The 72089-nt window shown below is 39.1% G+C and overlaps 2 long non-coding RNA genes across 2 annotated transcripts; both read left to right on the plus strand.

The window, feature by feature from the left end:
• Positions 1-13507: 13507 nt before the first annotated feature.
• LOC122203693 lies at positions 13508-24692 on the plus strand. The gene is made up of 3 exons (XR_006195297.1): positions 13508-13624; positions 20129-20278; positions 23760-24692. It is a non-coding gene; the product is annotated as an uncharacterized LOC122203693 (long non-coding RNA).
• A 16650-nt stretch (positions 24693-41342) lies between these two features.
• On the plus strand, positions 41343-52978 carry LOC122203695. The gene is made up of 3 exons (XR_006195299.1): positions 41343-41422; positions 42268-42402; positions 52716-52978. It is a non-coding gene; the product is annotated as an uncharacterized LOC122203695 (long non-coding RNA).
• Positions 52979-72089: the final 19111 nt, after the last annotated feature.

Consider the following 72089-nt stretch of genomic DNA (forward strand, 5'->3'; position numbering starts at 1 on the left):
TAGTTAGCATTTCTGTATTATCATAAGTACTTTAAAGTCAACAATTAATCCTCTAAACAGCTCTTCCAGGGGGGCCCTCAAAAGATTTTACAAATACTAATGAAATTCATTGCATGCCTCCTTAGGAAAGTATGCAAATGATCTCCCTGTTGCATGACTATGATTCTATATCAAGTTTCAATTTCATAAATAGAGAACAGTCAGCAGCACATGTACTAATTAAGCTTCTGTTCCTTAGGTTTATTGTGATGTGTAATTGTTTATTAACCCCAATAAGATGCTTTGCCAGGATAAGAACTGTTGACTTTATAAAATTTGTTGACGGAGGCTTAGACCTGGATGAGAAAAGGAAGAGCAGAACTAGAATTGACAGATACTTGTGAAATACAAGCACAGGATTGCTCCCTTTTAGGCACTAATGGAGGGAACACATTACATAAAATTCAGTATAACAAAGGAGCTGATGGTATAACAAAGTTAGCTGAAACTCCATCTTTTACATGAATAGATGTTACCTGAACACAGACCCTAGCAATCATTTGCGTATTAGCTCATTTCCTACAGAGGCTTGTAAACATACTAACACCACCCTGTTTTTGTAGGCCGCCTACTAGGACATTGCAAAATTACAAAACATTTCTCATTAAAGATATTTTCTGTGAACGGATATTTATTTATTTAGATTAAAATACTTTTTTTTTTAGTGTTTATTTATTTTTGAGAGAGAGAAAGACAGGTCACAAGCAGGGAGGGCCACAGAGAGACACTGAATCCGAAGCAGGCTCCAGGCCCTGAGATGTCAGCACAGAAGCCCCACGCGGGGTTCAAACTCATGAACTGCAAGATCATGACCTGAGCCAAAGGCAGATGCTTGACTGAGCCACCCAGGTGCCCCTTATTTAGGTTTTTTAAAGTGATCTCTACACCCAATGTGGGACCCAAACTTGCAATCCTGAGATCAAGAGTCACACGCTCTACCCATTGAGTCGACCAGGTGCCCCCCTGGGAATGGACTTTTAAAATCTGATTTTACTCTGTCCCTCACACATACATTTTTCTCTGAGAGGACCCTATAGAGCTGGAGAAATCGTTGGAGAGTGTGCTGTGAAGAAGCCACGGGGCAGAAAACGAAAAGAACAAAGACAAATTGCATCCACTTCTCAGTTTTTTCCCTCCTGCTCTGTTAACATTGCTGTGGTCTAGACTAGGACACTTAGTTGGGGGTGGGGGTGGCCTTCACCTTGAATCTGTTTCTTAGCCTGCGTTATTGAAGAAAGTAAGAGTAGCTCTCCCATAGGATGTCTTTGTCCATTTGGGCTCCCATAACAATACCAGAGGCTGAGTGGCTGATAAACAAATTTACTTCTTGCAGTTTTAGAGGGTCCAAGATCTAGGTCCCCGTAGGTTTAGTGTCTGATGAGAGCCCCTCCTCACAGAAGGTCTTATTACTGTAACTTCACATGGGAAAAGGTCTGGGGAGCTCTGTGAGGTCTCTCTTATAAGGGCACACATTGCATTCATGAAGCCTCCACCTTCTTGACCTAATTACTCCCAAAGTCCTCACCTCCAAATACCATCACATTTTGGATTAGGTCTCAACATACGATTTTTAGGGGGACAGTAGCGTTCAGTCTATAGCACTAGGTTAGTGTGAGCATCCGAGATAATGCGTAGGAAAGTACATTGTCAGATTGTAAGGTGCTACCTACAAAGTGTTTGTTAAACCTTGTTGAAACGACCACATCTCAAAAAACTGGGATTAGCGTTTACTGGAAATTCAGATATTGCTGAATTTGAACTTTAATAGTCAAATTGTTAAGGAAATTCTGAGTAATTAAGTGGTTTTGACATTTGCTACATTTTGTGACCATATCTGAGTGTGCATGTGCACACACACACACAGACCTAACTCTCGCTAATATACTGCCAGACTGTCCATGATATACTACAGGTGAAGTGGACTATTGATAGATGTTGGCTGTCATGGAGGTGAGACAGAAGAGAAGAAAGGTTTCTCAGATGGGCCAGCTGACACTGGCTGTCGTGTGGCCTAGCTGACTCAGAGTGCTGTGAATCAGCGTGCTCCTGGCTGTGTAACATCATGTTAAATTTCAGCCAACGCTGCATCCCTAACCCTGTTTCTGGTGCTCACCGAGATAAGTGATCAGTGGTGTTTTAAATTTAAATCCCCCCTCACACACACACACACACACACACACACACACACACACACACACACACACAAACACATGGCTCTAGTGTTTTTGTCCAAGAATGAAAAATACAAGTACACATACAGAGTTTGATGTGCTCCTGTGACTACAGAAACCCTAACCCTGGTGCTCACCGAGAAGCCAGCATTCTGCTTCCCATTCTGAGAGCAGGTCATAGTGTGCAGGTAAAGGAAACCGGTTTGACTCAGACCTAAGTGCGCCTTTATACAGTCCCTTAATTGGTGACATTTTGGACCACAAAATTACCTCTCCTCACCCCACACCAGGCTAACCGGCTAGCACTGAGATCACAGACAGGGTAAAATTCTTACAAAAAAAGAGATTATTTGTAAGAACAGATTGTGCTTCTTATCTTGGGGCCTTCAGATAATGAAATCTCTCTTTTACCTACTTTAATTCATCTCCTTTAGCAGACAGGTTTTTTTCCCCCTCCCAAATGAGTTCACATAGAAACACATCATCAAGATTAGGATTAAATTCAAATCAAAACAGAAATGATTAAAAGCAAAAGATAATTTCAAAAGTCTGCCAACAAATTAAGTATAGAATTCTGTGCAAGTAGGGTGTCTAACATCCTAAATATCATAGAAAACGCACAATGTGTCGTAGAAGTAACTTTGGACAGAGCAAGCCTAGCTTCTTCAGAGATGTAATATAAGTCATATATTTCAATGGATGTCTGGAAGATTGTGTAACTATGTCCACAGAACTGTCTGTGACTCAAATTTAAAGAAAAGGACCCATGTTCATATGACTCTGCAGGTACTGCAAGATTTCATTCTGGGTAGTGAAAGCTCCTTTATGTCTTATATTGTCAACAAAAGTTCTTGTGGTTTATTATATATCATAGCAGAAAGGCATCTTTTTCCAGATTGTTTTGTGTTCAAATAGCAATATTTCTCGCCCTCTAGGAATGACATGTTGTTTGGATTACTGAGCTCCAGAGAAGCCTCTGGACTTGGATAGAAGATTGAGATTTAGTAGGCAATATATTTGCCAGCCTTTTTGAAAATTGGAATGTCATTTTTGAACTTTATCAGAGAGCCTGTTGGATCCTTGAGGTGGACATCATAAAATTAATGAGCATATGGTTATACATCGTGAGTTTGTCTTCTACTAAACCAGAAGGCGAGTGAGCCAAATTAAGAAAACACCACTGATCACATATTTTTGTTTTACTTAATGATATTATTTACATAGGTAATCATAAATAATTAACCTGACTATTCACATTCAATTAAAATCCCCCCCCTCACACACACACACACACACACACACACACACACACACAAACACATGGCTCTAGTGTTTTTGTCCAAAAATGAAAACTACAAGTACACATACAGAGTTTGATGTGCTCCTGTGACTACAGAAATGCTTATGCATGTTAAATACGAAACTACCTTGATTAAAGTCATTAGTGGCTCTAGGCAATGAAAAGGAAGCTGGCTTTGTTTTTTTATACTGCAGGTCTTATATTTTACTGTGTGTATCCATCTCTGAGCACACAGCATTTGAATCTGTTGTATACAGACACTGGCTCAGAGTGCTGTGTTAACAAGATCATTGATCTATTTTCACGCGGAGCAATTAGCTTCATTCCGCTCAAAGGCCACAGATTGCACCTAGGATCATGATCACTTATCTTGCAAATGTTTGTCATGTGTCACAGGAAGAATCTGGAGACAGAAGGAGGCTGGGTCAGTACTATTTGCCAGAGGAAAAATAACTCAAAGACATGCCTGCCGGTAGAAGGTCAGAGGACTTAACAGCGTGCGGCCCAGAGGAATTTTAGAGATTGTCCCTTCCAGCCTTCTCAGAGACATCATCTTTGAGTGTGAAGGATAGCCTGTAATGGGTAGCACACAAATGCAGAGGCAATCCTATGATACTTACATAATAAATCTAGTATCTGTAAGTCTAATGCACTACTCTCCACGCAGATACGAACGCTTGTTGGAAGGTGACAGCCTCAAGTTAGCCTAACTGTAGGAAAATTGGGGATGCATCTCAAGTGTCCTATTTAGAGGGAGCATTAAAACTTAAATATATTGCTCTATTTGTGATTTGATGGGTCTGTGAGAGTAATATAAATCTATTTCTTGTAAAGCCACAAAACACATAATCTGTGTGATTATTATGAATCATAATAGCAGCATAATATCAATCTTTTTCAATATCAATGTTAAAATATAGATTCATAAGGTATTTGCAGCTTCATATTTTCAGGGAAGACATCATTAGTAGCAAGTAGAGTAATAAAATAAAACATCTTTTCAAAAATACGTACATATTAAATACCGCAAAATCTTATGATTTTATTTTTTCCAAGTAGGCATCTCTGTAGTTTGAACAATTTTATATCACTTCTCTCATTTTCCCTGATAGCTATGGTAGTATCTATAGTAGAATTAAATAAAAATCAGAAGATTTAGTTACACTGAAGTGTTGCGGAGGGCAAGGCCTACTCCAGGCCAAGTAGAGCTATCTTTTACCTATTTCAAATGCCCTTATTTAACAACATGATGTATTGTGTACGTAATAGGCATACTATTGTACAAGGTGCTGAAAATCAAAAGTAAATTTGGTTAGTTCATGACCTCTAGTTATAAGGAAAATCTGTACATCTCACCCAATCTTTGAAAGTAATAAGAAGAGAGTAAAAGGCTTTAAGACATAGTCTCTGTAGTGTGAATGGCGCCTTAGACAGATATGCATGTGGAAAGAAGACAGACACCAAGGAGAAGGTTATGTGAAGACAGAGACGACAGAGACTGGAGTTAGACAGCTAAAAGCCTAGAAGCATCTGGAACCCTCAGAGGTTGGAAGAAGCAAAGGATTTCTCTCTAGACCCTGCAGAAGAGGTGCAGGTCTGCTGATACTTTGATGGAAAACTTCCGGCTTCCTTGTTTTAAGCCATCAGGGGTGGGGTATTTGTCATGACATACCTAAAACACGGAATAAAACCTGTCTCACGTTCTCATTTTAATTGAGATTTAATTTAATTGAGATTTTTTTGGATACTGAAAGCCTTTAAGGTTTAAAGGCAATGGACCTTCTCATAGAATTTTAGAGTTTACACTGGTTCTATTTATGGTCCTCAGATGTGGAGGTAACTGATGTTTTCACCTGTTTGTATCATCTTCTCTGTTGATTTGTTGTATAATGACGACTATCTCCTCTAGGGCCCTACTCATGCGGATCCTAACAGTAATGGTAATGATAAATGTATTGTTACTTAGGGAACTCCTCGTACATACTAGATATTATTCTTAAACCTCACAATCACCTTATAATGTAGTAGCTATTATCTCATGGGGACTACTCTATGCTGCCTTGAATTTGCTTTTTTTTGCAAAAAAAAATCCCCATGTGTAATTTCATCTTTTTCCTTTGCACTTGCTGACTCTTTTCTAAAAACTGCTCAAATCTTTCTTTTCTTAAAACAAAACAAACACCAACACCCCAGCCCTGAAAACTCCCCCTAGTCGTCATCACCCTACATCAACACTTCTTCAAAAGTACCGGGCATCTAGTGTCTCCACAGAGAACCGACTGCCTATCAACGGCGAATCGGAAGAAACTGCTGACCATTGGCTGCTTCTGATGAACAAAATGGCAATCTCATCCGGTCCAGTTTGGTGTCTTTCAACCCACAAGACTCAGCCTTCTGCCTCTGGCACTCGGAATCTACCCTTGAAAGACGCACAAGTAACATCCTAACTACTACCTGCAATAGTTCCCTTTCGATTCTCTTTATATAAATAGGGGTTAAAATTAACAGTAACAGGTAACATTGGTCAGTGCTTTCTATGCAGTCAGCACGGGGTTAAGCATTTTAGCCCTTCGAGAAGAGAGAAGTGCTCTTCCCCAATTAAAAGAAGATGGATGGAAATCTTGGAGAGGTGGCCTAAGTTGCCCTCCTACCCAGCAAAGCTGGGGTGCAAAGTCAGGTTCGCTTCACTATGAAACCCTTGATGGCTATGGCAGAAATCTTCCTAGCCTCTGACACAATTGAGCACTCTCTTCCTGAACATTCTTTGTCTCCTGACATCTATGGGAACCCCCATCTCTGGTCTCCTTTCCCTGTGGTCACTATTCACTTTCTCTTTCTGACTCTTATTTCTCTGCCTAACTTTTAAGTGTCACTTTCCCCCCAAGGTTTCGTCCTTGGCCCTCTTCTCATGTCACTTTGTGTCTTCTCACCTTTTTTTACTTTATGCACTTGTCCTATGGATCCAATTATCACTCAGAAGGTGATGACTTTCAAATCTCCACCTCCAACTCCCCACTGAGATTCAGATGTAATTCACTGATGGCCCCTGTCCCTGCACCTTGCTCCTCAACTCATATACACATCTATTCATGCCCTAAACTCCTCTACAACTTTATCTCATTATTTCCTCTCTTGACTGAAATACTCTCACTGAAAAGTCATGCAAGCTGAGATTAATTCACAGAATTGCTTGAGTTTCTCCCCCATCTGTCACTTTTTCCTCTATTTCATCAAAAACAATAATCATGAAGTGGGCTAACTGCTGGCTCTGTAATAATGCTCAACTCTATCCCCCCTCCCCCCCCACCCCGTCCTCAGTTCACCTGCTGTTGTTTGGGTCCCAGATGCTGCTTTAGGGACTTCTGTAGCAGTCTTTTGGTCTTCCTACCGCTGTTGTGCCAGGCTCGGTGACCTCCTCTGACTCAGGTGGCCCTCCATGGATAGTTCCCCTGGGAAGGCTGTAGATTGGGCCATCCTGCCCCTAGTCCCAGGCAGCTGGTTCTGCTGTGTTCTGTGGCTCCCACAAAACAGTCGGTGTTCGGCAATATTTGTTGATCAAATACATCAACCCACATTTTCCTTGCCAGGTTACAGAGCTCTTCAAATAGTGTAAAACATTTGTGTCATTATCCCGATATTTGGGGAGGTGGGCACATAAACAATCTGCTTTACAGCTAAGGAGATAAAGGCTCGGGATGTCTGAGGGGCTTGCCTGGTCACACAGTGAATTGCATAAATGGGATTAAACCCACATTTTCCTGATCTGTAGTCAGGTTCTCTCCTTCACTCCACCTGTGTTGAGAGAAACTGCATGTATCTGTGCTCTGCACTCCTAGAAGCAGCCCATTCTCCGACTTCAGTCGGGGTCTATTAATAAAGGCCACTTCACAGCGCCGCTGATATTTTGAAAAAAATTTTTTTTAATTTGGCATCACCTCTGAGGATTTAGCTCTTCCCACTACTCCTATCAAGCCCCTAAAGCCCTCAGGCATTCTGCAACCAGAGTCTCCCTTCCTGCGAGTTTGATGGCTGTGATGAACTAGAACATAAGTTTAGTTGCTAGAAATATCCTAGAGTATTTAGGCTTGTTTGCCCATATTTACATTTACTGGTAGACGGCGGGATTGTATACCCATTTGCCATGACTGAAGAACTTTGTAAATATTATTTATAATAATATTAAACATTTAGTAAATCTAATAGAAAATGCAGAAAGCAAAAATACATTACAGTGTACACATTTCTGAATATAAGATTGAGTAAGAAGTAATTTATCTTAATAGAAAGGCATCATAGGCTTTGGGATACGACAGGATCGTGATTCTGTCCATTAAAGATTGCATGACTTTGTGCACTTAAGTCTCTATGCCTTCCTTCCTTTATCATTAGAAGTAATCTTTTGGTGAAAAAGATTGGTGAAATGCTTTTGGTGAAAAATAACTTATTTTATCATTAGAACTATCTTACAGGACTGTGGTAAGGACAAATAAAATAATCAACTTAAAGCATCTAGCTTAGTTCCTGGCATATGCAAGGTATAACTATTACCATGTTCACAGGAGAGTAAAAAGAATGTGAAAAGTTCAGAAACTATGATGATCCAAAATAACAGAAATAAAGATATTGAAAAATATGGTTAAACCTCAGAGGTAACTTTCTAATCAGTAAAGTCATCAGACACAGGAAATGCTTTCTGTAACAGAATGGGCAGCCAGTAGCTAGAAGGGTTCAAGTAGAGGCTGTGTTATGTTTGTGGGGAGGTAAAAGCTGTAAATAAACACCTTTTGATGATGTGGAAAAATTAGCAAGATGACCTCTGAAGTCCCCTTAGAATCTAATATTATTTGATCGTAAAATTGAGATCCTCATTACCTGGTGTAGCATTTAAGTCTATTGGTCGTTGACATCATTCTGTGATTGAATTTCACAGCCTCTTAGAGTCAAACAAAGAGCAGGTTTGACCAGGGGCTGGTGGAGGGCTCACTGAAGCTGGGAGAAGGGCCCAGGAGAGTAACCAGAATGAAGGGCACAGTCCTTCGTTCCTTGGAGGAGTGGGTTAGAGTTGCTGGAAAGTGACTTTGCCTGTTTTAATTTGTTTGGATGAGCCTTTGCTTTGCCCTGGTTGTATTTAAGTATCTGATTAGCAATGGTCTTTGAGAAATCTCAGCTTTTAAAATATAATTGGCAGGCAAACATTGTCCATGGGTCCTGTTTCCCATCTCCCAGCAGCCAGGTATATATAGATGTAGATGTAGATGTAGATGTAGATGTAGATGTAGATGTATATACATATATATAAATTTATTCTGCTGCTGAAAGAGAATTTGCTGCTTTAGCAGTTTGACACCATAAAATTTGAGAATGTTCTGGAATCCCTGGAATCTGTTATTTAGATTTAAAGGATGCAAGAGGAACAGGAGGCTGAGTTTTCTCATATCAAAGGTCAGTTCCCTTTGTGTTGATTCTAAAATAAGACTTATTTGTGGAGCCCTGACTAAATCTGGTTCAATGAAAGCCACCCAAGTCCACCAGGATGCCAAGAAAGACTCTTATTTGAGATCTGCGGACCTAGAATCCATCCAGAATATCTCCCATCTCGTGAGAAGCAGGCTGTGGACCAGGTGACGTGATTTGAGGCGCCCCCTGACCGCTCTAAACACGCACATGTCAAGAATGCCTTTTATTGTCATTTCCTCTTAAGTCTTGCACATTAGAAATTTTTCTCTGTCTATAATACATTTTATGCAAATTTAAAATATATATAAAACCCAAGGAGAAAGTGTGTGGTTATTAGGCATTCACACATATAATGTAAACTTACCAATCCAAATTGCATTCTTTCTCAACTAGCTTGACCCATGGATGGACATAAAGGGCAATTTCTTTCTTTGGAAGTAGTAAGAAGTCGGGGGAAAGGAAGATTTGTGCAATAGGAGGAAAGTATTGGTTCATCACATGGCCAAGGAAGGAAGGACCAGAAATGGCGGATATTGGGAGATACAACTCTTCCCTTTGCCAGGCTTCTCCCTTATTCTATTTTCTCACTCCATACAGCCAGGCTAATAACAGTCACCTCCATACTTTTAATTTTCCCAACAGTTGCCAAACTGGAATCAGGGAATTCTGGAATCAGAGTATCTGTATCGAATTTGCTAGCAACAAAAATCTATAGACAGTCATAGTTAGTTGCATTGTGGCACCTGGCTGGCTCAGTCAGTATAGCTTGAGATCAGGGTTGTGAGTTAATGGCCCCACATTGGGTATAGAGATTGCTTACAAATAGAAACTTAAAAAATTTTTAAAAATATATTTCATTTTTAATTGTAGTAAAATATATATAAATAAAATTGTAATATTCACTCTCTTAACCTTTTTTAAGTGTCCAGTTCTGTCATGTTAAGTACATTCACACTGTTGTGTAACCGATACCTACAACATTTTTGCATCTTCAATATGAATCCTCTATATGCATTAAACAATAACACCCCATTTTCCACCCTCCCCTCCAGCCCCTGGCCACCACCGTTCTACTTTCTGTCTCTATGAATTTGACTACTCTAGGCACCTTATACAAGTGGAATCACATGTTATTTGTTCTTTTGTGTCTGGCTTATTTCACTTAGCATAATGTCCTAAAGACTCATTCACATTATGGCATGTGTCAGAATCTGTTTCTTTTTTAAGACTCAGTAATATTTCATTATGTCTATATATCAGGTTTGGTTTATCCATTCTTTTGTTGATGAACATCTGGGTTAGCTTTCACCTTTTGCTATTGTGAATAATGCTTCCGTGAACATGGGTCTGCAAACATCTCTTTAAGACTGACCTTCAATTCTTTTGGGTGTATACGCAGAAGGGGAATTGCTGGAGAAAGTTCTGTCTTGTCACATCTAAAATGAGGGTGGGAGACACGTTGTGTTTCCAGAAGGAAGCAAACTGGAGGGAGAATGCACTATAATTCAGGACAGCCTATATTATGCACTATAATTCAGGACGCTCAAGGTGGCATGAAAAATCCTGTTGTGCTTGTGCATAACAGGAACTTACTAAAAACACCACTGGCAGGCAGTCTCTGCAAGATGCCTCATTTAATGCAATCCCCACAGCAGCCCTAAGAGTGTATTATAGTCTCATGAGAGAGAGCATAGTGTGTGTGTGTGCGTGTGCGTGTGTGTGTGTTTGGGGGGAGTGATTAACAGTATCTTGAGTTATACTGCCTGGATTTCTAACTCAGACCGGCTACTTACCATCTGCATGACCTTAGGAAAATTACTTAACTTCTGTGTCTCAGTTTTCTCACGGGGATAATTGTTTTGAGTTGTATTCAGCTAATGCATGTAAAGGTTTTAGAACAGTGCCTGTACTAAGCAATCAATATTCATTATAATTATGAACCTCCTTCTTTCCTTTTCTCTCTCCCTCCCTCCTTCTCACCCTTCCTTCCTTTTCATTTCCAATACAAATAAAGAACCTGAAGTTTACATAACTGACAGAACCAGGATTTGAATCAAGCTGTTTAGGACTCCAGTGAAAAAGCTCTTTCCAGAATTCCATTGCTCCTTCTCCTTGTTAATAAATAGCGAATCTCACTTTGAAATCAGATTATCGTGTGTGCACTTAGTTAACATTTGATTTAGTAAATGTTTATCGAGTATCTACTGTGCGTAAAACAAATACTATGCTAAGTATAGAGGATGCTGTTGTAGCATAAGGAAGACAAGCTAATATATTAAATAAGAGGATGTAGAAAGGAAAAGCAAATCAAATAAGAATGAGCTTTGGAAACAGGAGACTGAAGACAACAGAGCACCCTATTACACGGGGTGGGGGTTGAGAAATGGAGGTTTTCCATAGTTCTTAGAGCTTGCTTTTCCTCCCATCACGAAAACACATCTGTTGGTCTGGTTTCTATCCCTACTGCCTCCCCCCTGGATTCAACAGCACTTCAGTGTTTGGAAGAAAATAATTTGCACAATCATTGCTACTGTTGCTCAGAGCTGTTGTCTCATGGTGAGAGGTGATAAGTGGAGAACAATGAGAAGGAAAACAGCTCCTTACTGAACTCTGGTCCTTCCCTTAACCCTTCCAAGGCATAACAGGGTGTAATTAACCAGCTAGCACCTACCCCGCTAACTCCAGTGTCCCACTGGCCACCACTAAGCCCGCTTTATTTGTATTTTCTTTACTAAGCAACAAGCTTCCCAGCTTGAGATGTCTGTGTGATATGTAAATGATGCCCTGGATTGTTTTATATTCTGCTCAGCACCGGGAAAGCACTTTCACAACTGTCATCTCTGCCGAAAGATATCAAACGTCAGATGTCAAGGAAGATTCTCAATTTAATTCAGAAAAGCCGGGTGTTTGCTTCCCCGCTCTCCTGATTTACATCAGTTTGTTTCATATTTCGTTGATGATGCAAAGGCGGGTGCTGTTATCGTCACCTTACAGAACCCGAGGTTAATTAGTCTCGAAGGACAGAGGCATTTGAAAACGTTCCAGTGTGGCTGGAGCAGTAGTTGCTCAGGTACACAGAACACAACCTGAGCAAAGGTGTGCAAAGAGGGCTTGGTGGGGACACGCCTGGGAAGAGGGGGGTGGTTAGGGCTTCATCTTCTAGAGGGGAGCTCTGCTCTTAGCACTCTTTAAATGCTAAGTTGTGATGAACCACACCCCCAACAGGGGGGGGGGGCCCTAGAAATCCCCTTTACCTGTGATTCCCGGTTGCCTCAGGCTGGTTCCCCTGCCCCAGGCCCCAAGCATGCCTGGCTGCCCTTTGTCACTATGGCCTGCGCCCTCCCTGAAGATGGACTTGGGGGAGGGGGGTCCTCCAAACTGGATCTGCAGCAGGAAGGCTTGAAACCCCTTTAGTGTCAGAGATGGCGTTGGGCAACGCAGTAACTTCAGGGTCAGTTTTACCACCATTTTATAGGTTTAGGCGAATCTCTGCAGCCAGATACCAAATTCAGGAGGAGAGAGGCTGGGCTATGTTGTCCCTTTCTCAACGTGAATCCCTGGTGAATGAAGCCCGGGCAGTTGCAACTTCTACTTTCGGTCGGCATGCTTGCCTTTGCCGCTGCACCCATCACTGAGGACTTGTGTAAGCGTAACTGTGAGGGTCACCAAAACAATCCAGGTTCTTCGGACACTTCCTGAGAAGTTTCTCTGAGCCAGGTGGGACAGGCTCTTCTCGCAATGCAAACGTCATACGGATAATGCAGGTGTGGTAGGTTGTCACTGCTGGATGACAGCCTACCAGGGACGGGAATCTAAATCTCCTAGAATTAGTAGTGGTGGCCTTCTCTGGTGATGCAGAGTCTTGGGTGGAGAAGAGAAAACGTGAGGCCGTGCCACCAAGGAGACAAGACGAGTGTGTTTCTCTCCCCCAGAAGGGTGTCTGATAGCTGAAAGGTTAACACGCATTCCAGGCGTGGAATCCTGCGTGTTGTTTACTTGTAATTGTGGGAGGGCATGTGGTGAAATCTTCACTCAGTTGTTTGTAATGCCAGAAGATGGCTTGGAAATAGTGTGACCATGGCTTTCATCATGGCAACTGTTTCCAGGGGTGGCCTTGTACATGGACAAGATCTCAGGGCAAATATGCTCCCCCACTTACCCCCAACAAATAGGATGGATAGTTTTTATCTATACTGTGTGATTACAAGACACCAGGCACATGGTGCCTAATAATTAGATACACTTTCCCTTTTGACTCTCAGAAGATCCTTGTAATAAAAATCGGCAGGGCTGATATCATTTGTTTAAACCCACACCATTCAAAAACTCTGGCAATCGAGCAATTCTTTGTTTTTAAGTTTATTTATTTTTGAGAGAGAAAGAGAGAGAGCGCATGCACATGCACAAGAGGGGGAGGGGCAGAGAAAGACAGAGAGAGAGGGAGACACAGAATATGAAGCAGGCGGCAGGCTCTGAGTTGTCAGCGCAGAGCCCGATGCGGAGGGCCTGAACCCACAAACCGTGAGATCATGACCTGAGCTGAAGTTGGACACTCAATCGACTGAGCCCCCAGGCACCCTGGCAATTGAACAGTTCTTCCCATATGTTCTCTATGTTCTTCACAACTGAACATGATGGTTCCAGAAGCACTGCTGAGGTATGTTAGCAAGGGAAACATAACTTATTTTCCTTCTGGAGGGCCAAAAGTTAAGACTTAGATTTGTGCGTGGGGTGTCTTAGGTGGAATGCTTTAAAGTCAGGAGCAAATGGTAAGTGGGAGCACAGTTTAACTAAACTTTAATATAGGTAGACAAGCTATAGAATTCATTATGGCTGCTGCGGACTCTTGCACGGGTAGGTCTAGACATACAGCAATGCAACCCTTATCGTCCACCGAGAACAGATGTGTATAGTGGCTGTAGTTGCTTTCCGAAGGCCTGTTGCTATTTGAGATTTTAGCCCCAGATTCAAAATTAATATGAAGTCACTTGATAGAAAAAACGACTGCATTGTGGTCTGTGGCACTCGCAGCCAGACTCTCCTGGTTGTTGTTTCCAATAACTCAGCAGCAATGCCTGCTCTGAGACTGTGCGTCCAGGAATCGTGAGTTACTTCATCTCTCTGTCTTCTTTTCCCTGCTGGTGTCCAGTGGGGTCCTCTGTCTGGACAGTGGAGGCTGGCTGCACTGAGAACAGCTATTGGACTCACATTTGCTGGGCTGGGGTTGGTCATCAGGAGTCACTACTCAGGGTTAGTGCCGTTTGCAGGCAACACCAGGAAATCAAAACGTCATGGTGCTTCCTTACGGGGGTTTATCTTCTGTTGTTTAACTAAATCACAGAGACATTTTTTTTTTCCTGTAGATATGCTTCAGTTGAGCATGCCCATTCAAAATTATAAAGACCCAAATTAGATTGGTAATTTTATCAGGTTTCTGGCCAATGACCAACACTTTCTTTGATAGCAATACTTGTTATTGCAGCCAGGTCCCATATTTGCCTTAAAAATAACTATACCAGGGACACCTGGGTGGCTCATTTGGTTAAGCATCTGACTCTTGATTTCGGCTCAGGTCATGATCTCACGATCTCACGGTTCATGAGATCAAGCTCCATGTTGGGCTCTATCCTGACAACATGGAGCCTATTTGGGATTTTCTCTCTCTCTCTCTCTCTCTCTCTCTCTGCTCCTCCTCTGCTCACAGACATGCTCTCACTCTCTCTCTCTCTCTCTCAAAAGTACATAAATAAACATTAAAAAAAATACTGTCCCACATTACCAATTCATGTCAGCCTGGGGTTCCTTATGACTCATAGGTCTCATAGGTGTATCTATAATTTTACTCTATACCTGGAAATTTCTGAGATAGCTATTCTTTGTTTGACAAACACTTTAACAGGTCTTTTGGCTATGCCTAATCTGGATGGAAAGGTTGAGATAAAATTTACATAATAAGAGCATACCATTTTGCAGGGAATATTTTTATCTTTTCACTATTATTAAATATACACACTCATAGAAAAATACATAAAATATAAATATAATCTATAGATAGATTGAGGAATAGAACATTATCCCATTGTACCCCAGAATTATCGTTTATTTATTTTATATAACAATCTCCTTTCATCTGAGAGGATTCCTATACCAACATAGGAATACATCAGTATTTTTCACTTTGTTGAGAATAAATGTTTGGGCAGTGTTCACTTTTTTGTTTTTCGCTTTTATTCACAATATAGATACAAGCATACTAGTATATATGTCCTCATACATATGTGAATACATTTCTCTGTGATGTATATGTGGGATGGGACACTGTGGAGTCACAGGATAAGTCTGTCTACTTTTGGCAGATAGTGCCAAATTTTGCTTCCAAAGTGGACATACCAATTTATACCCTTAAGTGTAGAGTAAGGGGCTCTAGTTACTCCGTACCCTTGTCTTGGTGTTATCAGAATTCCAATTTTTTCCCTTAAGTATGCACTTAACTCTAAAATAATAATATATAAAGTTTTAATAATGAAATAGATAAAATATAGGGTATACTGCTAAATTTGAATTTCCACTAGAAAATAATAATTATGTAGAATAAACACGTCCCAAATGTTACATGGGACATACATATATTAAGTATTATTTATTGTTCATCTGAAATTCAAATTTAATAGAGCATCCTACTTAGCAAATTTTCATTTGCTAATATAGCAAGCCTCTATGTCATTTTTATATTATGGTAGAAATTTGTATTTCCTTAATTTCTATGAAGGTTGAGAGCCTTTTCAAATATTTTTTGGCTCTTTAGATTTATTATCTGTGAAATCTTTCTAGAAGAGTTATTTTCCCATTTTCCTTTCTTTTTCCAGTTTTCTACCATACGTATTCTGTAAGACTCCTACAATAATACACATCCCATATATGTGTGTGCACGTGTGTATGTGCACATGTATGTATTAGTCTTATGTTTGTTATATGTATTTTGTGTGTCCATATATCCTCTCCCAGTCTTTGGCTTATTTTTTCACCTTCTTGTTGTCTTAGTTAAACAATTTATTCACTTTAATGCTGTTGTATTTTAGTAACCTTTTCCACTACAATTAATACTTTTTATGCCTTTAATGTACCCTAAGGTCATACGTTCTCTTACATAATTTTATAAAAGCTTTATGTGCACATCATCTACCTGCAGTTGATTTTTCTGTGTGCTGTGAGCTAACAGTTCAGTCTTCTTTTTTTTTTTTTAATGGGTAAACAATTACCCCTGCACTATATATTGAAAAAATGTATTTATTTTCTCACTACATTTCTTACAATGTTGAGACTTTCAGATTTCCACTGGAACACGGAGAAAGAGGAAAGCACGGACACAGAAGAAGGGGATTTGGAATATGCCGGTAGTATAGTGGCAAGTTGCTACTGGAGAAGCCAGAGTGGTAGCCCAGTGTTCACTAATGGGCCACTTCTTGTCATTTCCATAATTTGTCACCAAAGCCATTAGAAAACTGTCAAGCTTCATGATATCCACTTCTCAGAACAAGGAAGAGAGGACTCATCCCATTTCTCAGAAAAAAGGTATCAGAAGGAGCTGGAGAAACAGCTTATGCCAGGAAGGCCAGGGGTGATGAGAGGCAGCAGGTGTTTAGAGCAAGCAATGATGGAGGAAAGCAAGGCTCTGCCCAAGTCACCTTCATGAATTCCTGGAAACTTCCCAAAAGTTTGGAACTGAATTTATTATTGTCAACCTGGAATATGGCTTGAATAACTGTATTTGAGAGTTAAGGGAAAAGGATAAAGCCAGATATTTGGGTCACAAAAATGAGAGCCAACGTGACCGGGATGGGCTGCTGGCTACTCACTGGCTTTCTCTTAAGATTACGGGGCCATGGGGCACCTGGGTGACTCAGTGGGTTAAGCATCCAGCTCCTGGTTTTGGCTCAGTTCATGATCTTGTGGTTTGGTGAGTTTGGGCCCCGAGTCTCTCTCAAAAAAATAAGCTTAAAAAAATAATAATAAATTATAAAAGATTATGGGGCCATGAATTGTAAGGAAAGAGAAGAAATATTTATGGCAGGTTTTGAAAAACTCAAATGCCTACAGAGGCCAGCAGGTAATATAAATGAGTAAACTGAATCGGGTTAAGAAAGGCAACAGCGGAATCTTGGTGATGAATGGCTGCTGGCTGTAGCCTCAGTGGGAGGGAGGTGGTGGTTAGTGCTGAGGACTGTGGCTGTCTGGAGCACAGACGTCCCCTTCTACAGGGACAGCTTATGCTTTTCTCTGATGGTGGTCCCTCACAGGAATGGAAGTCTGATGTGGCTCGTAATGCAGACTTTTCAAGAAGAACCAAGAATCTAGGCTTTTATGTGAACCATCTAAATTATTAGTTGGTAACTGGTTCAATTATTTATTTTTTAAAATATTTTTTAATGTTTATTTTTAAGAGAGAGAGAGAGAGAGAGAGTGAGCGAGTGAGGGGCAGAGAGAGAGGGAGACACAGAATCTGAAGCAGGCTCCAGGCTCTGAGCTGTCGGCCCAGAACCCAATGTGGGGCTCAAACCCACAAACCATGAGACCATGACCTGAACTGACGTCGGTCCCTTAACCAATCGAGCCACCCAGACGCCCCAACTGGTTCAATTATTTTTTTAAAAAAGGTAAGAGAAAAGAGAGGAGAGAAGCAAAGCAAAGCAAAACAAAGCAAGGAAAAGAAAACACCCTTTTGGTCAAAGAATCACTTGTATAGCTGGACTCCACGTCCAGAGCTCTGATTTGAGTACTCGGGTCCACAGCAAAGCACACTTCTTAATGACACCAGCCCAGGTAAGGTTGAGTGAGAACCGCTAGAAAGCCAGAAAGGGCAAGAAGTGACTGGGGGTTGGGAGGAGAATGGAGGGCCACTGAAACCGAACACTGTTCCTCCACAATTTTGCTTTAAACTTGTGGTTTCAATCTAGCCTGGATGGCTACAGGTTATTGTAGAAATAAACTAAATAGGCCAGGAAAGTAAATTTCTAACCACCTATAGTTCCACTTAATTAAATGCTCAAGGAGAAAACAAATACTGACCTGAAAGCAGGGTTAGTGATCACTCACTGGATATGAACACCTCCACAGAATTCCCTTTATTGGAGAATGTGTCCAGCAATAAACAGAATGCTTTTCTAGCAAGAGTTCAACATGGTATCAGGTCTGTTGTCCATTATCAATGAAATCATTTCTCCATAAAAGGTATCCAGGGATACCTTTTGGTTTAATTTGTCAACTTGTATCATATTTTTCTCTCCCGCTCTGGTGGCCCTCACATCAAGCAGGAAATTTGAATTGGATCAGCCAAGCACTTTATCAGTAGGAAGAAAACTCTGTCATTAGAGGCAAAAATTCACTCTGCACAGAAACACATATGCACACACTCGTGCTTACACACAGATTCCTCCCAGCCAGGCTGCTTATGCAGTTAAAGGTAATGTGTATCAAGCATTAATTACAAAATTGTTGTGCTCCTCTGAGTGATGAACAATTATCAGGCAAGCAGCACAAATATCATCATGCCACAAGGCTGCCCTTCCTACCATGAGCTTTAACAATTTATCTTCAGGCCTTCAGTTGTCTATTAATTATGTACGCATGTCTATACATTCGCCGCATGCCTGAATGATTAGGTATGTGCCATATCACGAAGGTTATGAAAGTGAGGACATGAAATTCAAAGACATCCGGTCCCAAGCTTTCCTTAGAGCTATTCCGTTGCCCACATGCACCTATATTTGTGAAGACAGTACTGCGGCAAGAGGCATGGGCTCCAGACGGAGTCGTCATACTGATCAAGAACAAGTAACTTTACTTTGAAGTGTTTTTATCATGGGGTATAAGGAACATAAATCAGAAGTTGATAATTCAGAATGTGAAATGAATCAGTCTGCCGGAAAGAAAACATAAAATTAGAAAGAAAAACTTTATGATTCTTTGAACCTACATTTTTTTTTCTTTTTTTTTTTTTTTTACTATCACATGCTTTGGTTAGTTTCAGTTGTCAGTTTCAGCTGTTAGAGCCAGTGACATTCTGACAGCCTGAAAAAAACTTTGGTGAGAGTATAGACAGATATTCCAAGTCCTTCTCCACTGCTGAGGAATCTGAACCTGCGGTTTCAACCCTAAACAGATGATCTTCCTCCCTTCTACCTAACTTTTAAGGCTGTTTCCTAATGAACTATTAATAACTAAGTAATATATCTGGCATAACTGGATGAAGTGACTTAAAGGAAACTATTATTTTTGTATCTAGGAAACAATATACCATAGCAGAAATGGACACATACTACTTATTAAAAAATGAGAATATTTGAATTTTTAAACACTTCTTGGCTATTTGTCATGTGACCCGAAAGCTTGTACATAGTTCCTGATGTTCAGGGGTGTGCTGCAACAGGTTTTACATGCGCGAGACATCTTTGTAGGTAGGTACAAGCTGGTGAAGCTCAAGTCTCTTTCGTAGATACACCTCATCAACAGCTTTCAAGCTTTAGCAGGGAATCATGTGGGAGGCGTGTTAAACTGTAACAGAATCTTGGTGCCCCGCCTGGACAGTTTCTGATTCCCTAGTTCTGGGTGGAGCCAGGAATTTACTTTTTTTTTTTTTAAACACAGTCCCTGTTGCTGCTAAGGCTGCTGGTCCAGAGATCACACTTGGGAGAATCACTGCTGTAAACATAAGCTCCATCTTATCAGTAGTAAAATCTCTGTTGTTTATGTCAGCACCATAGCTGGTGCTCAACAAGCAGGTAATAAGTGAAGAGCACTGCAGAAAGCCATCAAAATGCCTGTACGCTTTTATTACAAAGAAGTGTTAATAGACCACCTTAGAGTAGAAAATCATCCATATCTGGGGGGACAAAACCGCATTCCAATGGGCTCAGATGCTTCCATTTGAGCAAAATGCTGGTTCTGCTTTGTTAACAAAATTCATTGAGGCTAGATTTTTTTTATTATTTCATGTGCAGCATTTTTACAAATTTTGCCACCTTTGATTTTTGCTGTGCGTTTAACGTACATTTCAGAGAATCTACGTTTCCTATTCCATCTGGGGGAGGCACATTCAGATTCACTGCGGAAACAACTAATGCCAGCATTCTTACTGTTGTCTTTCTTCTTTTCTGCCCGTTAGAACCACTTACTCCTATTGCAAGTGTCCCAAGCCACCAACAAACCACTTATTTGAGGTAGCATGCAGAATACAAGGAACTTCACATCCCCAGAGTAAATTTCATCTGTGATTGGCAGAGGCTGCTGTTCAACAATCTGGGCCAGGCATCAGGTGAAGTCTTTTACACGTATGACTTCATTTATCACTTACAATGACCTTTTAACTAAAACTGTTATTTTGAAGTTGCTTTATGTATAATAAGAAAGGTTGCCATCCAGTCATTTATGGACACAGGGGAAAACAAATATAGAATGGGGTGCATGGGGTGAGGGGGCAAACCAAACATGTATATACATTAGAAAAAAAAAAAACTAGTAAAAATCAGTGAGTTAAGTTGCATTTAGAATCTGTATCTTCTTCCTAAAACAGTATTTTCCCCCTCGATCACTTGACCTGATATGTTCAGAGATGTGGTTTGTCCTTATCCCCTACAAATGAAAGTCATACTCTTCATATTCAAGTTGGGTAATTCCGTAAACATCCTGGTTGGGGTAGAGAAATGAGATGGGGACAAAGTCAAGGTCTGTCCTTACCCATTCCACCTTAGGCTGAAGTACAGCAGAGGTTGGGGCTCTCTGAGCCAGAAATGAAACCAGCACATCGATGCAAGACATGCTTTGTAGGCAAATTACTGCATATACTTGGTTCTGCCTTTCCTCCTCGACTTCGCCTGTCTTTGGCCATGTCGTGTTGTCGCTCAGGCTACGACCAGCCTCTGGCTTAACCATGCGGGCGAGAAGAATTTAAAAAAAGAACATCCTGGCAGCTTTATGTGAGGAAGGGTTGATGTTTTTTCTAGCAATGGGACGTGTGCTAAGCAAAATACTAAAGATGACCCCTGAGATTGCCATCCCTACTTATTCAACCAGATGCTAATCTAGGTACCATCATGAAGGGACTCTGCAGGTGGCATGAAGTTTTGTTTTAGAATAAACACTTTGTGTACGTTTGTACGTTTATATTTAGTTTTGAGTAAACCTGCTTTAAACGGGTAGGTTCGAAATGGGCAGATTCACGTGAGCCTGAAAAGTAGGGAACTGACTAGCTGGAGGGAGATGAAAAGACTGTTAGAGACATACGGCAGAAGGGAAGAGAGCCACAGGCCAAAGAATGCAGTGGTTCCACACAAAGAGTGGCAGCCAACCACCGCCCAGCGAATACACGGTAACCTCAGTCCTATAACTGCTAGGAACTGGATTGGGTCAATAGCTCGAATGAGTTTGAATGCAGAATCCCCACGGAACCTCTCAATAAGAACCCAACCAGCTGGCAACTTGATTTTGACCTTGTGAACCTGGAAGTCAAGAAACTGGCTGAGCCAACAGGAACCTCCGATCAATAGAAATATGAGATAACACATGAGTTGCCTCGTGTTTCCACATGTGTAATGACTGGTGCCTGTAGGACAGCACAGCTAAGATGACAGGAGTAAGTGTGACCGAGGACTGTGTCAGGCCCGTATTTTCCCCCAGCTCACATACATTCTGCACACCCCTCATGTTTTAGCAGTCAGGACAGGGGGAGAATCACATCTGGTACATCCCTGTATCTTTGATATCTGGTTCAGCCTTTGGCACCTGGTACTGATATGATAGATTTGTCTAATACATATTAAGATGGCATTTAATTTTTGCCACCTGATATATATTAACCCTTAATGTTACTAAACACAAATTAACGATCTAAATTTCACAGCATCCCCTTTGTGGTAGGTGTCATTACCACCCTCGTATCACATACGAGGGAACTGAGGCATGGGCAGTTAATCACGTGCTCAGTCCACGCAGCTAGTAAGGGGCAGAAGCAAGGTTTGAATCCAGGAATGCTAGCTGCACAATGCATGGTCAAACCCCTAGAGGTCTGCTGCTATTTGCTAAGTGAATACACAGACACTTACGAGCATCAGATATTTCGTAAGGGGCACTGTTGAAATTTCCCCCACCATTCTGCAGAGCTACTCATCAGTTGCCAGCAATGCAATGGGTGCAAAATAGAGCTCAAGGATCTACTACAAATGTGAAGCAAACATTGTATGCTTTCACTGGGAAGCCATGTCTTGGAAATGTTAACTTCTGAATTATTTTAACTCTCTCCAAAACGCTCCAAAGCCATCTTTTCCTATTCTCCCCTTGGTCTCTCCCAAGTATTTAGGGTTTCGGCACTACCGCTTGGCACAAGAGGGAGTTTGGAACCCTGCACTTATTTTCTAGTGCACTGATGATAGGGGTATGATGCATTCAGTGAGGGAAATGAATCAACTCACAGACACTTGGAAAATTGGTGTTGCTTGCAACTGGGTAATACATTTGAGGTATATTTTCTTGTCCCAAAGTGTTTTTCTTTCTGCCATCAGGGCAGCTTCTCTGTCATCACTTCCTAGGGGGAACTATTTTTAAGGGCAGAAAGCAAAAGCAAAAAAAAAAAAAAAAAGTTTCCTGGGAAGAATGCTATGTGTTATTCAAAGTCGTTATAGAATATCAGTAAGAATTTAAGACAGAGCAAAGAAGATAAGCCTATTTTCTTTTTATTTATTTTTACCTGAGTATTTATAGGGTATTTTTCTTTATACTTTTGATTAAAAAAAAATGTCAAGCCTGGGTCAGGAGAAGGTATTGGTTTCTACTAATTTTGTCTCAAATATGATTTCCACTCTTACTCTACTTAGTTGGTCCTTTTTCAAATTGAGGAAATTTGCAGTTATGGCTTTGAGTATTGCTTTATCCAATTCTTTTTTTTTTTTTTTTAACATTTATTCATCTTTGAGAGGCAGAGAGACAGAGTGCGAGCAGGGGAGGGGCAGAGAGAGAGGGAGACACAATCTGAAGCAGGCTCCAGGCTCTGAGCTGTCAGCACAGAGCCCGACGTGGGGCTCGAACTCACGAGCTCGAACTCATGACCTGAGCTGAAGTCGGACGCCCAACAGACTGAGCCAGCCAGGAGCCCCATACTTCATCCAATTATTCCATTTTAGGAAGAATTCTTCTAAACATGAGTTTCAACCTGTTTTCTTTATTACCCTTATTTGAAGGGATTTTTAGATTTTATTAATTAATCTATATTAGCCTTTGTGTAGTGTCTGAGATACTTGTGGTGAATTAAACTGAATTGGTGATTTCTATTTTTAATCCATCAGTAGTAGAATCCCTAATCTGTGTCTCCAGGTCTGTCTGCTTGACCTTTACAAAACAGACTTCATGGTTTCTCTTATTTCCCAACATTCCTTTTCCTCTTCTGTTCACTTGTTTCCTCAAAAGTAAAATTGATCCTTGATTCCTGTCTTTCTTTCATATCCCACATCAAACCCTCAGCAGATCATTGTTTTATTAGAAAAACATGCCCCAGAGGCACCCAGGTGGCTCAGCTGGTTACACGTCCAACTTTGGCTCAGGTCATGATCTCACGGTTTGTGAGTTCAAGCCCTGCATCAGGCTCCACGTGCTGACAGCATGGAGCCTGCTTGGGATTCTCTCCCTCTCTCCCTCTCTCTCTGCTCTCCTCCCCCCTTGAAATAAATAAAACTTACAAAAGAAAGAAAAAAAAAAAAGAAAAAACATGTCCCAGAATCCACTCACTTTTCCTGTCTTGACCAAAGGTGCTTCCTGCTACAGGACCCACACCGTGAAAGGGGAGGAAAAGGCAAGAAGAACTGCAGAAACTTCTGTATTGACATCACCGTGTTGCCCAAACTGTCCCCGGGACCTGGAGGCCGAACCTAAGGGAGGTGGGTTCCACTGTTTCCTCACAGGCCGGAAGTGAGGAGGCTGCCTGCTTGCCTGTCCTACCTCCTCCATCCCTTTTCTTTGTTCCATTCTCCCTTCTTTCCTCTCTCCTACCTTCCCATTTTCTCTCCTCACTCTTCATTTATTCCATCTTTAGGTTATCTTTCAGCTTATTTCTCGCATTTTTATAAAATAATATCTAAATCACATAATTTGACATTTTTCTGCCTATTTAGATCCAACGTTCAGGAGTCTAAATAAGTCCATCATCCTGTGCATGGTCCAAGAAGACTACATTTTGTAGTTAAACTTCTTCTTTTACATTTATTGCTTCCAAAAATATTTTCCCTAAACTTCGGTACAGTAAGTGAAGAAGGACCCCTCAGTGAGAAGTAGACTGTCAAACACAGACTCCCCAGCTGACATTTTCTTTTCCTTTTCTTGGGGTAGGATATGACACAGGTATGAAAAGTAACCATTGCCAAAGTGAACTAATGAGTATATTAATATTTATAAGGCGATCATTAAAGCATTAACTCTAATTTGAATGATAATGCTGTAGGCAGACTGGCCACTATACTCATTTCCATGCTCAGACCTGATCCCTGGGAAAAACATTGCCTGAACCAACTCCTTCTTCAACTGAACATGATGAACAAAGAACTTTGCTAATCACTGCTGGAGCATGATCTTGAACTGACTGCACTGTGGGAAGACAGTCTTGCTTTTATATATTGCCATTGTTTGCTTAGTACCCATGACATTGAGAGAGAGAGAGAAAGAGGGAGAGAGAAAGAGAAAGAGGGAGAGGGAGAGGGAGAGGGAGAGAGAGAGAGAGAGAGAGAGAGAGAGAAAGGGAGGGAGGAAGAGAGAGAGAAAAAGAGAGAGAAGGAAGGAGAGAGAATTACACGCTACACTTTCACTATAACATGCTTATTGGAGAGCCTCGTCTTAGAAAATGTTTCAAATAATGAAAAAAAGTGAGGCTTTGATGACATAAAGCAATTCATTTTAGAAATACAATACAGAAGTGTTAAAATAACTTGAAGTGTTATTTAATTATTGGTTCACTTAAGTTATGTATTACAATAATAGTGGTTGAATGTAGCATCGTTATTTTAAATTACTAGTGGTATAAACACATTTTTATGGGCCTGTAAAAAAGTAAATTCCTTGCACCGGGGGTTATTAAAACTACTACTATCCTGTACTTCTTATATATTTTTGAACTGCACTGGAAAACAATTGCAATTGTGTATATTTACTCAAAGTAATATTTCCAATTTTTGTGGTATTTGATTATGAACTCTTCCTCGGCCAGTTATTTTGATAAGGATTCTGTGCATCGGAGATCCAAGCTTACCGCCTTCGGCAGATATTACTCACCGTTAAAATCAAGATGGTGATTTCTCACTTGCTGTTGTGAAAATTAAATGCTTACAAATACATAAAGTGTCTAACAGTGTCTTGGACATAAAGTTTACCAACAAATCTTGCCCATCACCATCGTCATTATTGTTACAACCGTACGTAGTAGAATGTTCTTTATTACTATTTACTTCCTGCCTCTACTTTTCACTTTTCTTTATTCTGGCTGCAACCACATTCCAGTCAAAGCCACTTTAAAGCAGGGATCTTCTATTCCATATCTTACCTGGTACCTAGGACTGTGCTGAGCACACCGAAGGTGTTCAGTGCAATTCAGTGCATCAGAAATTCATATTAGATTTGACCGCTGTGTGTTTAAAACAAAACCCAAGTTTCATATGGGAGCCCCAGTTCCCTTCTGTTTTGCCAGTATGATCTGCGGATGAAACTGGGCACAGTCAGAAGCATGGATGAAAGCCACGTTGCTTGTGACCTTTCTAACATCTTTTATCCTACTTCCAACTGAACCTTTCTCTCTCCCGGACTATCTCATGGCCCAGTGCTCTGTTACTGACCCTTTATTTTCTCTGTTCCTCTTCCCAGGCTGTAATAAATTTCTGGAAATGTGCTGATATTCATACTTTCTAAATTACATTGAGCTTTACTCTACCTCAGCAATTGGAATAATAACAAAATGGCAGAAAAGAGTTTCTGCACATCATCCTTTCCCTTCAGGGTTTAGGGAATTATGAACTATAATAGAAATACAGATAGCCACAAGAATATTAACTTAGGCAGTGTGAATGTTGTGTAGTGCGGGCGTTACAATAATGGTGATAATAATGTCTTAATTATTGGTAATTTGCCAAGCATTTTGAGATATATAAAGCATATTATCTAGTTCATTTTCATAAGAACACCTTGTAAGATGGATATTATTATTCAGTTCAGAAAGGTTAAATCACTTGCCCAAAGTCATATGACTAATTAGGAGGTAGAGTTGGGATTCACAGCACAAGTCATTTTAATTTCAAAGTTCAATTTCCTCATACTCTGTTGTGTTGCACATCTATTTTGGGTTGTTATTTATTTTAATATTTTTACATTTATGTCTTTAATTTTAGGATTTCAATTGTACTTCCAATCACATACTTGACTGATTATAACATTTTATTATTTTATTTTATTTTATTTTATTTTATTTTATTTTATTTTATTTTATTTTATTTTAAGACTTTATATTTTTAGGGGTGCCTGGGTGGCTCAGTCAGTTACGCATCCGACTCTTGATTTTGGCTTTGGTCACGATCTCGATGTTCATGAATTCAAGCCCCACGTTGGGCTCTGCGCTGTTAGCACTGTTAGCTGTTAGGGCAGGGCCTGCTTGGGATCCTCTCTCTCTCTCTCTCTCTCTCTCTCTCTCTCTCTCTCTCCCCCTCCCCTGCTTGCGCGCACACACTCTTACTCTCTCAAAATAAATAAATTAAAAAAAAAAAAAGACTTTATATTTTTAGGACAGTTTAAGTTGAGGAGAAGGTACAGAGATTTCCCAAATACCTCCCACCCCCATACATGCACGACCTGCCCCACCGTCAACCTCCCCCACCAGAATGGTATATCTGTTATACCTGATGAACCTACGGTGACACAAGGTCCATGGTTTATACTAACTTTGCTTTATTTGGAAATTCAGAAGATTCAATTGTGATGTTCTTCCTCCTTGTCTATCTATCCATCTATCATCATTTAACTCTAATTTCTTTTATGTTGTCTTCAAAAAATGAACACCCCTCTTCGTTTCTAAAACTAACTCTTCTGTTAGCACTTTTGTCTATATCTGGCCTCACCAACTTTGTTCTCTAAAAATAAAGGCCATTCTAGTTTCACTCATGAATGTACACCTCCTCTATGCTAATGGATGACACATCTGACTCTTCTACCCTGGCCAGAAGAGTGTGAGTGCTGTCCTGGATTTTAACCTAGGTTTGATTGTTCTTTCAAAATTCAACTGTGTGTGAAAAATCCTCAGTTCACATCTTAGTCTCCAAACTCCATTTCATACGTTTTGGAAGGCACCTCCAGGCACTGTCTCCAATTCCACATACGCTAAATTTCTCCCCTTTCCTACATCAGGTAATGCCACTCTTCCCAGTAGCTTTTGTGCCATTTTGCCCTTTCTTTCTTCCTCAGATGCACTATTCGATCTGCCACCAAACCCAGATAATTTTGCTTTTAGAGTGTCTGTATCTCTTCCTCCCAATTTCCATGATTATTTACCTAACTCAGGATCTTGGCATAATTTGGAAAAAATCCTCTTACCAACCTTCCAACTGATCTCTCTCTCCCCTTCATCCCATGCCACAGATATGATTTACTTCTGCTGATCTCTAGCTCTCACTTCTTGTTCCCATTTCATCCCTTGACTTTCTCTTGATCTCCCATCTTTCTTAGTCTTTCTACATTACATTTTTCTTGGAAAATATCTGGCCCTTTTAAGCTCAAGTTTTTCTTTTCTGCGTGATGCTCATCTTTTTTCTACATCTGTTGAAACTGTCTGCCATTCTTCAATATTTATGTCAAATATTGCCTCAGTAAATTATTTACTGATCTGCCAAGTAGAATTCAAATTTCTCTCCACCATGATTCCGCAGTAATTTGCACACAGACTCCAACATTAGAGCAATGTTTTGTTACCATTTGATTTGCAAACTTAGAATGTAAGTCTAACAATAATGAAAGTCTTCTCATTTTCTATCCTAAGATGAACACAGGTTAAATAATAAACTCAATAATTGCTGGTAATGTAAAGTACTGACCCTGGGAATCAATCATCTTACACATAATATTTTACTGTAAGGAACACCTCCATAGTGACATTTACTCACGGCTTTTTCTCACTCACTTCCTACTCTGGTGCACGCACAGGAGAAATCACAGGCTTTAAGTGCATTTCGATTCTACCTGTATAATTTAAAGCTAGTGATATTGGGCCAGATTATTCACCTCCCTGGAGTGATGATTTCTTCACCCAATAGTGGGAAATTTGGTTGTTCCAAGGATTAATGAGATGACATATGGGACCTGTTTTAAAGGACCCAACATGTATGTCATGCTTTGGAGTCATACCTTTCCTCCTTTTCTGCCTCCCCCATTGTTTCAAAATCCAGTTCCACGTCACAATTAAATATTGAAGCTTTCCTAACTTCCTCCCAGTCAGAGGTTCTGATTTCCAGTCTTTATATTCTAGTGTTTTATGTCTGAAAATTTGATTCTCATCCCCAGAAGGCATATTCCATGAATTACTCTTAAATTTTCATAGTGACTTGACCAGCACTTCATACATACCAGTAATCAATAACATTTTCATGATTGATCAGCATGATCAGAAGATGAAATCATGTACTGGCTTACTCTGGGCAGAGCAGAAACGACTACAGCGCACAAAGCTTGAGTCCCCATTTTCCTTGCAACATCTACACCACCCTGACCCCCAAAGTTCATGCTTCGATACTGGAGCTCAGTTTAGAGAAACAGAGAAGGAAGAAATAGACTTAGGAAGATTACATTTATTTAAAAATTGTACCCAACTAACAACAGGTATTGAGCACTTATTTCTAGAAAATGAATTGAACACAGATTTTTCTGTTTAATTATTTTTAGCAAGATACTTGTTTCATTCTGAAACATTTATATCACTCCTACATTCAAACAGAAAATCAGGCTTGTACATATCAAGTATACTTAGTGAAAATAAGTGACTAAACACTCAATAAGAATAGTGGTAAGCAATTTTTGTTTATCCACTTACTCTGGTTGAAGAAATAAACTTCTAGTTATAAGAGGAATATGTTCTGGGGATCTATATACATCATGGTAGCTATACTTAATAATACTGTACTTTATACTTGAAATCTGCTAAGAGAGTAGACCTTAACTCTTAAGGGAGGTGTCGATTAACCTTACTGTGGCCATCATTTTGCAAAATACACGTTTATTAAATCATCACATTGCACACTTTGAACTTACTGTTATATGTCAATTATATCCCAATAAAACTGGGGAAAAATTAAAGATTAAACACAAATAAGAAAAAAAAGTAATTACATCTAAGAAAAATATTAGAGTAAGTTTGTATTAAAAAATGTGATAATGCTGAAGTCTGAAGGTAAAGCTAAAATAATGGATTGGACTATAGTGGACCACTGTGATTTCTGAGTTCACTAGAAGACAAATTCCCAAGCATTATCTTTCATGATGATAGCTATAGTTTATTAAGTGCTCAGCAGGTATTTTAATTCATTCCTCATTTCAGCCTAATAAAAACCTAATAAAAATCCTATGAGGGGGGCATGGTCATTATCTTCCTTTTTTATGGAAAAGGCATAGTCACTCTAAATAACTTGCCCAAGGTCACAGAGGTATTGAGTAATGATGCAGGACCTTGAACTCAGGCTGACCTCCAAGGCCATGTGCAGAGCAACATTCTGCTGTTCTCACTCTGACTCAAATTTGAGTTCAGCTGAGGCGCTTAGTAACATTCTGACCGTCCTCCTCACCCTACTTTTATGTAATAAGAGGTAACTTAAAAACAAAAAAACCCCAGATGTTAGTAAGTGCCAAATGTCTAAACGGGCTCCATCATCAAAGTGAAGCCAACTAGATTTTCACAGGATGAATCTTGAAACAACGCTGGAGATGACGGCTGAGCTCTCAGTTTATTCCATCATCTGGTTCATAATGCAGCAGAAATGTCGCCACAGACCGTTGGGGCTGAACAGGCCACAGATATCATAGAGTCCAGCCCCTTAATTTTATAGAAGAGGAAATTGAGGCTCACAAAGGTTAAATGACTTGCCTAAATGACTTTCAATGAACAACAGCACGAGAAATTACGATTGCAAACATGTAGTATTTCAGGTTTATGATGGGTTTTTGTGGGCCTGCTTGGGAATATAGCTATTGTTTATATCATTGCTTTTGCAGGAAAGTATGTGGTAAGAAGTTCAAAATAACCTACTACAACCTCATGCACTAAGGGAATGGAATAAGAATTGAGGAGTTGAGGCAGGACTGGAAGGCTATGCAAAAAAAAAAAACCAAAAAAACAGGGAGGTTCAGGAATCCATGTTTATAATAAATGACTAATGTGCCATAGCTAGTGTTACCTATCTATCACATCGTTTTTTTCAAAGACTGAATGAAAAAAAAATTTCTTTTAATGGCCTGAGGGGTGCCTGGGTGGCTCAGTTGGTTGAGTGGCTGAATCCTGATTTCGGCTCAGGTTATGATCTCAGTCGTGAGATCAAGCCCCACATGGGGCTCTGCACTGACAGTGTGGAGCCTGCTTAGGATTCTCTCCCCACCCCCCCCCCCCCCGTACCTCCCCTGCTCTCTCTCTCTTTTTCTCAAAATAAATAAATAAACTTAAAAAAAATGGACTGAACTTGACACAGTTCTTCAGAAAACAACAGACCATAGCAAAATAAACATTTTTTCAGAGATGGAGTTCCTATGAACATTCTAGACTTCTTGCAACAAGAGAAAGTGTAAACCCAAATTAATTTTATATTCATATTCAAATTTAATTTATAGTGATTGCTTACCATGTACAAAGCATATGTGTATTTGGATGTACATTATACTACATACTCCAGTTTTGGTCTGTGAGTTTTCACATATTACCTTATGAACTGAAAACACTATTTATAATTTCATATACATTTTCCCTTAAACAAGCTTATTTTTAGCTAAGGAACAAAGGGAATTAATTGTTCAAGCACTTGCCACTGTTAGCACTTACAGCATTAATAGGAGGAAGGAGGGAACCACAGAAGAACAAAACCACCAGAGCACATCCAGGAGTGCGCCTTGATGTGAGTGCTCACGGTCCAAAAAAAGATGTGAATGGCCCAAAAGAGACTTCGCCCTGACCTCTTCTCCTGCAAAGCCTTAAGCCGGAAATGCTCTGTTACTGCCTTTTCAGGATTGGTAATGGCTCCTTCGCCTGGCCTCCCCTGCTGCAGGTAATGGCTCACCCGTGCAATTACCTTCTTTTGTCTTCTCAGAGTTCAAGATAAATGATTTCCACCTCTTTGCAGGGGGCATTTGAAGCCGGAGTTATTTTTAGGGAGAAATAAATTTTTTTCATGTAAGATGCAGAAGTTGTTGCTCCTCAGGCAGCTGAGAGAAAATGAAAGGCACTTCAAGTCTTTTTAAAAGGCAGATTCTGATGTTTAGCTTGAGATCAAAGAGGAACTCAAGAAAGGAGGGGAAATAGCGGGGAGACCAGAAAGTATAGCACTGTAGCCTTTGAAGGCAATGCCATTACATTTCTGATCTTTGAACTCGGCAACTTATTTCACAAAGAAGAGTTGAATCCCTTGCAATTGTGACGCTAATAACCAGGTAGGCGGAGTGGTATGTACCAAGGTTCAAAACAAGAAAGAAGGTTACATTCTTTTTTTTTTTTTTTTTTTAAGTTTATTTATTTTGAGAGGGGGGGAGAGAGAGAGAGAGAGAGAGAGAGAGAGAGAGAGAGAGAGAGACCCACGTAGGGGCAGAGAGAGAGAACCCCAAGCAGGCTCCATGATGACAGCAGAGAGCCCAATGAGGGACTCAAACTCACAAACCATGAGATCATGACCCAAGCTGAAGTTGGACACTTAACCCACTGAGCCTTCCAGGTGCCCCAAGAAGTCTATATTCTTGAACATGATTCATGCAGGCACACTTTTGTTTACACCTATAAACACACTGAAATTGATTTAAAAAACCCCTTTGTATTGATGACAGTAAGAAACCATGACTTCTGGGTGGGGGGGCGGGCATTTTGCAGTTCTTTCCATCCTCACCATGTCTTTTTGGTAGAGAATTGAATTCAGCTCTTGACTCTGGACTCCACAGACCTGGATTTGACTTCCAGTACTTCTTAGCTGTGAAAGCGTGGGCAACTTATTTAGCTGCTCTGTCCTCAAAATTTACTTATTGTTTAAAAAAAAAAATGGTTAATAGGATTAGGGCTGGTTTTGAAAGGTTGTTGTTAGGATTAAATGAGATAAGTGCCTGTCATATTGTAAGTTCTCAATAAATATTAGGTATCATTATTCATTGCATTCTGCGGCAAGATGATTTTCTTTTTGAATGACTTCATTTTTCAATAGTGTTACAGGCAAAGCTGTTCAACACTTATTTCATTACCCAAACATACTCAGCTGAATGTACAATTTAAAGTATAATTCCACACTACATTACTCATAAGTGGTGGTTTACATCTAACAGAGATCCTAGTTACTATGAGTGTTGCACCACAGATGCCTCTTGTTACTGAGAGGAAGTTGATTCCTCCCCTGTCTGTTCTTCTCTAATTTGAAGTGGGGGGAAAAAATAAAACAGGGACGTTTTGGCATAGAGGCAGGTTACTTGTGGGCTCTTCCTTACCATCCATCAGTCAGTGAGATCACTGTAGTTTCTGAGCACCTGGTATTGATCTCAATTACATCCCAATTGTTTCCTAAATTTATCCTACCTGAAGTGACAGAGACTGGAAATCCATCACATTTTATTGCCTCGACAATGGCGACACCCACAAGATACAATTTCGAAGCAATGTGCATGATGTCAGGTATTTCATAGTGCAATTTTATTCCACAGGAAAAGACAAGATGGTGAGAACAGCACATGTTTTAATCCCTCCCATCTCCATTTTCACCTTTGCTCGGTTGATACGTATTTATCTTTATTAACGTATATGTTAATGTATGGTTTTTATTTTATATGTTCTCTCTAAGTGGCTCTGCCAACACAATAGATACTGATGAGATTCTTAAAAATTATGGTAAATATTTAAAGAAAAAGGAAGGATGTGGGACTCTGATATTAACGAAGCATTAAGAAGAAAGAATGATACTTTGTGTTTTTAAGTATTTGAACCACTTTTGATTGAAGCCTATAATTTTGGGGTGATGGTATGATTTATCCAATTTGTGTGTAATCTGTTAAACATGTACACTAGGATGCTGATTTGCATACAAGTTTATTTTTTATTTTTACTTTTTTTAATGTTTCTTGATTTTTGAGAGTGAGAAAGAGTACAAGCAGGGGAGGGGCAGAGAGAGAGAGAGGGAGACACAGAATCCAAAGCAGGATTCATGCTCTGGGCTGTCAGCACAGAGGCCAATGTGGGGCTCGAACTCACAAAATGAGAGATCATGACTTGAGCCGAAGTTGGACACTTAACCGACTGAGCCACCCAGGTGCCCCTGATTTGGATACAAGTTTAAACTTGATATGTCATTATAGTATAGTGCTTTTAAAAGTCTCAAAATATATAAATTCAAATAATGTTGTCTACAAAATAATCTTCTTAGACATTATATGATAAATTTTGATCCATGCTTTCTAAGTTTTATACTAGACAAAAGTTTTTATGAGCCACATTAAAATTATTATTTTCAAGCAAATATTAATTTGACTAAATTTTGTTCTATTCATTTAGATTCTCTGTAGCTTACATTTGACGTTGGTTATGTTCATAAATCACATTCAATCTCCGAGGATGAAGATTTTCTACCATTGTAGATACACAAAATAACGGGCTGTAGAGTCGGAAAGCAATTCCAAGAGAGGCAGTCCAGTAATTTTTGGTCAATGGTGACAGTAGCGAAATAACAGAATCGCTTCTGAAGGTGACTACCGTGGTAAAGGGGGGGAAAAGTCACTTGAGCACATACATTTGGGATGAGTTGTTAAAAATATCAGTGTCCGTGCTCCTAGACCTTTCTAGCTCCCTTTAAAGCATAATAATCCGTTTTTAAAATGGGATAGACCTCTGTGTTCTAACAAAAAGTAAAATTATTATTGTCCAGGCACTAAGTTACTACTGAAAATGGTACTTCCATGAATAGTCCCAGATATAAACAAACAAAAAAAATTCTTTTAAAATTTTTAGTGCCAAGCAGACAAACTGTGTGCCGGATGTCATAATATCAAGGACACTATCTTAAGCACTATTTCAGGGAAGGAGAGACATTAATTCTTTGGGAAGAGCAACTTTGATTTTCCAGACTTCCTTCCTCCCACCTTAAACCCTAGCTTGCACCCTGTACAAACCTCTTTTTTATCACTTATCTCAAAGTATTTAAATTATTTGTTTAGATTCCTGCCTCTTGCACTTGACCGGGGGTCTTTCCGAACACAGATGATATTGTGGTACGGGCAGGATCTTACATGATGCTAAACCCACAGTAAACCCTTCATAACTATTTGATAAAGGAATGAATCAATGGTTCACTGAAAGCGAGCTATTGGAGCTAATTTATTTTTACTTTCAAAGAGAGGAATGTGATAAAAATGTATCACAGAGAATATGGAAAACAGAATTCTAGTATATTCTTTGTTGTCAACCCCTAGTCACTAAGTTCTTTGAAATGAAATGATCCACATGTATGATAACAAGTGGCCTGTCCTTGAGGTGAAGTAATTTGCCCTAGAGCTCACAGGAAGTTTGGGAGGGAAAGTGAAATAATATATATAAACACCCAGCTTATATATATTATTCTCATACCAGTTTTGACGTGGTAAGCGCTTGGGAGTCAGCACCCTTATCCTTAAAATGAGTACAAGTTAAATAAAATGAAAACCAATGATTTCTCTTATTCTTTCAGAGAACCGAGTTCTTATGGCAAGACACCACCTCCCCATTTGCAGAATGACTTAAGACCCGCCTACCCGGACCAGGAGCTGCTAAGAGCCGTAAACTGGTGGGAAAACTTAAATGGTAATTTTGACAAATTTCTGGGAGACGAGTGTGGGCTAACTTGAAGTGAGAAACCTCAAGTGAGGAGCTGGAGTTTGGGGCGCTCACCAGTTTCATGGGTTTACCTCTAGGAACTAACTCCACTAGCTTCTAATGAAGATCCCCGTAACATCCCCTCCTTGACTTGGTACAGGAGTGGAAAAGAAATCAGTGTAAAATATACCCCAAGTGCTCTCTAACACCAAAGGCCTACTTTCTGGGGGAAAAGTCTTTCCAAAGCCTTATCTCAGCCAGGAAGGACATAGTTCCCACTCTGGACCTGCCGATCTTTCCTGCCTCACAGGAGAAACGCTTGTGGGAGTCACAAGTCTGAGATATAGGCCTACTGAAAACCTGAAATTTAATCCTAAAATAATAGAAATCCCCCTTCCTCTCACACAAACAGGTCAAGCAAACAGGGTTTAAGTCTGATTAAGTGCATCACAGCAAGACACAGACCATCTCTGAGGAGAAGTGCTTAGGGAAACCCAAAGTCAAGAGGAGAGAAAGAAAACTAAACTACAGGAATTTAAACTTCTGACACTCACAGCTACAGCCAAGGTCCAACAGAGCCTAATTCCTAGTCAGACTGACACAGACCCTTACCCTAAAGGTCTGTTTACCTCAGTTCTTATTACTCAGTATAAAATGACCAGCTTTCAACAACAACAACAACAACATTACAAATAATGCCAGAAGGAGAGAAAAAAAGATATACTCCTAAGAGATAAAATAAATCTCAGAACCAGACATAGATATGGGACTAATCAGAAAATTTAAAATAACTACGCTTGGTATGTTAAGGGCTGTACTGGCAAAAGTATGTAACAAGAAGAAATGTGTAATATAAGCAGAGAAATGGAAACCCTAAGAACCAAAAAGAAATGCTACAAATAAAACCAGAATGCCTTGAGTGGGTGCACCCTAGACTCAGTATGACCAAGGAAAGAACCAGTAAATGTAAAAATATATAAATATCAAGGCTCCACTTGGATTACAAACATAAAAAAAAAAGTGAAAAAACATTATAGGATATCCAAAAACTGTGGGGAAATTTCAAATGGGGTAACTATGTTAAGTTAAAATGACAGAAGGGTGAGAAACAATAGAAGAGAGAAGAAAAAAGTATTTAAAGTAATAAGTTGAGACTCTTCGGAAATTAATGGCAGACACGAAGCAACAGATTCAGGAAGCTTAGAGAACACCAAGCAAACTAATACAAACAACCGAGGAATCACATTCAAACTCTAGAAAACAAAGACAAAGAGAATATATCGAAGGACAGCAGAGGGGGGAAGAAACACCTTCCTTAGAGTGGGACAAGTCGAAACCGTACAGAGGACTTCCCATCAGAAACCATACAAGCAAACAAACAACACAAAACAAAACGAAAAACCACACAAAACACACACACACACACACACACAAACACTAAAACTGGAACCAAAAACCATGGAGTGAAATATTAACACACAGCAACATATAATTATATATAGTGAGATTATCTGTCCAAAGTTAGAGAGAAATAAAGACTTGTCAGGAAAACAAAATCTGAGGGAATTCATCGCCAGCTGATTTGTCTTACAAGAAGTGTTAGAAGAAATTTTCAGGGAGAAGGGAAATGAAAGAGGAAGAAACTCAGATATATAAAAGAAAATGTCAAAGAAGATATAAAGTAAATAAAAATAGACATTTTACTTTTCATTTTTAATTGATATAAGGAATTACCATTTGAATTAATAATAGTAATATATTGGGTGATAAAAGCATATGGATAAGTGAAATAAATAAGTGAAATAAATACACTGTAAGGAATAGGAGGGAACAATCAAGAATACCTTATTAGAGGGTATCTGCATTACTCTAGAAGTAGTATAGCATTATTTGAATGTAGAGATATGTTAGCTAATGTATATTGGAAATTCTAAAGTGGCAGTTAAAACACTTTTAAGTGATATGCCAAAAGAGTAGTTAAAAACAGATTCACTCATGGGGCACCTGGGCGGCTCAGTGGATTAAGCATCCAACTTCAGCTCAGGTCATAATCTCCTGGTCCGTGAGTTCGAGCCCCACGTCGGGCTCTGTGTTGACAGCTCAGAGCCTGGAGCCTGCTAGGGATTCTGTGTCTCCCTCTCTCTCTGCCCTTCCCCTGCTCATGCCCTGTCTCTGTCTCAAAAATAAATGAAAAAAAATTAAAAAAATTAATAAAAAAACCAGATACACTCAGAAGTAACAATAGTAAATACATTTTATCACCTATCTGAGCATCCTTTAGCCTGGTCAAGTTGACACATATAATTAATCATCAAAATGCACAAATCCTGGAGGCCTGGACACTGAGAATGGAGACCTGGGGACCCCTGAAACTAAACAATAGCAACAGAAAGTTAAGATTAAGTCCCTCTCTTCTAGGAGTTGAACTGGTAGTTCTTGATCTGTTGTCCTCACATCTCTATAAAGACCATGAATGAACACTGTGGAGACCACATGAGTACAGTACTTTACACATGTATGTATTCTGCTCAATGTATAGAGGTGGCTGAAATTAATTCAATATACACTTATTTAGGAGTGTTACTGAATTTGCACTATCACCACATATTTTTTAAAAAACTTTTAAACATTTATTATTGAGAGACAGAGAGAGACAGAGCATGAGCATGGGAGAGGCAGAGAGAGGAGAAGACACAGAATCCGAAGCAGGCTCCAGAATCTGAGCTGTCAGTACAGAGCCGGATGTGGGGCTCAAACCCACGGACTGCGAGATCATGACCTGAGCTGAAGTCAGACGCTTAACCGACTGAGCCACCCAGGAGCCCCTCATCACATATTTTTTTAAATCAATGTGAATTAAAACTGTGATTACTAACACATTGGAGACCCATAAAACTTAGCCATTCTCAAAAATCCTAGATCTAGAGCATAAAGCATAGAATGAGAAATATACAAATGTCATGGATGAAGTCAACAGACTCTCATCCCATCAATATACTCATACCAACATGTGTGATAACAAGTAAAGGGGTAGGATATATTGTTTTATTGTGCACTGAGTTTTGAAATTAATTTTCATTGTGCAACCATTTCTCCAATAACAATAAAATTATCTTGAAGTGTTTGGGTTGAAAACCTTTTCTGGATGCCCCACACTTTGGCTTACTAGCCTTACATCATCAGGTGAACCCCTAGTCCCCATCAGTTAGATGGGATAATATCACTTTCCTTACATGGATTCAGTTATTTTTTTTTTTTTTTTTAGATTTTTAAAAAATTGTATACATATTAGGGGTTGTATAGATATTAGGGGTGTGAGATGGCTGCGAAATAGGCATTCAGATGAATTTTTTACTCAACTGTTTTAAGCGATTTACTTCTTATCCTACTGTTATAAACATGTTAAATATAACTTTAGGATGTATGTTATAACAAAATATAAAACCAGTACGAGTTAGCTGAAAATCACAATTTACATGAGAAGAGAGATGATAAAGAACAAAGAAGATGGGAAGAGCCTGAATTGGGTTAGACATCATCTGCAATCTCAATTTTCATTCTCCAGGTCTCTAAGGTTGATGCTACTCTCAGCGGCAAAGGATTTTCTTTTTTCTTATGGCTTGGGACAAGCCAGGCATAAACTATAAGGATTGCTTACTTGGAATCTAGGGGCTAATAAAATTGAATTATGCCCAGGTGCTTAATAAAAGCTTCTACTCTATTCCTCAACAATTCCTTATTAAGTACCTACTATGTATCAAGCTCTGGAGACGTACCAGCAGACTAAATGGGTAAATATTTGCCTATACAGAGTTTACCTTTTACCAGAAGAAGGGACACAATAAACACATAAGCTAACAAGTACACAATCAAATGATTCCATAAGGGAATATTAAGCGGGATAATAAAGTAGAAACTAATGTTGTAGTGGAGGAGACAGTTTTTTAAATAGGATAGTCAGAAAGGCGTTTGCTAGGTGTTCTCCACCTGAAAGGAGAGACCAGAAGGAAGTGAGGGAAGTGGCCATGCCCAGGAGCAGTAATTCAGGTAACCAGAACAGCAAGTTCAGAGGCCCTTGGTAAATTCCACTTGTGCCTGAGGAATAGCACCAAGGCCAGTGAGGCCCGAGTGGAGTGAGCACCGGGGAGATTTTCCTAAAGCGAAACAGATGGAGTTTCCAGGAACACGATCTTTTGCACGCATCTTTTAAATCATAATAGGCATTTGTTCCTATTGAGGTAGGAAGCTGCGGGGGATGTGAGCAAAGGAGACATCATCTGACTCTTAATTCTGGCTGCTGCGTGGAGAATAGACTGTGGGGAGGAGGACCAGCAACCGTATAAAAAGGGAAACTCATTAGGAAGTTACTGCAATTTGGGCGGGAGGTAATTGGTCTACAAGTGGAAAGTGGTTCTGAAGATGGGGATGGCAGTGCTTGCTGATGGATAAGAGGTGGGACATAAAAAAAAAAAAGAGTCAAGAATGACTCAAGGATTTTGCATATGTACCGATGTGCATTTGAATATATATGAGTTTTTATACATACCAGTAAATCTGCACATTTAATCTAATACAGCAGTGATAAATGCATGGAAGACTGCCCATCATGGAAGATCGTAGATCACTTTCCTCTGGGAAGTGGGAACACATCTGTAGCGTCCCCCACTGCAGCCCCGTGTCTTAGAACATTGCCCAGGATATAGTGGGTGTTACAGAAATTGGTTAAAAAAAAAACTAATGGAAATCGGTGATAGGAGAAGAATATTCTTAATGTCTGGGTGGGATAGCACAAACACCCTTCAAATTAAAAGGGGTAGATTTGAAGTTTGCAAGCATTCTGTGAAAAATAATTTACTAAGGAGTAGCCCCTCAAATCTCTGCATAATTACCATACGTTTATCAAGGTAGCGGAACAGCGTGGCTTGCTCGCTGTTTTCAACTGCTAGTGACTTTAACAAATGTGATACCAGAATACACTGTATGTGCGAAATATGCATGAATTAATTTTAGTTTACAATTTTGGCTTTGGGGTCTTTGCTTTCTTCAGAGGGCTCAAACTAGGATAATTAACATTAACTTTTCACCAACAGAGACTTCAGTTTTATAGCATTCTGACCCTAGCCTTCAAATCCCACTATAAGTTCCAACCGCCTCTTCAATGAATGATGACCTTTGGGGCTCTCTGTCACCTGTCTATCTACCCATCTTCTTTCACTCCATTTATTTGGCTTTCTGTTTGCCTTTTCTATTTGTTTTCACTCCGCTTAACACATATGTCTACACATCTAGGATTCTTTTACAATTTCTTCTTGTTCTCCAAATTTTTATTCAGTCTTCTTAATATGTACTTTTACCTACATTAAGTTGTCAAACCCTTACTTAGGCTGATTGTTAGAACCCGCTGAGATCATGCTGCAAATAACTTAAGATGGAGATAGATGGAATATATACATGTTAACTTTTTCTTTCTCCCTTAATGCATGCATGATTGCTTTTATATTTATGTGTCATATGAGATTGAGTTTTTTTTTTTTTTTAGATTTTTAAAAATAATTTTTAATTTATTTTTGAGACAGAGAGAGACAGAGCATGAGCAGGGGAGGGGAAGAGAGAGGGGGAGACACAGAATCTGAAGCGGGCTCGAGGCTCTGAGCTGCCAGCACAGAGCCCGACGCGGGGCTTGAACTCACGGAGCATGAGATCATGATCTGAGCTGAAGTTGGATGTTCAACTGACTGAGCCGTCCAGGCGCCCCGAGATGGAGTTATTAATTCCAAGAACGTAAAGACAAACATTCATTCTGTCCATTATAGCACAGGGTTGTGGAGGCATGATGACCATGAATATGAGCTGGGCAGATTTCTGACTGTGGTGAGTGTAAGTGACAGACAGCTGCAACATTAGTAGGTTCAAGGGTGGCTTTCTTTTACAGACCAGGGCCCAGAGTGGGAGAGGCAGTCACGGAGCTGGGTTTGATGCCCCCTCCCACCAAGTAAATGAGAGCAGGTGGAAGCACTTAACAACTGGAAGCCAGGAGGCCATAGTTGCCTGGCAAACAGGAGGGTGGCCCAGGAGTTTGATCTGCATGGAGTTATGGAGATACTTACTAGATCATGGTATCCTCAGGGATAAAACAGACAGGCAAGGAATCGTGGAGAATGCTGCTTAACATTTATAAAACACACACACACACACACACACACACACACACACACAAACAAAATAAAGAGTGGAACAGCAAACTGGTGAGCCTGGTCACCCCAATTTAAAAAATTAAAACTCATCCTTCTTCATCCCCAGACCCAAATCAATATGCGGGTCCAGAATCCATGGTCAGAAGAGGTAACTGAGTCTCTAGGAGGAAGAGCTTCCAACACCATAGTAAGTGAGGATTCTCTTAATTTTGCTACAAATGCCCTACAACCATTTACTCAGTACACAGAAGGTAATAACAGAATATTTGGGAGAATTCTGTTGACTACTGCTTATAAGATTTGGGGCCTGGAGTATCATCCTGTATCCCCTTTTATTAAAATTGGGTCCCATGAGTATACAGCTAAAGTCCACTGACAGTTGGGCCCAGTATGTCTACCCATAAGTGGTCCTTTCTCCAATCTCTGACAGTAAAACTGGAATTGATATACTTGGAGTTTGGTGAAGCTGCCATATTGGTTCTCTATCCTGTCAGATAAGCGTTATTTGAATGGCAAAGCCAAGTGGAGCATAATCCCCTCACCTCCAACTCCCACCCAGCCAAGATAGTGAATTAAAAAAAAAAAAAAAAGAAAAAAACAAAACTATACTGTACTCATGGAGGACAGCCACCACAAACACACAAATAATGCAGGGGTCTTAATTCCTATTATATCTTCATTTAACTTGCCACTCTGGTCTACAGTGAAACTGGTCTACAGAGAAACTGAATGAATCCTAGAGAATAACTGTAGGCTACTGCAGACTTAAACAAGCAGAGGCCTGATCAAGCTGCTTTGCCAGATGTATTATCATTTCTAGAGAAGATTAATGAGGCCTCAGATATGGTTCGTGGCCACTGATTTGGTGAACGTCCAAAGGTATCTGGTCTCACAGAATGCTAAAATGGCCTTATAATGGCTCAGCTGAAACACTAACTCAAAAGCAACAGTTTGATAGAATGGGTGTCATCCTTCAGGATGCAGTTTATATATCAAGTGCAGTATTTCAACATGGTACAATGTTCTCAATAGGATCCCCTGGAACCATGAGGTAGAAGCAGGAGTAGCCAGCTAACCAGCGCTCTACATTACCCTCCAAGGGATTTTGTGCTTTCTGTTCCCACAACTTGGAATTCTGCAGGATTGAGGGTCCTGGCCTCCAAAAAGGTACACTCCTACTATGTTTGTCTTATTGGTCTGCCATAACAAGACAATCGGGACTGGGTGGCTTAAACAACAGAAATCTATTTTCTCACCGTTCTGAAGGGTATTAGTTTAGATCAAAGTGTCATCAGGATTGGCTTCTGTTGGAAACTCTCTTTTTGGCTTACAGACAGCCGCCTCCTTGTATCCTCACATGGTCTCTTCTCCATGTGTATTGGGGGAGACATGGCTATCTCTCTGGTGTTTCTTCCTCTTCTTAAAAACACATCAGTCCTATTAGATCAGGGTCCTACCTTAAGACCTCATTTAATCTTAATTACTTCCTTAAAGTCTATCTCCAAATAAAGTCACACTGGAGGTGAAAGCTTCAACCTATAAATTTAGGGGGAGCACATTTCCATCCCATAACACCTTCTATAGGAAACATTAAAGTTCCAACAGAACTACAAGGTAAGGTTGTTCCCAGGGGACTTTAGACTCACTGTATCCAGACATCCACAGGCAATAAGTCACCCAACTGATGGAAGTAATGGACCCCCATCAAGAAAAAGAGGAAAGGGGCTCCTGGGTGGCTCAGTCGGTTGGGCATCCGACTTTGGCTCAGGTCATGATCTCACAGCTCATGAGTTCGAGCCCCACATCGGGCTCTGTGCTGACAGCTCAGAGCCTAAAGCCTGCTTTGGATTCTGTGTCTCCCTCTCTCTCTACCATCCCCTGCTCATGCTCTGTCTCTGTCTCAAAAATAAATAAACATTAAAAAAAATTAAAAAAAAAAACAAAAAGAGGACTTTAAAAAAAAATTTAATGTTTATTCATTTTTGAGAGAGAGAAAGAGAGAGCACACGTGCACACACATGAGTGGGGGAGGGGCAGAGAGAGAGAGAGACACAGAATCTGAAACAGGCTCCAGGCTCTGAGCTGTCAGCACAGAGTCCAACATGGGGCTCAAGCCCACGAACCGTGAGATCATGACCTGAGCTGAAGTCGGACGCTTAACCAACTGAGCCACCCAGGCGTCCCAAAAAGAGGAAAGACCTTTAATCAGTGTTAGAGTTTAGAATACAAGTTAAACCCAGGTGATCGACTTGGTCCTATAAGTATGCCTTTGCTCCATGATGACTACAAATAGACACCAGATGAAAAAAGTGCATGCTTATGAATACCCTCACTTCAGATGCAAAATATCAGATGTTACACCTGTGTGCAAAACGTAGAATCCTCACATATACAAGAATGTGCATTGCAGCATTACTTTTGGTAGTAAGGACTTGGAAGCAACTTGGGATTACATCCTTGCTAAAAGAAGAGATAGGAAAAATGTGTCAGATACACACCATGGAGCAACATACAACACCTAGAAGCAGCAGAGGACTCTCTGAACCTAAAGTAATACAGATAGACCTTAAAAATACAGTGTTCATTGAAAAAAATGTAAAGAAACTAATAATATATTCAATATAGTAGCAATAATTTAATGATAAATAGTAATAGTAAAAGCTAAAGACATTTGCCCACCAAAAAAACAATGCACATTTTGGAAGAACACGTACAAATACACACACACACACACACGCACACACACGCACGCACACACAAGACATTAGTATGATGGCCTGTCGTTTGTGAGGTTGGGAGGGGAGCAAGTGTGTGTTTAGGGATAAAAGGAAGAAAAAAAGAAGGTAGAGACAGGAAAACTGAAACAATATTCACGCCTACCAACTACATTCCGGCCATCACATCTTTATGTACCCAGCACTCCTCTCTACTCCAATAAATGTTACTTCTAAAGCATCCTTTATTCCAACACTTGCAACATTTAAGTTCATGGTGGATTGAGCTGCCTGGCAGTCCTAGACAACTCAACACATTTTCCAGATGAACAACCGGATTTAGGCAATGACTCTCTACATCCTGCTTCACCAACTGCTTATCACACACTTCGCACTGTGTTACTACAGACTGTTGACCTGTCACTTGGCTTTGGTTTTGTGCTCACAACTCTTTCATTTCCTCAGTCTTTCCCAGTAACTTTTCCCATTTTGTCTAGTTGTACATACTTTGTACGTAGGGCCAAAAGAAGGGCCATTTTTCTAAGACCTTTCTGATAGTTTCCACCAGTCACTTGTTACCATGCAGTTTATATGATAAAAAGGGAGTTAAGCTAGAAGTGTTTATAAGAAAAGTATCATATTAAAAGAAAGTAATGTATTTCTATTCTGCAAATAATATCACATAGCATTGCCTCCAAATTATGAATTTCACCAGGATACGTACATCCTAGCTTCCACTGGAAATACCCCATAGGATCCAGGGATTTTGTACAAGGGTTCCATCATCAGGGTATGAGAAGATTTTGTCACCAAGTATGACCTGGGGACACCATTTAAACATTGGCCAGTTAAAAAACAAAATAGGACCTCTGTGAGACTTCATCCTTAAGGATAAGCCTTCAATACTCAATTGTTTACATTGCCCTGCTTAACTACATTGCATTCTTCTCTCTCTCTTTTTTTTTTTTTTTGCATGAACATAAGAATTCTCATTCTGCTCTGAATCAAAGGTTTTCAGTTGATGCGTTTAAAATAAAGGGCGCTCAAGGAATCACATAACTTTTGGACCAGGTTAGTAGGAGACATGGAGAGAGTCCAAGCAAAGAAAACAAAGGCTGCATTCCTAGGAAAAAGAAAACAGGAAAAAAAATGATAATCTGACAGGAACTACTGCCTCAACATTAAATATGTTGATCAGTAGGAGAGTCAAAAGTTCTTTTCCCTAAGCTCAAGCAAATTTTCAGTTAGGTGAATTTTGCTGTGCTCTATGTTTTCAAACTAAAACAAAAAGTTAATTTGGACTTGGTGAGATACAAATTCAGGGTTATGTGAAAATCTCAAAGGAGTTGACCCCTTTTCTCCTGAGATTATTATTTTTTTAAACTGGGTTTTTACTGATCTGCTGAAGTTGCCCATTTTTTACAGGGTCCTTATGATATTCAGTTCACAATGAAATTAATTCAATAGTTAGAAAATAATAACCAGACATTTTTCCTCATCTTCATTTAAAATGGCTTCACAGCAGACAGAACAGCATGGGGCAATGAACAATGGATTAGCCATCAGGGACCTTTTGTTCTGAATTCAACTTTGCCTTAAATTAACAGTATGTGAACTTGGGCAAGCTCCAGCTCCCTGAGCCTCAGTTTCTACATCTATTGGCCCAGTTTCTACATCTATTGGGGTTCTTAACCTGAGGCCCACAGACTCCACGTTGCCTGCCTGTGGACAGACCTTGGAGGTGGGGAGGAGAATGTGGTCTCAGACAGAAAACTGTGACTCCTGGATTTTAATGAACTTCCAACTGAAATCGAGCATTTCTTTCAGTACTGAATATAGACAATAAACCAAAGAGGTGTTAGCAGTACCTGTGATTTTATCAACCACAGAAGTCACAAACATTAAGATGGTGTAGATCTTTCAAAACATCATTTAAGCTCATCCTTATTTCAAAAGTTCCACGGTTATCAGACCTCCTGGTATACCTTGTCACGAATGCGTTAGTGAAAATAAATTATAATTTATCTCAATATAGTTTTAATAATTCCAGATATTTTACATTATTCATTTATAAACATGCTTCTGTAAAGATGTCCATAAACTTCATACTGCAAAAAGAGGTCCACGGTACAGGAAGTAGGAAATCCCCAGACTAGCTGGTAACCACAGTCCCCTTGACCTCTGTATCTCATGGCATTTAGTCCCATAAAAGAATAGTTTTTTTCTCCAAAGACTAAGGGAAAAACAACTAGAAATACGACTAGAACTAGAGATTTCTTATGTGACTTCCTCAGCATCAGGTGACTAATTCTTTCCCTAATCCAGTCTTCTTTTCTGCTCTGACTTTTTACCAATAGAGTATATTCAAGAATTGGCAGTTAAATAAAAATCAGATTGTAGGCATTATGTGAGTGGTTCAGTTAAGGACAAATCTACATCCAAAACTAATCTTTCCTGTAAACATTTAATCAAAGAGACTCTCTCAGCTAGGCGTCCTTCTGTTTTTTCCCAACACACCAGTCACTGGAAGAACAGAGATAGTGGTAGGACCTTTGTGCCTACCACACCGGAATCTGGAGAACTCTTCCTTTGACTTCAGAAAGTAAAAGATAAGATCTGGTGCTATGCTGCACCTTAACAAAGAGGTTGTTTTTGTCCTGATGGTTAATTTAATGTCATTTTTTTGTTAAAAATTTTTTTTAAGTTTATTTTTTTATTTTGAGAGAGAGAGAGAGACACAGCAGGTGAGTGAGGGAGGGGCAGAGAGACAGAAAATCCCAAGCAGGCTCTGCACTGTCAGTGTGCAGAGCCTGACATAGGGCTTGACCCCACAAACGAGATCATGACCTGAACCGAAGTCAAGAGCTGGACGCTCAACTGACTGAGCCACCCAGGCACCCGTGATGCTTAATTTCAAACCACAGTGACAATGCCTACTGGTAATATAGCCAAAGAGCAACCATAAGCATTCTCATATTGGGTACTGGCTCTGTGCCTGGAACAGTTCCATGCACTTTGTGTCTATTGGCTCATGAAATCCTTACAATGAACCTGAGGCGAGTACAATGCTGAACCTTACTTTGCTACTAAAGAAAACTGAGCTAGAGAGACTCTAGATGAATTATTCAAATTCACAACAGAGTGAGCAGCAGAGCTGGAGGTTGAACTCAGGTCTTCTGCTCTGGGCCTGTGATTCTAACATACCTTGCCCACCCCTCACCAACTTGACTGGCTACTGCTGCTCCCCTGGAGTGAAGACAAAATGGCGGGAAGAGTGGAAACGCACTTCCTCAAATGTCTCCATGTTATTGAATTGCTTCTGCCATTGTTTTTGGTGGGAATGGGTAAAGTGTGGGCTGAGGGTTTCGCACTTCAACATGAATAGAAAGATGACCCACATGAATCCCAGACCTGAATATAAAACACATATGTATAGTGGCTCCCGTGTGGCTCAATTGGTTGAGGGTCAGACTTATGATTTTGGCTCTAGTCATGATCCCAGGTTTGTGGGATCGAGCCCCAAATCTGGTTCCACGCTGAGCGTGGAGCCTGCTTGAGATCCTCCCTCCCACTCTCTCATAAATAAATAAATGAATAAATAAATAAATAAATAAATAAAACCACACTGAAATGTATAAAATTCCTAGAGAAGACACAGCAAAGAACCTAGAGGACCTTGGGTATGGTGATTCCCCTTTAGATCCAACACTAAAGAGACACAATCCATAAAAGAAATAGTTGACAAGCTGGACTTCATTAAAATAAATACTGCTGCTCTGCAAAAATCAATGTCAAGAGAATTAGCAGTCAAGCCAAGAGACTGGGAGAAAATAATTGCAAAAGACATCTGATAAAGGCCTGTTATCCAAAACATACAAAGAACGCCAAAACTCAACAATAAGAAATCAAACAATCCAATTAAAAAATGGGTCAAAGACCTTAACAAATATGTCCCCAAAGAAGACATACAGATAGCAAGTAAACACATCAACAGATGCTCCACATCATATATTATCAGGGAAATGCAAATTAAAACAACAATTACATATCAGTACAAACTTATTAGAATGGCCCAAATCCAGAACATTGGCAACCTCAAATGTTATCAAGGATATGGAGCCACAAGAATTCTCATTCATTGCTGGTGGGAATGCAGAATGGTGCAGCCATTCTGGAAGGCAGTTTGGCAGTTTCTTACAAATTAAACACACTCTTACCAAATGATCCAGCGATTGTGCTCCTTGGTAGGAATTTATCTAAAGGAGTTGAAAACCTATGTCCACACAAAACCCTGCACAGAGATGTTTACAGAAGCTTTATTCACAATTGCCAAACCTTGGAAGCAACCAAGATTTCCTTCAGTAGGTGAATAAATAAACAATGGTATGCCCAGATATTGGAATATTGCTCAGTGTTAAAAAGGAACTGAGTCACAGAATAGAGGAAACTTGCATGCATATTACTAAGTAAAAGAAGCCAATGTGAAATGGCTACTTATTGCACGGTTTCAACTATACAACATTCTAGAAAAGGCAACATTAAGGAGAGAGTAAAAAGATCAGTGACTGGTGGATGTGTGTGTGGGGAGAGGAGAACAGAGGATTTTTAGGGCAGGGAAAATATTCTGTATGATGCTACAATGATGGATACATGCCTTTATATATTTGTCCAAGCCCATAGAATGTACAATATTAAGAGTAAACCCTGGGGCGCCTGGGTGGCTCAGTCGGTTAAGCGTCCGACTTCGGCTCAGGTCATGATCTCACGGTCTGTGAGTTCGAGCCCCGCGTCAGGCTCTCTGCTGACAGCTCAGAGCCTGGAGCCTGTTTCCAATTCTGTGTCTCCCTCTCTCTCTGACCCTCCCCTGTTCATGCTCTGTCTCAAAAATAAATAAACATTAAAAAAAAAAAAAAAAAGAGTAAACCCTAAGTCAAACTATGGACTTTTGGTGATAATGTGTCAATGTAGGTTCATTCCTGTCTAAAAAAAAAAAAAAAAAAAAAAAAAAAAAAAAGCCAGGGGCGCCTGGGCAGCAGAGTCAGTTAACTGTCCAACTCTTGAACTTGGCTCAGGTCATGATCACACAGTTCATGATTTCTAGCCCTGTGTCGGGAGATGGGCTGACATTGTGGAGCCTGCCTGGGATTCTGTCTCTTCTTCTCTCTGCCCCTCCCCTGCTTGTGCGTGCTCTCTCTCTCTCTCTGTATATAAATAAATAAATAAACTTAAAAAATTTTTAAATTTTTCAAAAGGCACTCTACTGGTGAGTGATGTTGATAATGGGGGAGGCTATGCATTTGTGGAAGCAGGGAGTTGATGGGAAATCTCTGTACCTTCCTCTTTCAATTTTGTTGTAAACTGAAATCTGCTCAAAACAACAGTCTTAAAAAAATAAAACAGCCAAAGATGATAACCCTCCCTTCTCACCCCACACAATTAATAAAGAATTCTCTACAGCAAGATACACAAGGAATTCTATTACTGAGTAGTTTCAGCACACAGCAGACATCTGAAATCATTATGATATTTTAGACAATGGTATTTATTTTTCCAATATTGGCATTATCTATATTAGTAGTTAAAAAAATAAGTATAGAGCTGTCATTAAACACAGATGAATAAGGAACAGAAAACTGAAGACTAATCTCTAGTTATGCATTATCTCTGAGCCTCAGTATCTTTATTTATTAAAGTGGTATACTGATGCTACTTCAGGGCATTTTTACAATGATTAAGACAATTAAAGCATATTTAGTGATTAGCAGAGTGTCTGGATGTCAAAGAAACTGTGATGTTAGCACAATTATCATTATTAGATTCCATAATAATCCTAAGGAAAGAATTAGTTGGGAGTTTTTAATTTTTATGCTTTTACTTTTGCCTTTCCTTTTTTGATGATACAAGAAGCACTCTATTTTAAGTCACTTCTGCTTATTTACACTAGCCAACGAACCAAGAAATGGACTTTGCCACATCAACCCAATCTATGGAATCCTAACTTAACCCACAGTTGGAATGGATACTATAATTTTTAGTGAAATGGTGCTATGTCCTGAGGAAAGCAGAAGACAAAATATCCAATATCTAAGGAGGACAGTTAGAATAGTAACATACATTTTTGTAATATGACTTGTCTGGTAGAAAGATGGATGGTCAATTGTCAGTTCTTTTCCTAACACCTAAGCCTGTTCCTTCTTCAGCCCGAATCCATCATCAGTGAATAGTCTCATCATTTTCAACTAATGGGGTAAGAATGGAAAGGAACATATTTTCAAGGTTTTCTAACTGTTAAGGTACAAATGCTGAGATCACAGGGATTAAAATGGCTACATTTGCAGGAATGGTTTATCTGATGGATTAAACAGACTGGGAGATGTCGGTCTAGAAAACGAAGCTACTGATTCAGAGGAGGCTCCTGGCAATCTGCCTTCGCTCTGTTTTGCTCTGAGTTACTAATGCTTTCTGCTTACTCTCTACTCTCTGCTGACTATCTGAGAAAAGCCTAGCCTTTCCTCTAAACCCAGAGCACAGTTCTGACCTTCAAAGTTGAAAACACTTTTTAAAAAGCAGCAAATAACAACACAGAACAACCTACTTTCTCATTTGGACCAGTTAAAGTGGTTTTAAAATTCTATAATCATTTTCACCACAACGAAAGCAGATTTTTAAAACAGATATAAATTAAACAACATATTTAGGAGTAATAAGACCTAGAGACTTCAGTGGTTGTAAGACTTCTGGGAAACAAAATTTTATGTATGAAAGGTGGAATATTACTTAGGAGTCAGAAAAAAAGAAGCACATGCCCCCTCCCCCCCAAATATTATTTCACATATTTAATGATCGATGTAGATATATTGTCCTGTCCACCATAAATGTAATTTTGAATAACTCCATCTGAATATTTCAAAACAGATTTCATTCTGAAAAAACAAAAGCAAAAACAAAAACAAACAAAACCCCCAAACCTAAAGCATCTGATGAAGAGACCTGTGAGTGGCTTTCATGCCGAGCATGCTGTGGGGCCGTGCATATGCTCAAAAGTGGGTGGCTCCATGTTTGTTGCAGACAGATTGTTACCATGTGACTCTGAGGGCGTTTACATCAGGGTCACCATTTCTGATGTAGATTGGTAATTGCCCAGCATGCTGTCTTGAATTCTGTCTCAAGCTGTTTATATTCCTTTTGACTAACTCCATCCAATGTTTTCATATCTTCGATTGCATTAACAGTGGAAAATCAGTTTGAATGCCAAATTATACTTTGAGTCATTAAATTGATTAATATCTTCATTATTTCCTAACAATTATTAAGACTGAATCCATAAATTAGGGATTAGAACATGTTTTTGTGCCCCAAATGGAAGGTTCACGGTTGATCTCATCCTCAGGTAAGTTTTGTAGGTTATGGTGATTCTATATGAGGTCAGCTCACTTTACTCATTCATTCAACTCTTCAGTAAACAAACATGTGTTAATGTGTTCCGTGAACCAGACTTTGGAGCTTGGAGGCAAGAAAAAGCAAGAGGCATGATCTCTCTTTTCTCAAGGAACTTGGAATATTCTGGGGAAATGCCCAAGCAAAACAGCAAGTAGAATTCAGTGTGACAAGTTCTATAGAGAGATACATACGCAGGACACTGGAACAAAGCATTTTATCTGATACAGTGTTCATCAGTCACTGACTATCTTGTAATCTTTGGTCAAAACTAAAGGTGCTTGATATGTTATCAATAGTGTAACTGGAGTGTTTTATCACTGCAGCTTTAGAAAGGACATGTGAATTTCTTCTACTTATAAGGACTTCCTCACCGCATCCTCTCCATCCCTCTGTTTCTTCACTTGGTCAACTCCAGACCCCCAAATTGTCTGGACAAATGTTTGCTCTTTTGTGTCTCTTCTCATGATTTCACCCTAAAGACTTGGTAGCTCTCCACTGTCTTCTATTTCAATGTACAAACACCCCTCATAACAATTACCTTAGGGTAGTGGTTCTCATAAAGTAGCCTTAGACCACCTGCAGTGTCAGGATCATGTGAGGACTTGCTAGAAATTTAAATCATTGGACCCTCCCTAGATTTATGGAATTAGAATCTCTGGGGGGTTGGGCTCAGAGTCTGTGGTTTTATAGATCCTAAGGTGATTCCTATGTAAATTAGAATTTGAAAAATACTGAATTTCAAGTTTGTGTGTGTGTCTTCCCGTTAAATCGTAAGGTACTTGAAAATTCAAAGACTTGATGTCTTCCACCTGGAAAAATGTAGCACTAAACACAACGCCTACCACCTGATAGGTGATAAATGAATAATTTCGGGAACATAAATTATTAAAAAAATAATAGGGTGGCTTCATTTTTTTTTTAAGATAAGTATTCTATTTCTCCAGGGTCCTCATCTGACATGTATATGTCCCAAAGAGATTTTGTTCGGTGGAAAAGAAATATAACCTATCAGCAAACATGAACAACTAATGGGGTATGAGGCATCATGTTTACTGGATAGCTCGAGTCAATTAGGAATCGAACCCTGGTTCTATTACTATTTACTAAGGGAAAATTAAATAACCTCTTGAGTCTTTTCTTTTTCCTATCTGTAAAACATTGGCGATAACAAATAAATCACAGGATATCCATGAACATACAGCAAATGCATATAAATAAACCTCGTATTAAATATTAGATAGTGTAGAGTACGGGTTACTCTGGGTAGCCTGGATTCTCTATTGGAGAAGTGAATCTCTCTCTCTCTCTCTCTCTTTCTATTTTCAGTTTTTTTGCCCAGGATTTCATGAGACATAAACCAGCTGCTTTGAAGGGAGAAACCAGGTAGGATACATTTCTGAGACAAGACAGTATAGTTGGCCTTACATAGAAGGGATCAGAATGGAGATCTGGGAAAACAGAATGAGGGAATGTAATAGATCTGCACCTTCCAGAATTACTGAAAATGTGACCGAATGTGTTCAGATCAATGAAAAGTACAAAATGCTGTTTGGTGTAAGACCTGAATCCTGCACACTCAGAAAGATGGGTGCCCACATTTGTTTAAAGGGAGGGCAAGATTTGCGGGCGGGTGTGTGTGTGAGATTTGCGTTTCTACTTCTCTATTTTAAAGTGGGTCAGTAGGAAAACCACCTTTCTATCAATTGAAGAATTAGTGTAAAAGTTGCAATAAAATAAAAGCTGCAACAGCTTGTCATTATTGAGCATATACTGTATGTTTGGTACTGTATTAAGTATTGTAGCTATCTCGCATCAGGCCTGCCTGCCTTTGCGGGGCTCCAGGCAAAACAAAAGTGAGAGCCACTTTGTTCAACAAGTAAGGAAAGTCACCATTAAAAGTACTAAAATTAAAAAAAAAAATTCTCTTTCTTTCAATGTCCTCTCGACTCATCGTGGTGCTTTGTCTCCTAATTTGCTATTTAATGGAAAACTAGTCCTCGTTTCTCAAACTAAGTGCTTGCTGTTCCCAAAGATGCAAGAATAACTTTTACACCTCTCCCCTCTGACACTTTTTCATTCACTTTGCAGAAATGAAGTTTTAAAATAAAGAAAAAATAGTAGAAAGAGTAAATAAAATAAAACAAATAACTAGTGAAGGGAAATTAAGCTTTTAAGTAATTACTGTGAATTTTGCCACTGGTCTTCATACTGTGCAACACCAGTTTTAGTGCAATTACAAATATTTGGCTTGTATGTGCCATCGCTGAAATACACAACTTGTATTTGGTAGTTTGTAGACGCGTATGTCCTTTGCTCATATCCTAACAGTAGAAACGTGGCACAACATAAAACTCAACTGTTTTATTTCACTTGTTAATAGGTGTGGATTTTACCGACACTTCATATTTGGCTTACTGATGACTAACAAAATCCTGAAAGGAATGAGAATTCCATGTTGCCCTGTCTTTCTCTCTTAAGAGAGGGATCATTGATTTCATTGTGAGACTAGTAGGAAAGGCTATGACAGAGTTCTTTGTTTTCTTGAGTATTTTAAAGCACGTTAACTTCTTTGCGTTCTAATTAAGCTCTGATTCTAACAGAAAGAGTAGTTTTGGGGGTTGTTCATCGCTCAAACTCACTCGGTGTGGATGTAACACACTTGCCTTGTACTCACTTCTGAGTCTTACTAGACTCCTATGCATCCACCAGAATTCTGTGTTCACAGGGCCTTGAAAATGCTATATGTGAATGGGGTGGCAAGGAACAGCACACACGTATGGCGTGTTTCTTCTGCTCACATGTATGCTCCATCACCCCACTGGCTTCAGTGACAAAACACAAGTTCAGAAATAGAATGTACAAGAATTTCAATATGACAACAACAGAACATTAACCCAACGTTGGGGCCCTTGTGAGAATAGCGCCCTGAGCACCTGCTCAGGTCCCATGTCAATGAAGCCATCCTTGGCTCGTGCTATCACGAGGTCGTATAACTATGCCAGCCTACAAGGTAAGCACAACTACTGTTCCCACTTCATAGATTGGGACACTGAGGCTCAGTTGGTAAGTCATGGAGTGGGCATTCAATTTCAGACAGCTCAGCCCCACAGCCCACGTTTGTAACCATTATTTGCCATATTAGGTGGCATATTTTTGAGCATTTACTATGTTCCGTACCAGGTATCATCCCAAGGACGTTATGGGCATTAGCTCGTTAAATCTTCACAACAATCCTGTTAGATGTTAGGCTTCTCCCCAGTTTACAAGTTCATAACCTTAAGTTCACATAGCATAGATGAAGCGGCAAAAGTTATCCAGCTTGTAAGCAGTGAAACTAGATTCACAGCCATGCAGTCAGATCCAAATCCCTTTCTTACCAGCAAGCTAATACTGCTTCTATGAGACTGGTGGATACGGAGGCATTCAACAAAATTATTATTTTATTCAATAAAACAGATATCCAGTAAAATTACTTTTTTCCTACTCATTAAATTTATCTGCAGAAAATATATACTTTTTTATATAAACTTGCTAAGTAAAAGAAAAGTTATGATGGAAAAACGGCAGGGTGTATCTTATGTATAAGATACTGCCAAAGGATGGCTGGATCATTGAAGTGTATCTGTCATTAGCTCTTGGCTAGAGCTGTAGAGTAGTTCCCGAGTCCTGGTAGAAAAATAGCAGGCACAAGCATCCACCTTTTTATTTTGTACAGAACAAGTCCTGCTTCTGCACTTACTCGAAGCCCTATCTTCTTAAGTGATACATCACATTATACAGCCAGAAGTCTTAGTCTGCTTGCATTGCTGTAAGAAACTACCATAGACTAACAGAAATCTATTTCTACAATTCTGGAGGCTAGGAAGCCCAAGATCAGGGTGCCGTTATACTCAGGTTCTGGTGAAGTCCCTCTTCCTGGTTTGCACATGTCTGACTTCCTGTTCCCTCACCTAGCAACATGGCGGAGTGGGGAGAAGAGAGATAGGGAAAGACAGCAGTTTCTTTTCTCGTAAGTAAGACAATAATTCCAATATTCAGGTTTCGCCCACATGTCTTAGTTACCTCCCCAAAGGCCCTATGCCCAAATCCTTTCACACTGGGGATCAGAATTTCACTATATGAATTTGGGAGGGGGACATAAACATTCAGTTAAGAGCAAAGTTATTTTATAAGAAAAAACTATGCAACTTGATTTTCTCCCTAGTATGGCCTTTAAGACCAGAGTTCTTTAAGAAAAAAACTATGCAACTCGATTTTCTCCTAGTATGGCCTGGCAAGTTCCATCATACACTGGGGTCTGTTAAAAATCTCTTTGTACACAGCCATTCTGAGAGGGGCTACCAGTAAGTTACAGTTTTCACTTTCAAACACTAATAAACATCATTGTATCTAACTGCAGAGTAGGAGAAACATCCAGTAATTTTCTTCAGCAGTATTGTGTCAGAGAGCCAAGCTGGAACCAATCAATTGTATTATTCTAAGTTGTATTTATAGGAATTGACATCCACTGCGAGCCTACAAGTGTTACGTTTTTCCATCTGTCTTTGCTTGTTAAACCGCATAGCTGAAGTCTCCATTGTGATAACCTAAGTACATATATTTAAAATGACAGTAATTTCATTTGGGAGGTTAAATCTTAATATTCCAGGAATCTTAGTATTTTTATGATTTAAACATGTCTTTACAAAATGGTAATTGGGAATGAATATACTGGCTCTTATTTTTGCTGATGAGCTCAATTCTGTGCTACCTAGATACAAAGATCTGATTTGCTTTACATTACAGATGAGGTGGGTTGCACAATTAAGTTAAAATAAAAGGGTGTTGGGGCGCTTGGGTGGCTCAGTCGGTTAAGTGTCCGACTTCGGCTCGGGTCATGATCTCGCAGTCTGTGAGTTCAAGCCCTGCATCAGGCTCTGTGCTGACATCTCAGAGCCTGGAGCCTGTTTCAGATTCTGTGTCTCTCTCTCTCTCTCTCTGACCCTTCCCCATTCATACTCTGTCTCCCTCTGTCTCAAAAATATATAAACGTTAAAAAAAGTTTTAAAAAATGTCTTAAAATAAAAGGATGTACAATCAGTGTTTTGGTAGATGTATAAAAAAAATCAACTCACTGGCTAATATAAGTACAGTGATTATGGAATTAGTATTTATCTTTAAGAAAGATTCTTTCATAATGCTATGGTTTGACTGTTTGTGTTCAATTCATGTGGAAATCCCAATCCCCAGAGAGGATGGTTTTAGGAGGTGGTTAAGTCACAAATGGGATTAGTGCCTTATGAAAACAGGTTCACTGATCACTAGCCCCTTTCACCATGTGAGCATGCTGTGAGAAGGCCCGAGGTGCTGGTAATGAGCCAAGGAGAGGCCTTTACTAGAGCCTTTACCACAGGGCGCCTCAGTCTTGGAATTTCCTATTTCCAGAACTGTGAGAAATAAATTACTACTGTATACAATTTCTGTGGTTGCCCAGTCTGTGATATTTGGTTATAGTAACCCAAATGGATTGAGACATATGTAAAATTAGCTCAACTTCTATCCATTAATTTTCAACAGTAAGACACTTAATGTGATGAATGTTCAATGTGTGGCTGCTTTGATTCCTATTTTCTTCTATCTGTTCCTTATCTGCCTTGGAAACAAAGAATCAGGCTGATGTAACTGTAAAATGTCAGCTTTCCTTTCTACTTTGTAACTAATGATCCCAAATTTAGCTTTATTAAGATATTATTTAAGTTTACTGTTTTACTTAATAAAAGACACTATTTTAATTTAAACATCTCATGACCTCAAATTTACCATAGTGGAAAGAACAGAAAACTAATCTTTTTTTTTTTTTTTTAAATTCTCATCTTTCCAAATTACCAATATCTGTAGTTTCTAACTGCAACATCTTATTGAGCTACCCTTTATGGTCTATGTGTGTACATCTATGTATACACAGAAAGAGATAATCTTACCCTGTTTTTTGTATTTCTAATTTACAACAGGGTGAGTCTGTGAAGTTTTCTGCATTCTTCCGAAGCCCTCATGAGAGCAAAAAGAATAGTGTAGTGGTACGGAAGATACCAGTGCAGAAAAGATTTTGACTTACCTTTAAAGTATAGAAAGTGGACACGTGCCAAAGGATAAGAGAAAATAGAGGCTACAACTCAGAATAAATAGAAAGAGCAAAAAGAACCTCTCAGAGACTCTAAGACCAGAGTCAATTGACTCCCAAGGGCAGAAGAACCAGAAATCAAAGAGGAGGGACAATTGAAATACTCTTTATAGAACAACTGTGTTGGGTGGCTTTCCACACCTTGTTACCTCTAGATTACCCCCCACCTTGATCCCTATATACATTAACTCATAGCATTGTAAAAAAAAAAAAAAAAAAAAAAAAAAAAAAAAAAAAATTACTACTGGGGGAGACTGATTTCTAAATACTATTCCACTCCAAACACAAGTAGGGCTCTTTGGTGATATGGCTGATTCCAGTGACAGGAAGGAGAACAACAACAAGCTGTTCTGGAAAGAAAGTGCTCAAAAGAAAACAAATAGAGATGAAGGTTTTTCCAAAGACATAGACACCAGCCAACATGAAGAACTTCTTACTGACCAAATTTGTGGAAAAAAAAAACAATAATAACATATCATAACTCCCTTAATGAAAGAAAATCCCATAATTCCAGACTGATAACAGAACAAAGAATCAAGTAAGCAAGCAAACAAACCAATAAATGGATGCAGGAGACATGACAGATTTAGACACTTGCCATTTTCTAACCAGTATGGAAAGAATTACTTCAGGCAAAAGTCATCAATGGATGCTAAAATTATTGAATATGATTTTATGAGGAACAAAATACTTCTATATTCCACAGTGTCTCTCAAATACTATTTAATACTTGCAAGTCAAAGACAATTTCTGGACAAAATTTTGTCCAAAAGATTGGAGGTAATGTCCTCAATAATGGAACTAAGTCATGCCTTCTGATGCGATGCACTGAGAATGAAATGATGCACCTATATGTATTTCTACGGATTATGCACGAACTGAATGTCCTCATGAGGGTACACCAGACAAATTCAACGTGAGAGACATTCTAAAGAACATGTGCCATGTAGTCTTCAAAACTGGTAACAAAAGGCAAAGAAAGGTAAAGGGGCTTATCCAAGTTAAAAGAGAGTTAGATCTTGACATAGGCAGACGGCAGGATATCTTATTAGACATTATTGGAAGAATTGTCAGAAATATTAAAAAAATAGTATGTCAATGTTAAATTTCCTAAATTTAACTATTTTATAGCAAGAATGCTTCTTTCTAGAAAATAAAATGGAATAGTGAATTATTTAGGAGGTAAAAGGGCAAAATACCTGCCACCTACTCTTAATGGTATTAAATATGTATATATTTATGATTTATTATATGTATTTATCACATATAGAAAACATATTAAGATTTCTTATTTATAATTTATTATATATACTCATATATGTGAATGAGAGCATGAGAGCAAGAAAGAGAAAGGAATTGTGTCAAATTTGCTTAACTCATGAACTGGGGTAAAAGATATCTGGTGATTTTTAAAAATATTTTTGAAAATATTTATTTCTTTTGACAGAAAGAGAAAGAGAGAGAGAGAGAGTAAGGGAGGGGCAGAGAGAGAGGAGGGGGACAGAGAATACTAAGCAGGCTCCACCCTATCAGCACAGAGCCCTACGCTGGGCTGGATCCCATGAACCAGGAGATCATGACCTGAGCCAAAATCAAGAGTTGCAGGCTGAAATGACTGAGCCATCCAGGTTCCCCTGGTGATTTCTTCTGTAGTATTCTTGCAACTCTTCCATACATTTCCTTAAAGTCTGAAAACATCAGATGAAGGAATTACATTAAACATAACCCCAAAAAAGGGGGGGGGGGAGAAAGGGAAGGTGGCATTGGATCGGATGTACTAAATTATCTTCTGTGGCATCAGCATTTCCGATTGATAACCTGCACAGAGAGGTATAATCAGTAACTAGTGGGATAACTCCACACAGAAGCCTCTGAGAAATGATACTGTAAGCGAGGAAGTTTGGAGCAGGAATTGTGGCTTTTCTTTTTAAGTTCCTTTGTACTTGTACTGTATTTTGTTCAGTAGTATTTTTAAAAACTTGTTTTAATATGATGTACTCATAAAATATTTTATGACTAATAGCTATGTTTTGCAAAACAAAAGAATTTAGTGAAGAGTGGCATTATTCTACATTTTGCAAATGGTTCCTTGTGTTTTGTTTTTGTTTCAAGTTTTTATTTAAATTCCAGTTAGTTAACATATAGTATACTATTAGTTTGGTTAGTAGTATTAAAATACGTGCATGTAGTATTTGAATAAAAACAAAAGAGCCCTAAATTCCTCCTACTGGCACTGGTGGAAGGTAATATAAGCTGACATCTTATCCACATATTTGGATTTTGAATATTTTGATATATACTTTAAGGATCATTTTCTTTTCTCTTCATTCAGTTTCCAAATGTTGAGAAGTGAATAATTTAGTTCTGAGGTCCGTAATTATTGAGAAGAGTTATAGAATAATCTCTGATATTCAAATCAGTAATTTGGATGTCCTGATATTTCCTTAAGTTATATAATGGATGTTATATAACTTATTTTAAGTTATATATTATATATTTATATATTTTATATATATATTTATATATATTATATATTTATATATTTTATATATATATTTATATATACTATATATTTTATAGACTAATTATATATTGTATTATATATTAAGTTATATAACTAAAGTTATATAATGGAAAATTTGGAAATCTTTGGGGATTTGTAATGAGTAGGTAATATCTTGGTATCAGAAGAGTACCACTGAGGCATTTCTTATTTTTCCACATAAAGTTAATTACTGTAGCAATAATAAAGAATTACATTTCTTCATCCCTGCCTATAAAATGTTCTGCTTTCATGCAGACGAGAGCAACCTGAGTGCTCTTCTATTTTACAATAATATAGTGGATGGAACAGGGATCTCTCCGCAATCTCCTCAGCCTCCCATCACTGAGAAGGGGGTGATAAATTTTAATGCCAAAACAAGTCGGTCCCATCAGAAAATTAGTCGGGGGGGGGGGCGGAATTCAAATGGTCCATTTGATGTCGTTGGGTCTTAGTGCTTTGGAGATCTTGTTGATCAGTGAGTCAGAGATAATCCTGGGCAGAACTGTGAAGTCAGCAAGATTCATTCTTCTACCTTGTCATTATTCTCTTCCTTCCTTTTTATTTATTTATTTATTTTTAATTAAAAAAAAATTTTTTTTTAATGTTTATTTTTGAGACAGAGAGAGACAGAGCATGAACGGGGGAGGGGCAGAGAGAGAGGGAGACACAGAATCCGAAACAGGCTCCAGGCTCTGTGCAGTCAGCACAGAGCCCGACGCGGGGCTTGAACTCGCGGACCGTGAGATCATGACCTGAGCCGAAGTCGGACGCTCAACCGACTGAGCCACCCAGGTGCCCCCTTTTCCTTCCTTTTTAAAACATCGTCCCCAAGCAAAGCTTCTCGCTCTCTGTCTCCCTCTTCGTTTGTCTGAGTCACCTGCCATTGCTCAACCCTATTATTCTTTTTGTGTGTTTGTTCAATACAACCACCATTTATTTGCTCACAATTCTACAATTTGGGCTGGAGTCAGTTGGGTGGTACTTCTGTTGGATTTGTCTGGAGTCACTCCTGTGACTACAGGCATCTGGGGCCTTGCTAGCCGGATGGTAGAAGGTGGTCTCACTCATTTGTTGGTTAGCTGGGGCTCTTGGCTGGGGAACTCAGTTTTCCTCCATGTGGCCCCACAGACAGCACAGACTGAATTGCTACCATGGTGGTAGGAATCCCCCAGCGGGTAAGCTATAATAACAAAGCATTTATCAATCCTCGTATTTCCTAACTTCCCACTGGCCAAAGAAAGTCACATACTCAGCCCAGAGTTAGTATGCAAGGGACTACACAATGTGGAAGGCATGGTCACCCAGGGACATCAATTTCACAATCTCCCGTGCTGCCCAGTACAAATAGAACAGCAGCCTGCATTTCACATTTGTGCTGTGGTTTCCATATACTTTTGACATCTCATGTAAGTTCCTGACTATTAAAACAGACAAACAAGTCCTTGAAAGTCGAATGTTGAGAAGATGTATGTATCCATGCCCGCCCCTCCTGCAGTACAAATGCGTCACCAGCTATTCTCAATAGCTTTATCTTACAAAAACATCTCCCTCCCTGCTTATTCCTACCTCTGTCGCCTCATGCTTCGATTTACATAACAAATGTTTTACAAGTGAGGCCCTGGAGATCTGTCTCTAAACAAGAAAGGCAGAGTTCTGCCTTCATGAAGAGAGTGCCTGGGGTAAAGATCTTGCACCCAACAATGAATCCGAAGGTGATGTTTCCTAGGAAAGGGTAAATACAAGGAAGAGAGCCAGCGCAGGGGTATCTGCTTGGAGCACGAGTGGGAGTCGGCCCAGCCCTAGAAGAGTTAGGGTGGCCGGTACAAGGAAAACTATGTAGTAAAGGAAAAAGGAGGGCCCAGGTGTGCCTGTGAGACACACAGTAAGCATAGTTGAAGATGCTGCAGAGAGGGAAGCAGGAGCAAAGCTGTGGACAGCCTTGAGGACCCTGCGAAGGGACTGACGTTTATTCTGACAGAAGAGCCCTCTGCCTCTGAGCTCTCCTGCCCTTCTTCCAGCCAGAGCTCTTTGTCTCAGCTTCGTTTCTTCTCCGACCCCCCTCCAAATGTTTCAAGACTGTGCTTACATCTCATACGCTTCCTTCCAATGCAGTTCTGCAGGTTTTTTTTAATGTAAATTATATATTCTTCACTGTCCCCTCCACTGCCCCCCGCCATCCCTGCTGCCAGGAGACAAAAAAAAAAACAAAACAAAAAAAACTGAAAAGCAAGAAAACAGGAAGCAGTTGCATTTGTTACTCATGGATGCTAAGGGAGAGACAGATGGAATGCCAGAGGACAGGAAGCCCAAGAAAAGTCTTGATTCAAGGTTATGTACTTGTTCACAGCACAGACCTACAGCCTGGAGGGGTCCTGGTTTTGGGTTATTTTAACTGTGTGCGCACAGTGTGAGGAACGTGTGGGAGGAGCACGGGCTCAACTCTAGACGGTGCTAAGGAAAATGATCCATCGTGAACTTTGATTAGAGGTAATAAGGACATACTTAGCAAATGTGTACAAACTTCCTCAAACTGTATAAAAATGATCATTAGCAGGCATGCATGCAAATGCTTCTACAATCTTAATTTTTGGCATGATAAAAATATAAAACATGGAAATAGGTCATCTTTTTGGATGTAAATTAGTAAAATCTACACCCAAGTGAAGAGTTGAGTTGATGACAGAAATAAATAATGATATTGTGAACATATGATTGAACTAAAATATCAACCAAGTTCTACAGACAATTTGGGTTTCATCCCAAGGATTTATGATTGAAGTCTGTTATAACAAAAAATATCTCAGGGGCACCTGGGTGCCTCAGTCGGTTAAGCATATGACTCTTGACTTCAGCTCAGGTCATGATATCGCGGTTCGTGAGTTCGAGCCCCATATTAGGCTCTGTGCTGACAGTGTGGAGCTTGGTTGGGATTCTCCCTCCCTCCCTCTCTCTCTGCCCCTCCCCCCTCGCACTATGTCTCTGTCTCTGTCAAAATAAATGAATAAACTTAAAAAAAAACTCAGACATTGTATATCTGACAGAAAGACTATTGAAAGAGGAAGCTGCCTAGGATAGCGAAGGGGCCAAGAGAGAGAATGTGTCAACATACATACATAATACCTAACAAAAAAAAAACACCTTAATTTGGTAAATAGGAATATTTTGGTTCCCAAAGAGGGGTTGGTTATTATTTAAAATGGAGGTGGCTCAGTCGATTAAGCATGCGACTCTTGACTTTGGCTCAGGTCATGATCTCACAGTTTGTGGATTCAAGCCCTGCACTGGGCTCTACGTTGACAGAACGGAGCCTGGTTCTCTCCCTCCCCCCTCTCTTCCCCTCCCCTGCTCTCTCTCACTCTAAATAAATAGAAACATTAAAAAAAATTAAAACGGGTGAAATATTGCTTGTTCTTTCTCTTTCTCTCATCTATTGAAAGACTATTTGTATTGAAAGTCTGATTTGCGGGGCGCCTGGGTGGCTCAGTCGGTTAAGCGTCCGACTTCGGCTCAGGTCACGATCTAGCGGTTTGTGAGTTCGAGCCCTGCATCGGGCTCTGTGCTGACAGCTCAGAGCCTGGAGCCTGTTTCCAATTCTGTGTCTTCCTCTCTCTCTACCCCTCCCCTGTTCATGCTCTGTCTCCCCCTGTCTCAAAATAAATAAAAGATTAAAAAAAAAAAGAAAGTCTGATTTGCTGAAGTTATTATGAGTGTTTATATATTGCTTCTTAATGTCTATTTTCTGGTCTGAATTTCAAAAATTAAGAGGACCCATTAGTTCTGAAGTAATCTTCAGATATTTAAAGTGTCCTCTTTGGCGATAATAAACCAAAATCCATTTTAACATAAAAGCACTGAATAGTTTAAAACTAGGTCAGCAGTGGTTACTTGGATGCTACTATTCTTTAACTTGGAATTAATTTTTAACATAAACACTGTTGGCCTCAACAGTGTTCCCTTCCCTGCTATTTTAGGTGGGTTCATAAGACAACATTTTAATGTTTCAAAAGCATAAAATAAGTGGTAAGATGATATCTTGTAATAGTTCAAGGAGTCACAAATTTTTTTTCTTAATGGTACACAGTCGTATAAGAATGTGCCTTAAGGCTGATGACATCATAGATTCGATGAAATCTGACATAATAAAATATACTTCTGCCTAAAATAACTCCTAAGGAGATATGCATACAAAGGGAAAATATGACAAAATCTTGATATATACGTATATGCATGTGCTCATATAAGGAAACTAACTTCTTATTTTGAAAAATTACAGCGTCACATTCATTTATCACTAAGTAAATCGTTTATTATTAAAAAAAATAAGAACTACATGAAAAATCTTGGATTGGTCTTATTTTAGACATCAAGTATTCGAATATGCTACATTCAAAAAAAATCCTTTTGTCGTCAAATTGTTTTTGATACATATTAGAAGAGAATCCTATCTGGAGAAAAATAAATCTTGTAACTGCCATTTTATGTAAACTGTTAAATATTTTATTCTGTTTTGTATCTGCTGGCAACAGATACGAATTATATTAACACAAGGAGATTTTAATAAATCTTTCTATCATTAGGTTAAGCCCCACAAAACTCTGAAAGAAAACATCTCCACGTTTTTCATGTTTTTTATGACCTCTGTGGTGTGATCAGATGCCTGTTTCTAAGCAGCAGTGTTAAACAGAATAAGAGAAATTATTATTGACACATAATGTAATTACCAATAATGTATTGGGTTCAAATGCAGAGGAGAGTTTTAATCTTCACATGAAGCGATTGATGTGTTTAGCTCCCATTTGTGTTAGTGGCAAGTATTGCCATGAATCTCCGTGTCAGCACAAGACAAATACACGCTCAAGAATCCTCATCAGAAATTCAAGCTGTTTGATTCAGCAGAAAGAAGAACAGAGCTCCCCGAGAAAAATCTATTTTTTAAACGGAAAGAGATTTCTACTCCATGGAGCATAACCAAAGACTTCCTGCCCTTCTAAATGTGTCCAGTGTACTGTTTTCTCCTAAAGAGGATCCTTTCAGGCTTCCTGTTATAGGAAGTAAAACTTCCCTCTGAAAAAATAAATCATTTGAGCAGCATTGTTGCCAAATATGTGCTTTTTGAAGGGTTCCACAAAAATGGAATCTTCTGTGTATAAAACTGGAGATAGGAATGGAGAATTAGCTCTAGATCCAAGAAAACAGTCTTTTTCCCTCTATGTTTGTTTTCTGCTGGAAATGAAAGAATAATTATTTTTCTAATATTGATATAAGGACATGAGGGCACGGGCACTAGAATAAAAGTATAGCTTTCCAGATGTCTTCCTTGGTGTAATATTTTTGAAATCAAAATTTCACTCAGACCATCTTCTGTCCTAAGAGCAATAAAACCTCAATAAGTTTATTTTTTTAAAAAAATTTAATGTTTGTTTATTTTTGAGAGAGAGACAGAGACAGACACAGAGAGAGAGAGAGAGAGAGAGGACAAGCAGGGGAGGGGCAGAGAGAGAGGAAGACAGAATCCAAAACAGTCTCTAGGCTCTGAGCTGTTGGCACAGAACCCAACGTGGGGCTCAAACTCACAAACTGAGAGATCAAGACCTGAGCTGAAGTCAGATGCTCAACTGACTGAGCCACCCAGGCGCCCCAATAAGTTTCTTAAGTGATACCCAAACTGCCTTAATGACTAATTCAAGCAAATATTTAAAATAAAAGAGCTTGGGGCGCCTGGGTGGCTCAGTCGGTTGGGCGTCCGACTTTGGCTCAGGTCATGATCTCACGGTCCCTGGGTTCGAGCCCCGTGTCTGGCTCTGTGCTGACAGCTCAGTGCCTGGAGCCTGTTTCGGATACTGTGTCTCCCTCTCTCTCTGACCCTCCCCTGTTCATGCTCTCTCTCTCTGTGTCTCAAAAATAAATAAACGTTAGAAAAATTTTTAAATAAAAGAGCTTGATTCATTTTAATTATTTATTACAGTTTAAATGATCTTCAAAATAAAAACAACACCAAAAAAATAAAAAAGCCCACAAAAACAACCCTTCCTGCTTTGAGATCCTTCAGGGAAACATTTATGAATACATTAAAATTATGTGTAATGAGCAGGCTATTTCCTGCTATTTCCCTGTGAGTAAAACAATGCTTCTAAAGTATCCCCAAAGATTGGTGAAATAAATTGTGGCATATTTAAACAACAAAATACTGAAGAGCGTGTTATAAAAGAATATGTAAATATCTTGGGAAAACATTTATGCCCTTTATTAAAGACAAGAGGAGTACAAATTAACATGTAAAATGGGGTTTTAAATGTGTAGCATCAAGTAGACTAGTTTAGATAATTATCTCTAACTTTGGAAAAACAGGGGAGAAATTTGAATACACGAAACTATTAAAAGAGCCTATGGTGGACTGGCGGATGGATGATTGGTGACTTCTGTTTTTGTCTGTGTGGCTTTCCATGTAGTACAAACCTCATACAATCAATATGGGCTGCTACTGTAATAACCAAGAGAATGCCTTAAAATAATCTAATGCAGGTGAAATATGTCTTTACAGTACATATTTACATATGTAATACAGTTTATTAGTATAATTTTGTCAGATAAAGTACAAAAATGAATTTTATACAGTCATCCCCATCTAAATGATCACATTTCTTATTTTTTTAATTTTTTAATGATTATTTTTGAGAGAGAGAGAGAGAGAGAGAGACAGAGCATGCCCATGAATGAATGGGGGAAGGACAGAGAGAAGGAGACAGAGGATCTGAAACAAGCTCTACGTTGAAGCAGAGAGCCTGATGTGGGGCTCGAACTCACAGAACTGAGAGATCACGGCCTGAGCCAAAGTCAGACACTTAACCACCTGAGCCACCCAGGCACCCCTAAATGATCACATTCCAATTAACCAACCTCAATGTTGCAGTATTTTTGCTTCCCTTTTTAATGAAAAATTTCCCAGGAAATGTCAGATAATGTAATTATCTTATAGAACACTAGATAGACGAATCCCTAAATATTTTGAGAGAAGTAGAAATATAACACTTCAAACTATAGCAAACAGGCAATATGGCTCACTTGTTTATTAAGCAGTGTGAATGGAAGGACAGAGAATTAACTGATTTCCTCCAAGATTAGATAGTGAATTTTATTTGCAAGCATATCTTGTTTTCCTTCCATTTGAGACATGTTTCAAGCTGATTAGTGAAAGTATAATATCGATATAACAGCTTCTGTTGCAAAGTTTCCTGAATCCTATTTCTAAAGATTTAAGCTATACATCTTTATTAACTTGGCCGGTCTGTTCTGAGAGCATGATATTAGAGTCTACATAAAGACATAATAATTAGAAAATACTTTCTGACCTTGAGCTGGCCAGAAAATTTCCTTATTTAAAATAGTGGATGTTCTACGTCCGCAATAATTTGTTAAACATTTCTTTGGAAGACATGGGGAAGCAGAGCTGTCAAAGTACACTTGCCGTGCCCACCAGTCAGGGGCACATCCTCACCTAAGGAAAAAGAAAGATTGAGACTTGAGAGGGTAAAGTTATATCTCAATCAATGTAATTACAAGGGCATCAAGAAGAAACGTGGGAGCATAAACTTTTTACTCTAATGGCTCTAATAATGCTATCGGAACAACATGCAACTGAAATCAGTAATTTTTCCAAAGAAACAACTGTGATTCTGGGTCATGTGAAGGTGTGATGGGAAGAAAAACTTTATACAAAGCCGAGTTCATTAATCATGATGCCAGGACAAGGGCAGAGTTGTGCAGGAAACTTCATAACACTGGGGAGCAACTTATCTAAAAGACCTTCAGATGAATTTTGGTTTAATGTGAAAAACACTGGACCAAAATTGGGAGATGGAATCTTTCAGCTACTAATTAGCTAGATAGATCTGCAATGTCTTTGGATCTCATTTTTTTCTTACCTGTGAAATAGGGTTTAGAAATACTATTTTCTGGGGGCCTGGGTGGCTCAGTTGGGTAAATGTCCAACTCTTGCATTCCACTCAGGCCATGATCCTAGGACACTGAGATTGGGCCCCACTTTGGGCTCCAAGCTGACAGCACCAGGAGCATGCTTGGGATTCTCTCTCTCCCTCTCTCTCTGCCCCTCCCCTGTACAGGCCCATGTTCTTTCTCTCTCTCTCTCTCTCTCTCTCTCTCTAAATAAAAATTAAAAAAATAATAAGAATATAAAAAGAAATACTATTTGCCACTCAAAAATAATGTCACTGTGTGAAATAATTATTGCCCTTTGTTTTCCTCCATATAACTGGGATGCATTTATGCCTGTATTGATAACTCTATTAGGGATATATTTTAGATTTTTCTTCTCTTAAAGACCCATTGTGACATGTAATGTAAGGTAAAACTGATTTTCAGTTCAATACAAAAATATAATATAAAACTGTTTTCCATTCTTAGTGCTGAGGGATAGGGGGAGACCATGCAGTGAAACAGGGAATTTCCCATAAGATAGATACGGTGTCATATCACTTCCTGAAAACAATTATTCTTTGGTGTCACAAAAGGCCAGGAAATTATTGAACAATTAAAATAGGAAGAGGGCACAGTTATAATATTCATGGAAATGGGGGGGAAATATTCATAGTTATAATATTCACAGTTATAATATTCATGGAAATATTTTTAATAGAAGAAATTATTTAAAAAAAAGAAAATACCCATTAATTTTATCAAAACCACCATGAGTTCTATTCATTTCAGGTCAGGTACTGGTTGCCTTTTATAAACCACATAACATGCTAGGCTTTGGAAACACAATGGTGATTTTAAAATCAAATAAAGAGGAAGACATCGAGTTACACAAAGTGCATTGAGTTTGTGTATTTATCTTTTCTCTCCATCAAAGCACCTCTAAAATGGGCAAAGAAAATGTGACTGAAGGCAAGGATGGATGACACATTTGACATGTTTTACAAGCAGACGTCAGATCATGGAGACGTAACTGACTACATACAGAAAACACACCAGAAGTACCTGCACAGGGCACACTAGTGAGAAAGTTCCAGATTGAGGATCCTGGGCATAGTGGAAGTCAGGGATGAACTCCAAGGATAAAAACAGGAAGATGCAGATAAAGTCCACATAGTAGCAAGCCAAACTTCTATAAGCCCTGAACCTGCTGAAATCCAGGGATAAATACTATACACATTACACTTATACCACAGGGAGTGAAAGTATTACCCTTGACTCCCCAAAAGAAGGCTTCCTGTCCTGTGAACACACTTTGATTACCTACTGGTGAAGTGAACAGGCTACAAGGCTGATCCCCATTCTGAGTTTCAATCAGCTTTCTAGGAGTCTTGTTGTTATATATGCAATACACAGTCAAAAATCATCAGACTTTTGAAGAACCTTCTATAATAAAGGAGAGAAGGGAGACCAAAGAAACAAAAAACCAAGCAAGGTTTGTGGGGGGAAAAAAAAGATAGTTCAGGAAACAGACCAAAATCTTTAAAAATATTTAATTAGTAACTTCAGATACATAAAGACATTATATCCCTGAGATCAGAGTAAAAAGGAATAATGAGAGAACAAAGAGGAATATTAGAAAATTTAAAGGATGAAACATTAAAAAAAGAATTCAAGAAGCTCAAAATATTGGAAAAGACAGAACTCAGGGAAGTGTTTGGGAGTAATATTTAACAGAGATAAATCCTCAACTACAAGAAAAGAAATTCAGGAGATACTATCTCAAATTTGGAAACAAAGAAATGTCAGCATATGCACATTATTTAGAACAAGCAGAAGAGTTGAACACCTGACTTTTGGTGTCAGACCTGAGGATTAGGAAGGATGGAGAAGGAAACTACTATTTTTTTATATGAAACATTTATTATTTAAAAAATATACTTGCATTATTTAACAAAAGTGAACTTCCAAGAAAATAAGCACACTTTTAAAACATGGGTTAGTATGTTCAGCATAAATTGATGATTCAAGAATTGCAGAAGATACATTGGGAAAAAAAAAAAAAGAACAGAAGAGCATTCTAAGAATGTAGAAATTTCTGTAGTGGTAGAAGAGAAATTTTGAAAAAGAGTGACAGTACAATTTATGTTTTAGTTCCTATACTCCTGTTATGATAGAAGCAGACATTCCTTCGACCTGCGCCAACATTTCACTCTGATGGCATTCTCCACCCAAATTTTAACATTGAAGTCTCTAACAAATAAAATGGCATACCCGTTCAGATGTCTTCTAGCTTCTGCACTTTTACAGCCAACTGTCTACTGGACGTCTTTGCTCGGATGTCGCCAAGGTACTTCAGAATCATCATGTCCCAAACTGAACTCAGGATATTCACCCCTGACCACACCTTCCTCAAACATCTCTCAAGCAGCTCCAACCACACAGCAGAGCCAGCTGGAAACGTGGGGACCCTTTTTGTCAACTCATTCTCCCTTTCTCCCCATAACCTGTCACCACTGCAAGTTGATTTTCTCTTTAAATATCTCCTTAATGGATTTATCTTCTCTATGAATGTTAACCTGACCTTATTCCAAGCATGGCCAAATACAAAAACTAAGTATTTTATTTAATGTAAAAACACTGAATAGAACAAGGGTAATGGAGAAGGAGGCTGATTAGTTCATCTAGAAGACAGAGGAAAGTGTACAGGCCTTGGACTCACCATTGAGAAGACACCAAATGTTCTACTAAGTCTGAAGCAATTATGTGTTTTGGAAGCATTTCTTACATATATATTCTTCAAATTGTTTGCAGGACCTTCTCCAATGTGTTTCCTCAACTATCATTTCATGTTATTGAAATGTTTATAATTTACTGAAAATTACTGTAACAAAACAAGGGGTCATATAATCAGATATGTAGTGATGATGATAGTGATGACAGAAAATAGAATACCAATTTCTGAAACATTAAAATATATGTATTTAGCTCGTGACTCTAGAAAGAAATTAGCTCTCAGAAGAAAATCCTGTCATTCCCCAAATTCTTTAAGGGGGGAGACCCTGCATAGAGAAACTCAATGCTCCCAGGCTGAATTGCCAGAATATCTCATTTTCATGGAAAATTTTAAGTCTCCAAAGAAGAAAGGTTTCCAACATAGTCCAATCAGTATACTCTCAACTAGTTGTACTTGCCTGAAATTAAAATATGGCAGCACAGAAGAACAAAAGCTCTTGGGAAGCTTGTCACTTTCACCATCTTCTGTTGAGTGCAAACTACTCAAGAACCGAAAAGCAGAATTCATACTAGTAGCAGGATGAAAAGACAGCTCAAAGGAGGGGGGAAAATCAATGGGAAAAAAATCAATGTGAAAGTTGTAAAAGCTATACCAATTAGCTCTCTAATATATGGCCTTTTGAAGTGCCAAAGAGCATTTTTAAGTGCTACTTTTTATTTTTATTTGAATAGACTCACTGCTAATGGTACGGAAGCAATCATGTGAAACCAAAAAGACTAAACCCTAAAAAGAGCCTTCAGGAGCTGAAGGAGTATTTATAGACTGTACCATGGGTCCTTTATATTCACACCCAGTTTTTTCTGCTTCCTGTGAACTACCTTTCAATATAGGTTGACATATGATACTCAGAATGTGTTTTAATCTCTTGAATAGGGCAAAAGAACAAAATAGATGCCATAATTTGTAACTTTTCCTGATACGTTGGAACATATTCATATTCTCTTAGTCAAACATCACCATTAAGGTGTCTAAATTCTCAAAAAGAGTACTTTGGGTGCACAGAAATAATAAGAATGGATACTAAATGATTATTATTTAATACTATTGTGTTCTCTGATTTCTGAGGAAGACTGTAATGAAAATATCGACGGAGATAGCCTTCCTTATTCAGTGTAAGCCATTTATTTCCTCAATTAAACCCTTACAAAGATGAGAAAGATGAAAAAATAAAAAAAATTATCCTCGGGATAATAAATCATGCTCAGTTTTTAAGTAATAATAGCATTTATTTATATGGTTCTTATCATAACCCAGCACTGTTCTAAA

This window comes from Panthera leo, chromosome D3 (assembly GCF_018350215.1).
Source record: "Panthera leo isolate Ple1 chromosome D3, P.leo_Ple1_pat1.1, whole genome shotgun sequence".
Taxonomy (NCBI): Eukaryota; Metazoa; Chordata; class Mammalia; order Carnivora; family Felidae; genus Panthera; species Panthera leo.